Source organism: Vulpes vulpes, chromosome X (genome assembly GCF_048418805.1).
Source record: "Vulpes vulpes isolate BD-2025 chromosome X, VulVul3, whole genome shotgun sequence".
NCBI classification, from domain to species: Eukaryota; Metazoa; Chordata; class Mammalia; order Carnivora; family Canidae; genus Vulpes; species Vulpes vulpes.
The window spans coordinates 72305904-72377992 of NC_132796.1; the positions used below are offsets into that span (position 1 = coordinate 72305904).

General features: G+C 37.1%; 1 protein-coding gene across 19 annotated transcripts; it reads right to left on the reverse strand.

The window, feature by feature from the left end:
- Positions 1–14070: 14070 nt before the first annotated feature.
- Positions 14071–45139, reverse strand: ZMAT1 (zinc finger matrin-type 1). Of its 19 annotated transcripts, none has more exons than XM_026006622.2 (7): positions 44755–45139; positions 32195–32301; positions 28179–28280; positions 27927–28101; positions 26293–26334; positions 17823–17922; positions 14071–16586 (listed from the first exon to the last, which is right to left on the reverse strand). In XM_026006622.2, exons 1-7 carry the CDS (start codon positions 45032–45034, stop codon positions 15263–15265), a joined length of 2130 nt encoding a protein of 709 aa, XP_025862407.1. In that variant the 5' UTR covers positions 45035–45139; the 3' UTR covers positions 14071–15262. The 19 variants fall into 19 exon arrangements, with proteins under 19 accessions (XP_025862407.1, XP_072600799.1, XP_025862406.1 ...); XM_072744698.1 differs by having other exon boundaries at positions 26077–26334; XM_026006621.2 differs by having other exon boundaries at positions 26293–26358.
- Positions 45140–72089: the final 26950 nt, after the last annotated feature.

Here is a 72089-nt window from a genome sequence, read left to right on the forward strand (position 1 = left end):
ATTACTTTCCTATCATGTATTCATTCCCCGACTCCCACTTTCACTATCTTCCTTCCTTATTTTTCTACTTAGCATTTTTCACTCTCCATCCTACTAATATTGTGCTTAATTTATTTTCTGTCTCTCTCATTTATAAAAACAGAGGTTTCTGTCTTTTTTTGTTAACTACTATATCCTCAATGCCTATGATAGTACCTGCACTTAGAAGGTGCTTAAAAGGGCAGCCCAGGTGGCTCAGTGGTTTGGCGCCACCTTCGGCCCAGGATGTCATCCTGGAGACCCGAGATCGGATCCCACATCTAGCTCCCTGCACGGAGCCTGCTTCTCACTCTGCCTGTGTCTCTGCCTCTCTCTCTCTCTCTCTGTGTGTGTGTGTGTGTCTCTCATGAATAAATAAATAAAATCTTTTTTAAAAGGTGCTTTAAAAATAGTTGTTAAGTGAATTAAATTTCTATAAGATTGTGGTGACATGTTCCCACTTCTAAGGAATCGCAGGATCTTTAGCCATGGATTATGTGCCAGGCATGGTATTTGTTGTATGATAGATGTAACCTTATGTCTGACTTATGATAAAAAAAAATCTTCCTGGGCAGCCCGGGTGGCTCAGCGGTTTAGCGCTGCCTTCAGCACAGGGTGTGATCCTGGAGACCCGGGATCAAGTCCTACATCAGGCTCCCTGCATGGAGCCTGCTTCTCCCTCTGCCTGTGTCTCTGCCTCTCTCTCTCTCTCACTCTTTCTCTCTCTCTCTCTGTCTCTCATGAATAAATAAATAAATAAATCTTAAAAAAATCTTCCTCTGATAACCTTCTTGCCACTCTAGGTAATTTCACAAGAGATTTTCCAACAAATATATGCCAATTTGAGATCTTGTTGTGCTGCTAATTTGTATTTCAAAGGAATTGCAACTCCCAAATATATATGGATGGAAACATGGTTTTCCAGTCCCTTTCTAGGAACCCAGGAGTCATGTGGATCAGCCTCAGTTTTCAATACAAGTGTGCATGTGAAATATTTACACAAATAGATCTTCAACAGTGAGGAGGGAGCAGTGTATTTGTGATAGTGACAATGGTCTAACAGAAGGGTTGAGGAAAAGGCAATAAGACTACTTTTTCCTTGTAATTGATTAATTTATCAGGTAATTATTAAGGCATCACTGTATATTCCCTAAAAAATTAACAGGCAACCATAAAGCATGATATGTGAAAATGTCTTTAGGTGAGTCTTTTCTTTAATATAGATACTAAATAAATCTCTTGAACTTTCAATAGGTTGTGGGAAGCTAAAGCCTGAAGTAGTATTTTAGGTTATATTAACTGGCCCTCTTTCAACTGAAAGAAAAAAAAATACAGCACTTATCCCAGTGACATTAGGAGAACTACTGGATTCCTTGATATATACAGGAGCTTTTAAATGCCCTTATTTTCCCCAAATTATTTTTCCCAATCTCTTTTTATCTTAGGCTTATCAGTCTGTCTCCTGCTTGTCCTGGATATTGCCCTTTGCTCCTGGCCGATGTAGTCAATACTTTCACTTTTGAATGCTGTATTAGTTTACTAGGGTTGCTTCAAAATAGCACAAACTGGGTAGCTTACATAACAGGAATTTATTTTTTCACAGTTCTAGAGTCTAGAAGTCCAATATCAAGGTGTCTTCTGCTTCTTCTTTTCCTGACATGCAGATGGCCAACTTTTTGCTCTGACTTCACATGGTCTTTACTCTGTGTGCACATTATACCTGGTATTTCTTGTGTGTGTTCAAATTTCCTCTTCTTGTAAGGCCATAAGCCAAATCGGTTTAGGGCCCATCTTGAAAGTCACATTTTGACTTAATCATCTCCTTAAAGACCCCATTTCTAAATATAGTCACAATCTGAGGTACTGGGTGTTAAGATTTAAACATATGAATTTTGAGGGCACACAATTCAGTTTCTAACAGTCCACACTCTGGATACCCAAAGTTCATGTCCTTCTCATATGCAAAATACATTCACTCCTATTTATTTTTTATTTTTATTTTTTAAAAAATATTTTATTTATTTATTCATGACAGACACACACACAGAGAGGCAGAGACATAGGCAAAGGGGGAAGCAGGCTTCATGCAGGGAGCCCGATGCAGGACTCAATCCCGAGTCTCCAGGATCATGCCCTGAGCTAAAGACAGATGCTCAACTGCTGAGCTACCCAGGTGTCCCTCCTATTTCTTTTTTTTAAAAAGATTTTATTTATTTATTCATGAGAGACACACAGAGAGAGGCAGAGACATAGGCAGAGGGAGAAGCAGGCTCTCTGAGGGAAACCTGATGCAGGACTTGATCTCAGGACCCCAGGATCATGACCTGAGCCAAAGGCAGATGCTCAACCACTGAGCCACCCAGGTGCCCCCATTCACCCTTATTACAACAGCCCAAATATTAACCTATTCCAGCATTAATTATAAATCCTCAATCTCACCTAAATATATAAAGAATGAGTGAGAGTCAAAAGAGATGATTCATCTTGAGGCAAAATCCCTGTCTTGTTGTGAACCTGTGAAATCAGATAAGTTAACCTGCTTCCAAAATACAATGGTAGGATAAACATAGGATACAGATTCTCATTCCAAAAGGGACAAGCTTGGAAAAAAGAAAGGGATTACAGATCAAAAAACAAGTCTAAAACCTAGCAGGAAAACTCCATTTGTTTTTGAGGCCCAAGAATAATTCTCTTTGGCTCAATGCTCTGTCCTCTAGGTCCAGAGGGGTGGAATTTCCACTTTATGAGCCCACTGAGGTGGTAGCTACACCCCCTTGTCTCTGGGTGGTAGCTCCACTCCCAGGATTCTAGGCCTTGCCCATTGAAACCAAAGACGTGGCCCTGCCCTCTGAAACTGAGGAAGACACAGCCCCATTTTAGGGTTATTCTCATTTTTTCTTGAAAGATAGCACATGTTCACAGCTTGATACATCTATTGTTCTGTCCTCTAGAATCCCAGAAGTCCAATAGCTTTTCTTCATTTTGTACCATCTTTCTCTTCTTCAGTCAAAGCTGGCAGTGTTTCTACTGGTATAACCCCATCTCTATTTCTGGCTTTTGCTGAGATTGCTGGTTAGACTATGAGTCATGCCCATAATCTCTTTTCTGGAGTGACTGTCCAATCAAACCTTTGTTCTCTCCAGAACATGCTTTCTCAATTTTTTTTTTTTTTTGCAATTGTGAAGTTCTGGTGTTTTTTGGTTGATGATTCTTGCTCCAGTTCACCTCTCTCTTATATTTTATTATAAGCAGTAAAGAGAAACCAGGCAATGCCTTTACCATTTTGCTCAAAGTCTCCTATGTTAAATATGCAAATTCATCAACTTACATTTCTAGTTTCCACAAAATACTAGGACATAATTTGGCCAAGTTCTTTGCCACTTTTTTTTCCTTTTTTTTTTTTAATTAATTTTTACTGGTGTTCAATTTACCAACATACAGAAAAACACCCAGTGCTCATCCCGTCAAGTGTCCACCTCAGTGCCCGTCACCCATTCCCCTCCAACACCCGCCCTCCTCCCCTTCCACCACCCCTAGTTCGTTTCCTTGAGTTAGGAGTCTTTATGTTCTGTCTCCCTTCCTGATATTTCCCAACATTTCCTTTCCCTTCCTTTATATTCCCTTTCGCTATTATTTATATTCCCCAAATGAATGAGAACATACACTGTTTGTCCTTCTCCGATTGACTTATTTCACTCAGCATAATACCCTCCAATTCCATCCACGTTGAAGCAAATGGTGGGTATTTGTAGTTTCTAATTGCTGAGTAATATCCCATTGTATACATAAACCACATCTTCTTTATTCATTCATCTTTCGATGGACACCAAGGCTCCTTCCACAGTTTGGCTATTGTGGCCATTCTTTGCCACTTTTTAACAAGGATCACCTTTTCACCAGTTTCCTATAAAATATTCCTCTTTTCTTTTTGAAATCTCACCAGAATCACCTTTAATGTCCACATTTTTATCAACAGTCTCTTCATGGCAATCTAGACATTTTCTAGCATGCATCTCAAAACTCTTCCAGCTTCTACCCACTCTCAATTCCAAAGCCACTTCTATATTTTTAGACATTTGTTAAGGTAGTACCTCACTTCTCAGTACCAACATTTGTTATGGGATTCTCCAGAGAAATAGAACCAGCAGGATGTTTACTTATTTGTTTGTTTTAAAGAATTAGGTCACATGATAGTGGAAGCTTGGTATGTAAAAATCTGCAGGACAGGCTTTCAGGTTGAAGATCCAGTTTGAATCCAACGTCAGTATACTGGCAGAATTCCTTCTTGCTCTGGGAGATTATTAGTCTTTATTCTATTAAAGCCATGAACTGGTTGGATGAGACCCACCAATAATAGAGGGGGTTTTGCTTTACTTAGATGAGATCAGGCGCATTCAGGGTGGTATAGCTGTAGACGGTTTTTGCTTTACTCAAAAATTCACCCAATGTTTATAGCAGCAATGTTCACAATAGGCAAACTGTGGAAGGAGGCTCAGTGTCTATCGACAGATGAATGGATAAAGAAGATGTGGTATAGGGATCCCTGGGTGGCGCAGCGGTTTAGCGCCTGCCTTTGGCCCAGGGCGTGATCCTGGAGACCCGAGATCAAATCCCACATCGGGCTCCCGGTGCATGGAGCCTGCTTCTCCCTCTGCCTGTGTCTCTGCCTCTCTCTCTCTGTGTGTGTGTGACTATCATAAATTAAAAAAAAAAGATGTGGTATATATATATATATATACAATGGAATATTACTCAGCCATTAGAAACGATGAATACACACCATTCGCTTTGACGTGGATGGAACTGGAGGGTATTATGCTGAGTGAAGTAAGTCAGTCGGAGGACAAACATTATATGGTTTCATTCATTCAGGGAATATAAAAAATAATGAAAGGGATTAAAGGGGAAAGAAGGGGGGATCCCTGGGTGGCGCAGCGGTTTGGCGCCTGCCTTTGGCCCAGGGCGCGATCCTGGAGACCTGGGATCGAATCCCACGTCGGGCTCCCGGTGCATGGAGCCTGCTTCTCCCTCTGCCTGTGTCTCTGCCTCTCTCTCTATCTCTCTGTGACTATCATAAATAAATAAAAATTTAAAAAAAAAAGGGGGGGAAAGAAGGGAAAATGAGTGGGAAAAATTAGAGAGGGTGACAAAACATGAGAGACTCCTAACTCTGGGAAATGAACAAGGGGTGGTGGAAGGGGAGGTGGGTGGGAGGATGGGGTGATTGGGTGACGGGCACTAGTGGGGCACTGGACGGGATGAGCACTGGGTGTTATACTATATGTTGGCAAATCGAACTCCAATAAAAAATATACAAAAAAATTCACTGATTTAAATGTTTGTTTCACCCAAAAAATTCTTCATAGAAACATGCAGAATAATGTTTAACCAAATATCTGGGCACCATGGCTCAGCCAAGCTTGTACATAAAATGAACCATCACAAATGCTGTCAGCAAATGCTGGGAAGTCACTCCAGCTCTGGGAACTCTCCAAGTCAACAGAAACAATGGAAAGCCCTTGAGATGGTCTTTCAAGGAGCTGCCAGTCTAGCTGAAACACACAACCACCATTATTTGAGAATAAAGCCTGTACTGTTCCCTCTGACACTTAGTAACCTGCACCAGAAGTCTTCATGGCTGCTGCTGATTTGGAGAATGGGAATGGTAAGAGAGGTGTTTAAAATGCCACCACTCTCTCTTACTAAAACATTGCAGCTTCTTTCTTCATTAAGCTTTTCTCCAGTTCTAAGATTTTGACTAGATTCGAGAATTCTGTGAAAGTGGAGTCTGACAGTTTTTGCCAGCTTAGTTGCTTTTGTAGCGGGCCAGGCCCTGGAATTTGCTACTCTGCTATTTTGAGTGGCATCATCTCCCTACATTAAACCATTTTTGTGGACTCCTAAAAGTAACATGATATCTAGGCATTGTGCCTACTGCGCTTAATGGATAAGATCACCCAGGGCCCTACTTAAGGTCTTCATACCCAGAGGGCATTCTGGGTCAGCACTTCTCCAAGGATAGTGAACTTCCTGGCTCAGATCAGCCTCAGAGGTCAGAAAAATGGGGATTCAATTCCCAGCTATGCCCTTAAATCTATGATCTTGGCCAATGGACTTCTCTGAGATTCATTTTCCTTCCTTTTTCCACTTGGTTTTCAGAATTAATTTAAGAATTAAAAGAGATAACAAATGTGAAAGTACCTAGCTCAGTATTGGTACTCAAATCTAGTTCCAGTTCTCTCTCATATTAAAATTTTCCTTGAGCTTTTTATTTTCTCTCTTACCACTTTTCCATGGGGGAAATTAGTGGGTGGTAATGGCTGAATAAATTACCAGCAATTGTACTTTTGGAGATTTACCCCAAAGACACAGACACAGTGAAAAACCGAGACACCTGCACCTCAATGTTTATAGCAGCAATGTCCACAATAGTCAAACTGTGGAAGGAGCCTCTGTGTCCACAAAAAGATGAATGGATAAAGAAGATGTGGTCTATGCATACAATGGAATATTACTCAGCCATTAGAAACGATGAACCATTTCTTCAAGGTGGATGGAACTGAGGGGTATTATGCTGAATGAAGTAAGTCAATCAGAGAAGGACAATAATGATATGGTTTCACTCATACGGGGAATATAAAAAATAATGAAAGGGATTATAGGGGAAAGGAGAGAAAATGAGTGGGAAAAATCAGACAGGGTGCCAAAACATGAAAGACTCCTAACTCTGGGAAATGAACAAGGGGTAGTAGAAGGGGAGGTGGGAAGGGGGATGAGGTGACTGGGTGACGGGCACTTGTGGGGCACTTGACGGGATGAGCACTGGGTGTTATACTATATGTTGGCAAATTGAACTCCAATAAAAAAAATTACCTCTTGAGTAGTTATTTGCATTCTCACAAAGGACAGTCTTTAGGCCATAGGATTTAAATCTTTTTGATGGAATTGAAATTCTCATTCCTTCCGGAAGAAGAACACTTTAGAAAGAAAGACTATTTCTCTCCTCTTTCCAGACACTTTGGGTGTTGGCATGTTTTTGGTGAGGGAAGATCTCTGGTAGGTGATGGTATTCCACTCTTGCAGACTGGTGCATTCTTCCTCAAAAGATATGATGTTTGACAAATTATACTCATTACAGTGGATTTACAGATATTAACAACCGACAGGTAGGGAGTTGTGTGATTTGAGACACATCACTCAAAACCTTACTTTGCTCATCTGTGAACTTGGGATAATGAAGGTGGCATGTGAAAACATTTTCAAAACTTGAACTTAACGAATGGGTTGCAGTATAATTATTGATTTATTTATCCACTATTATAAAGTAATAGCTAAGGGCAAAATGCCCACCCACAAAGCAATAGGCTAAAAACTGTTAATGCAAGGAATTTGTGATTTATACTTACTTCTCACTTTCCATAAAGGCACAATGTCCTTACAAAATGTCTCCTAGAACAAAAACGAAGCCACAAAAATATTAATTCCTAGATTCAATTCCACTTAAAATTTTTGTGAAATTAGTTTGTTTATATCAGGCTTTATTAAAAAATATCAAGGCAGCTTACAAAGATAGAGGCTTGACAGAATTTCTTTAGGTGATGAAATTATAGATAAAAGAATGTAAGGTAGAAAAAAGTAAGAGTGAAGTTATGAGTGATAATGAGAGTAAGTTTAGTATTAAACCCCACATAGCTCCCCACCCAATCTTATCTAATAATTAGCCTTTGAACATTTCCAGTATTCATTACCTCTTGAGATAAGCCAGCTTACCTTTGGACAGCTATGACCACTGGAAAAGACTTTTTCTTGGAGTCACCATCTTGTAATGTAGCACTTAGTCATGTTCTCCCAACTATTACTTTCTATTTGATATTCTAATTTAATCAATATGTATTGAGAGTTCAATATCTGTCAAAACTGCATTGTCACATTATCCTATTTCAATTTCATCCTCAAATAGCTTTGAGATGAGTTTCTTTAAATCTCCATTTCATAGATGAGGAAAGTAAGGTTGCAAGAGGTTAGATGACCTGCTCCCAGTTACCTTAAAGCGAGCCAGTGTGAGAGTGGTCTTTCAAACCCAGGTCTTCTGAATTTGAATCCAATGCCTGCAATACTCCATGACATCTCACCATAATGTATATATTTTTTCTCCTCCTGCTTCACTCTAAGCTACCTGGGCATTTAATAGGTTGCTGGAGTTATTGAACAACAGATATTACACTGATGTGAATTCAGTGAAAATGTGAGGAAACACCTCCTGACTTCACTAGGTGTGCATTGAAGAAATCTATAAGGGTAGAATTTTCTTCTTTTCTAGGATAGGAATGAGCCCTGCTCCACCTAACCTCTTAAAGGTGCTATCAGCTATGGAAAAGAAAAATATAACGTGGAGTACATCCAAGCCAAATTAATCATTACTTTCTTGGTTACTTCATGCAGTATTTCAGGATAAATGAGGGTTTGATAAGCCATGGCTCTTACTTCTCCCTATAGATGTCCCTTTATAGATTTTATAGATGCACCCATTTTATGCTGGTTGAAAATTTGAGGAACCAAATAAACCTCTTGCTTAGAGCATTTCTTAAGTGAAGGGGAAGAGTACTGCATACTTCCTGTTTTCTGTCTCTTTGGGGAATACCAGATATACCTCCTCTTTCTAACAATTCTCCTTCATCTGTATATGTAGCAGGTGCAGTAACATAGATGTACAATTAATATTTTGAAAAGTATTACACAGATTTCCCTGTCATACTTTTCTACCCTCACTGAGCCAATTAAAGATTCCATGAATTATTCCTCTTTAGTCTTGCTATAATATACCTAAAAATTATATTAAAAAAGGAAGGAAACAGAAATAAATAAATGTTTAGCAAGGTTATACTAATAGTTTTATTTTGTTTTTAGAATAGCAGATCTATGGAAAATCCTTTTCTAACTTTCCAGAATATGGTTTGAGAAGTTATTCTTGCTACTCCCAAACATTTGTTTTCTGAGTGCTTATCTTAAACTGAGGTGCACAATGAAGTTACACTGACAAGTCCCATGGGTCAATTGTTACATACTTAAAGTTTTTAATTCTCCTTGGACTTGATTAAAACATCTCAAGAAACTTTAGCCTGTAATTATATTATTAGGCTACTTTCAATCTGAAGGCTCTTTACTTTCATGGCATCATGATGTTAGATTGACTTTCTTGGTATCAGTCATTGTGAAATCAGCCTGTCTGAAAGTTTTGCTTTTCTCTCAGACATTTAGGACCCAGCCCTAGTCTTTCAGAGTTTTTATAAGAGAACTTCAAGTCTTTCTCTGTCTCTTACTCCCAGTTTTTTCTCACCTCACCCAAGTCCGATATTACATTTGGCTTACCATAAAGATTCTGTGTCTGTCTCCTCCCCTGTCCAACCTACCAATTTCACACTGACATACTTTTTAAATTAACACATTAGACTCATTTAAGACCACCCAGTCCAACTCCCTCTCATTTTCTGCTTAGAAATCCTCAATGACATCTGCTACTTACAGGAAAAGATAACACTCTGTGTCAAAGGATTTCAGGTCTGCCCTACTCTTCTTGTGCATATTCTCTCTTATATACCCCCAAGTGGGCTGTTTTTATCTCTAACCTCCCTGTATTATGGGGCTTTTCCTGGAAACACCTAACCCTCTTATATTCTGGCCACAAATTTTCTGGCCTCTGAGCTCCCACCAGGCCTCCTCCTCGTACTTTCCTTCCTCTAGAGTGCACATAGACCATTTTTACCTTGATAAGACCAATGTTTCTTAAGCCAGGTTAAGTTGTGATTTTTTTTTATAGTTATTGGTCTGGTGGCCAGCAGGAGTCATGTGCATAGATGCTGGGAGAGGGGACATGTTTGGTAAGGCAAAGGGCTAAATATCTTCAGGTAAGATGGGAATGTTAACCACTGATTGGGAGAGATGTGTTGGGTTGCCAGATGTAACAAAAAAATAAATACAAGAAATTCAGTTAAATTTGAAGTTCAGATAAACAATTAAATTTTGTTTTAGTGTAATTGTGTCCCAAATATTGCATTGGACATATTTATATTAAAAAATAGCTCTTTTTCTGAATATCAAATTTTACTGGGCATTCTGTATGTTTTCTGGCAATCCTAGAATTGGTTCACCCTTTCAAGATAGAGGGCTCATGAGAGATGAGATTTCAAGATAGAGCCAGAAGTTCTTTTATATGCCACCAAAGATGCCTTCTGATTTTCATATTTTGCTTTAAATTGGTAATTAATTCTCTAAACCATTCATTTTCCCTCTCCAGTATGTGAATGGCACTCAGAGTCATCAGATTCTAATTGCTATTTTCCCCATCCCTCTCAACTGCTTGAGATATATTTTCACGTACATTCCTTTTCACTAGTATCATTGGTGAAAATTTAAACAATTGTACTCCTAGAGCACACCATGGACTGCCTACTACCAGTATTTTCCAAATTACCAGTGAATGATAGGATCCACACTCCCTGCTCCCCAAATCCCATTTTTGTAGTCTGTTTCCTAGGACTATTCCTGATACTACCTGTCTTAGGTAAGGTTCTGGGGGAAAGTAATGATGAGATGGAAATTTGTTTGTAGGTAGTTTATAGGGGGATGTTCAAAAGAATACTGTGAGGTAATAAGGGAAGCTGGATTAGCAGAGAACTTGAATTGTGGTATAGTTATGATAAAGGTCTCAGCTGACCCCATGGGAACTCAAAATAAGATGGCCTTTTAGAGGTTCCCAAAATTGAAACAGGAGACCTTGGCCTTTGTATATGCCTACATTATCCCACTAATGGATCACAGATTGCCCCCAGAAGGCATGATCTTACAAGACACAGTTCCCTTCAGACAAGGCCAGTTCCCCAAAAGTTGGGAAATTGAGTGCCTTTGTCCTGAAATATTTGGGCAGGGGTTAGGAGTGGTTCTGGGCAGCACCAACACAGTATCCATTACAACAAACTTATTTCCCAATGGCTTTTATTTGTTCTATCAATCTATATAATTTTTAAAAATTTGTCTTTATTTTCCTTTTTTCTATTATTTCCCTATCTTTAACATAGTGTCTCTTCTCTCTTGTATTCCGTGCAGGTTAATCTTCACTAATTGTTTTTTATATTTATTTAGTTATCTCTGCCAGCTTTTGTTTTACACCTGTTATTTCTGGGTTCTCTGAGTTTATGCTGTGTATCAAATATCTTAAACGTTTTCTTTCAGCTCATTTAAAAATACTGGGTTAGGTTAGTTTTCATTTACTTTGTGTCTGCATTTTTCTGTTGTGTTCACAATCTACTAGGTCTGGCCTTCCAAAGTGCTACTTTTACCTTTGTAAGTTTATTTTGCTGTCATAATACCTCCTGGGATCTGCTTTCTCTGGATTCTTCTGCTATCCACTACAATCTGAACTTCCCCTTCCCCTCCCCCATAGTGTCTCTGTCCTATTCAATTTGATTTCTGAAACTAGCAGCTTTCTCTTTGTATGTTGTTTTTTCTGGAGGGAACACTATGCTGGATAGTTCTGAAATCCTCAAGGGCCTAGGTCACCACAGAACTCTGACCTCTTGCTGATTCTGTGTTTTTTTTCCCCACTCACTTATAATTCAGAACCTCTGATGGCTTCCTTGAATGTTTCAGTTGCTCTCAAACCTATTTTTCCAGTTGGAGCAAGAAATGGTATCTCTGACTAGAGTGGTGGCAATGAGGATGAAGATAAGTGAACATTAAGAGAGATATTTTAGTGATATGATCAAGGAGAATTGCTTATGGACAGTAAAAGTGAAGAGGTTCTCAAAAACAGTTCTTGGCTTGAGCAATTGGACGGTTTTGCAGAAATGGGGGAAACTGGGAGGTGAGTGGTTGGTAATGGCAGAAACAGGAACTCTATGTAGCTATATTAAGTTTGAAGTATCTATTAGATAGCCAAGTGGATATATCAAAAAAAATGTCTTTGAACTGAAAGGAAAGGTCTGCTTAGATGTCACTTTCTTTCGGAAGCCTTTCTTGAATGCCCACTTCCCATTCCATTAAGCTTGTTAACCCTTCTAACCACAACATCCTTCAGCACTTCTATTGTAGCCTTTATCAAATTTATATTGCAATTTCCTATTTATTGGCCCATTTACTCTGTTAGACTGTGAGCTGTTTGTAGAATAGAATCTATGCTCTTCATTTTTTTTTTTTTTCTGTTTCCTTCTTGGCACAATGCTTACAGTCAGGTGTTACTATTTGTTTAAGGCATGCATATAACAAGACAGTCAATTCCATTTTTTCCCTATAGTTGCAATTATTGAAAATGATTTTCCAAATTCAGCAAAAATTTGCCCATCTTCTATTGAGGACATACTTATGATGCTAGGTGCTATTCATTTACTTGTCTGAATACTATTTGTTTTAGATCATATTTGATCTTATGTCTAGATGAGCATATTAAGTCTTTCAAATTAAGCATGTAATAAAAATCTCAATGTTGTTTTCACATGCAGTATCCTAAACTATGTCTTCTCAAAATTATTTTGTATTGTCTCCTACAGCCAAATGCAGGATTTAATATTTATAATATTAAATGTCATCTTACCAAATTCAGCCCCAACTCCAAAAATAGAGATAATTTTGGATCTTGTGTATATATTTAAATATCTTGCCTTATACTGTAACCTCCTAGTGCTCAGAGGCAGAAGTTGAGAGCAGAGCAAATGAGCCAATTCCAAGTCCTTGTCCCCAGCTTCAACCAGAAAATACTTTCTAGTTAATAGAAAATTAATTTTATGATAGAGTTAACTTGTTTACTTTTGTCAAAACAGTTTTTGTCCTAAAATTTTTCAAAACCACTTTCTAGAGCAAGTCACTGGTAACTTCTCCAAGAATGTAGTTGACACTATTCCCTTATCCTTCCCCCAACTCGCCACTCCACCTAATTTAAATGATTTTAATGTTAAAATTTTGTCTGATTTACACAATGTTGATGAAATTGTGTGCTAATTTTAATACATTATTAATCTATTTAAGTTACCTGGAAAAGATCATGGCAATTTGGTGTCTTAGTGAATATTCTGATATGTAGTTTTGAATTCCTGCCTTCCACCTTTCAACACAAAATGGACTTTTGCAAAATAATTTATCAATTAAAAATGCTTTCAATTCAATATTGTCTCACACGTTCTGTGAAAAAAAGCTGCATTTTTTTGCCAAGTTCAGAAAAGGGATTTTGCCATTCTGTGGCTAATTCACAGTCTATTTGCTCCACTCCAGTTCTTCTTTTCCCTCTTTCACAAGCATACCAGCTGTGTTAAAAAGAAATGTAGTATTGTAGCACCAAAAAATTTTGTATCAAGTGTTGTGGAAGATAAGTTAATTTGGGAACTATCTAACACCCTTTCAGACTGTTCATTAAACCTGGTATAGACCCAATCAATCATATTATGCTTCAGCTCATATTTACCATTTTAGTAAAATCTCCAGGAAAAAACACTATTAAATGTCTTGCCTATGTGCAGATACATTGCCATCTAAATTTATTTACTTTTTGATAAGATTAACACATCAAGGGAATACTATAGCATATTTCTCCTATGACTACATGTTGGATTCTGATAATATTCCCACAAGGTCACATGGCAACTTGATGGTACAATTGAAACCAGAATCCTGGGATTCGGATTCTGAGGATTACTCTTTCTACTATGCCATGGTGATGTTCAAATACTTGCAGGAGATGCTAATCATAAAAATGGAGCACCAGCATAAAAAAAATAATCAAGATGAAACAATTTAAAGGTAATGTACCCTCATAGCCCTCTCCCACTTAGAAAATTCTTCCTTCTTCAGTTTCAAGTTACTTAGTTGGCCAAATTTTTTAACTTAAAACTGAACTCACGTCTGAATATCAGCTTCTACTAAGCCAATGTAGAATAAATGAAATTATTACAACCTGACATTGTGATCTCCCAAGAAGTGCAATGCAAACTATTTAATTATTTCCCCTCTCACTCTTAAAAGAAAATCATCTTTGGTTGGAAATGACTGTTTACACAAAACAATATGTAGAAATTAAAACACTTTAATATAATATAAACATTTCCAGAATATAGACTGATTTTGTACCAGTACTTTTTGAAAGCTCTTTAAAACTATATATCGTCTAAACTTATCATAGACTATTTCATTTTCACTTTCAGAACTAGAAAATACAAAAATACACTGCAAATTAGATTTAACAAACAAAAAAATCAGTCTAAATTTCTTCATAAATTTTTCTTGGAGAAAACCAAGAAACAAATAAACACAACAACAACAAAATGCCAACAACACCAACAAAAACCCAAACAAGGAATGGATTCTCTAATGCCTGGTAATTCTCTCATTTTAAATAAATTATCTCCCATGGGTGAATAATTCACCACCACAGCAATTTGATGAATAGAAGTAAAGACAACCTCATTAAGTAAAATTACATTATATGTAAGAAACGTAATTTTGCTTTGCTTTTTTTTAAGGAAATGAGGAAAAGTAGCTTGAGGAAAAGGCATATTGAATACTTTTACTTCACTTGGCTTTTGTTAGAGGTTAAAGTTAACTCTTCACTTAGGAAAATTCAAATAACAATTTCATGAAACCAACTCTTCAACTTATTTCTTCAATTCAACCTTAAGGTAACAAAACTAAAAAATTCAAAATCCAAGAGTAGACTCATCCCAAAGCATTATCTTTCTTCAATAGGTTTCATTTTCTTTTCTATTCTTATGTTCTTCTTTCTCAGAGACTAGGTTTACACTTCTTTCTTCTTTCAATTCAATTTCAATTTTTATACCCTCAAAACTAAACTTTCCTAAACTGACAATGCCCATATTCACCTCTTCTCTTCTTCATTGGATGTTCTTGTTTTTTTTGTCTAAATCCATTTTCTAAATTGATTTCCTCAATTCATCCTTAGGTAAACAAAATGAAATGTTCAAATTCCTAGAACAGACTTATCCCAAAACACTGACTCTCATATTTTCTTCAATAGGTTTCCTTTTCTCTTATGTTATGTTTTTCTTATGCTCTTTCTCAGAGGGTAGGTTTAAGCTTGTTTGTTTCTTCTTTCAATTCGATTTCAATTTATACACACAAAAACTAAGCTTTTCTGAACTGATACCGTATGCACTGTATCTTTTCTTCACTAGATGTTCCTGTTTGTCTAAATCCATATTAACTTATTTCTTCAATTCATCCTTAGGTAAACAAAACTAAAAGTTCAAAATCCAAGAATAGATTCATCCCAAAGCATTTCCTCTTCAGTCTTTTCTTCAACAGATTTCTTTTTCTCTTTCTTGTGTTTACGTTCTTCTTTCTCAGTGGGCACACCATGGCTTTTTTTCTTTTTTCGATGTTTAAGCTTTCCTGAGCTGACACTGACTTTATCTCCCTCTCTTTTCCTTTGTTGGATGCTCTCGTCCTTCTCTAGATCAGTATCTCCATAACTCTTTTTCCTTTTATGCTTGGACTGCTCTTTCTCTGGCCTTTCTTCACCTTTCTCCAGGTGCCTTCTTCTCTTTTGATGTCTCCGTTTATGACTTGCTTGATGGTCACTGGTACTGTTTTCTGAGGAAAGGTGTTTGTAAACTTCAGATTCTACACTGTATGGGCCAGAGTTATTTTCTTGTTGACTAAGGCTCAGGGGTACTGGTTTTTCTGGGAAATAGTCTCTGATGGGTTGACAAGAGGTCATAGAGTCTAGTCTCTGTTTGCTGTCATGAGCTGGTAAGCAATGAGGTAACTGGTTTTCCACTGCTTGTGAAATACTGTATGATCCTGTATAGATCTGGGAAGTGTCAAATGGGAGTTTTTGCTCAAGCATTCTATGTTTGGGTCTGGAATCAACCATTTCTTTGTACTTATGGGTTTCCATAGAGCTATCACTAATCTTTCTAAAACAAGTCTTTGGCTCTAGTCCTCTGGCTTTCTGCACTTTGATGTAATCTTCAAGTTCATCTTGGAAAGAATCATAAGTCCTCTTTGAATGAGCTGGTAACCAGTGATGTAACTGGTTTTCCACTGGTGAAATATTATATGGTTGTTGGTAGGTCTGGGAAGTCTCAAGTGAAAATCTCTGCTCATACATTCTTTGTCTGTGTCCAGAATCACTTTCTCTGTACCCACAGGTTTCCATAGAATTCTCTCTTACCTTTCTGAAACAAATCTTTGGATCTAGTCCTCTGGCTTTCTGCACTTTGATATAATCTTCCAATTCATCTTGGAAAGAGTCATAGGTCTTCTTTGAATGAGCTGGTAAGCAATGAGGTAACTGGTTTTCTGTTGTTTGTGAAATATTGTATGATCCTGGGTATGTTCGGAAAGTCTCACATGGGAGTCTTTGTTTAAACATTCTATGTCTGGATCTGGAATCAAGTACTTCCCTGTACCCACGGGTTTCCAAAGAACCCTCTTCCATCTTTCTGAAACAAGTCTTGGACTCTGGTCCTCTGGCTTTCTGCACTTTGATATAATCTGCATATTCATCTTGGTAAGAGTCTTGTGTCTTCTTTGAATTCTTCACTAAATTGATAACAATGGATTCTCTGCAAAGAAGACAGCAGAAAGTTACTTAATAGGTTATTTTATTCTGAATATTTTCTTTGCTTTCAAAAAGATGAGTCTAGAGAAACACAAACAACAAAAGCCCAAACCAATTTTAAAAGCCTACTGCAATACAAAAGCTATAAATCATCACTTTTTATGCCAAAACGAAGTAGGAGGGATTGTGAGATATCTCCCATGTACCTCACAATTTTTTATGCACGCAAAGATTTTCAGGGCTGAGATAAAAGGGAAGATGGGTACAAAGGTGCAGACATAGTTGCTACAGTCTTAGTACTTAAAATGTAAGGCATGTGGGGATAGTGGGAAAGGACCAATAATATTTAGTGCCCTGAAGATGGTCTGATCGGAATGCCCCATTATTTTAAAAGTTTAAATTAGTTCCACACAGAGATCTCAATATATAATGGCTATTGATTTCTGGAACCCTAAGATTTAAAAGAAGAGTCTAAATGAAGGTTAATTTGGTTAATTGGACAATTTACCTCCTAAGTATTTTGTATTTCTACTTTGAGTAACATATAACAGAATAAATATAATATTAACAGAAAACACTATGCTTTGATTTTTAAAGCAACAAACCAAAAATACAATAGCCAGATGCCCCTCTATCCTGCTACCTGACTTATCGGTCACTAATTGTCCACTTAATCCTCTCCTCCATAAAACAACAGAATAAAATGGAAGAATTATTTATTGAGCTCCTATTATGTGCCAGGCTAGGCACCGTACACATATTTTTAATATTTCATTTTAACCACTTCATATTAGAGCTGTCCAAAGTTATACACTTGTTAGAAAGAGAAATCTGATATTTCAATCTAGATCTAACAGCAAGACCTTTGTTCTTAACCACTGTACTTCACTGGGAGGAAGATGACCAGATCGCTGTATTTCCTGGAACTAAGTAACCTTCCAGGAATTATTTGAGTTTGTATGGCTCAAGAGAATGATCCTTTAGCATCTCCCCAGAGAAGAACAATGCTGTCTGGTCAGGAGGGGTGCCAATTATCTGGCTCTGCCAGCATACTATCATTGCTAGAGAACTTCCCTAGGGGATTCCAGTAGCATGTACTATGTGACAAACACCATCAACTGTAGCAGTATCAACTCATAGGGAAATAAAAGCCTAGAAAGTTTGTAAAATATATGCAAGGTTACTTGACAGAAGCCCTGCTCTTTGGTGTTGCAGGAGCATTTTGGTAAAAGATACTTACTTAATTTGGTGTTCACTTCCTTGCATATGGGACCGGAACATTTCTAAAGATGTAAAGGTGATATTACAAATATGGCAAATGTAGGTTCTCATACTAAATGCTGAAAAAACAGAGAGTCCAAGTTAAGAAGGTCAATATGGATACACTTAAAATCCAAAGCTGGACAGGATTTTACTAGAAATCATCTACTGAACTTTCCCAATTTAAAGATGAGACCCAGAGATGTCAAAAAACTTGGTCAAAGTCAAAGAGCCAATCAGTAATAGAGATAACCTCTCAAAGCCCATGCTTCTTGATTTAAAGCCCAGAATTCTTTACATTTCACTACACTGTTTCTCTAACCTTGGCCTCTTTCCTAGGCAACTGCTATCTCCTTGCCTATTGTTAATATATGGAAATGCAGCAAGCACTTCAAATTTAGTACGCCCAACCAACCTAAAACCTGAAATGTCCCAAAAGGTTAAACAAAAACAAATTTTTACTCTCTTACCTGAAATCACTGTAGTGCATTAGTTTACCAAAAGTAATTTCCACAGACAGATTTTAGAAAGGAGAGAGGTTCAGTGAGCCCCACTCTCAGGATAAAAGCTGAAAGCAAAATTCTAAAGCAAAACTACTAGTTACCACTTCCAAAGAGTTAAGAACTATAGAATAGGTATACTATCTACCTCTCTATTCTGCTTCTTAGGTAGAATTGAAAGGGGATAAGTTAATCTTTATTTTCTTAACCTCATCATCCTTCCACTTTCTCTTTGGTCAGAAGTAGCAAATAATAAATTTCATAAGCTAAATATAAAATAATCCTACTCTAAAGAAGAGGAAATAAATTGGTGGCTGCAGTAATTTTAGGGTCAAGTGAGGTCATGTTTTAAATCAAACAGCAACTTAATCATTCAAAGGATGCTAAACTAATCATTATCAAGTGTACTAGCCTTGTCCAAGCAAAGATTATTCACAGAAACAGGAGAATATTATCAAGGGGAAAGAAAGATGCTAACTTGGAAAAACACGAGGATTCTGCTTATTACCGACATATACTCTAGTGAACCAGGAGAGCTCAGCAGGTTACGCCAAAGACTGAATGAATGATTCCTTATAATTATCCTCTCTCCCAGTGCTCTGATTTCGTGTTCACAAAGTTATTTTTTGATTATAATTTGTTTCCTATATTCTTTGATACCAAAAAAGGGATACCCTGGATGATAGATTCAAATTTTAAAAACCCTGGGAACTGAAAAAATATACTCCTCCTACCATAAATCAATACTAGAATGACAATGTATTAACTTAAATTAAAATGTTTCCCAGACATCTCTGATAAGAATTAGAGTATTATATAAATATAGATCCCCAAGCCCCTTCCCTGGAGAACATAATACGATATCTGTGGGAGAGGGAATTTGTATTTTAACAATACCCCAGGTAATTATTATTAGAGAATGTGTGGGAAATACACTAATGGAATACCTTTCTAGTTCTTTGATTATTTATCAGTGTTTGCCAAGTTTGTTTATGATCTGATCAAGTCCCTGATTTGAGGTTGATCTACCCTGAAGATTCTGGACTTCCTGCCAAGCAAAGGACTAAATCTAGGACTATGCATGCTCATGACAAACCTTTTATAAAATTATTAATGTCCTTATTTAACAAGTGTGAAAATTAAGGCTTAGATTCACTTGGCCAACACAAGACATTTTGAGAGCACTCAAGTTACGTAAGATAAGCAGGAATCCTGGTTTCTTCTAGCTTCGTGGTTCTCAATGCTAGCTACACATTAGAACCATGTGGAGAACTTTAAAAATATTCATGTTACAGTTCCACATCGGGGCATTTAAATCAGAATCTCCTGGAGTGGAACCAGGCTTTCTTACTTTCTGAAAGTGTTTTTAGATGATTTTTCTATACAGCCATTGTTGAGCACCACTGCCTAATATTGAGCTAACGATCTTCATTATGATTATAAACTCAGATTATATTTGAGGTTTTGCATATTTGTTTAGTACTTATACAGTATATAGTATACATAATGTTCTCCTCAGTTTCTCCTTTGTTTCTTCACAAATTGGATCAGAAGATTATAAATAATATTGGGAAGCCTGGGCAGGGATTGAGCATTTGCCTTTGGCTCAGGGCATGATCCTGGAGTCCCAGGATCAAGTCCCGCATTGGGCTCCCTGCATGGAGCCTGCTTCTCCCTCTGCCTGTCTCTGCCTCTCTCTCTGTGTCTCTCATGAATAAATAAACAAAATCTTAAAAAAAGATTATAATATAGGTAATAGAGGGGCCTAGAGAAACTGCAGGTCACATATAAAAATTCGAGAGGCAGTTCTGGAACTGTGGTCTGATTACTATTACTTTAGCCCTTGTCTTTTTCATACATTGATATTTTCTATCTTTTTCTAGATATAGACATCTCAGAAAATAATATATATAAATGGTATAAACACTTTCTGTGAAGATATGAAGCCTATTTATTGGCTCCAAGATCAGAATTCCTGGTCTACTCCTTCTGTAACATGCCTCCACTATGTTTTTCTTTTCCTTATTTATTTTTTCTATATATTTTTATTGGAGTTCAATATGCCAACATATAGCATAACACACAGTGCTCATCCCGTCAAGTGCTCCCTCAGTGCCCATCACCCTCTTTTCCTTTTTTAATGGAAATATAATTAATATATAATGTTATACTAATTTCAGGTATACCAGCAGAATGATTCAGTAATTTTATACATTACTTAGTGCTCATCAAGATAAGTACACTCTAAGTTTCTTTTATCCACTATGTTTCTTATACTTTCTATTCTCCCATCTTAGTCTGTTCCTCGGTCTTCTCTAACTTTGTTGCCCTCAGCTCTGCTAAGATTCCTTGTTTTTGACTTACTCCAGAAACTCAAGCTTCTTTGCATCTTGTACCTTTCAGAATCTTCCATAACCTAACACTTGTGATGCCCATTTTTCTCCTAATCACAGCTCTATTTTATAACTCCCCAGACTAAGATCTTTGTTTTCAAAGCACAGATTAGGGAAATGCATGTCTTTATAGTCTAACGTTGTGGTTCTCAATCCTAGCTCTATATTCTAATCAATTGGAGAGTTAAAAAATAGGAAACAAAACACTAATGTGTAGGTCCTAGGGATTCTAATTTAATTGATTTGAGGGATGGCCTGAGTGTTGAGATTTCTAAAAGCTTCCTGCATGATGCTAACATGTAGTCAAGGTGAGAACCACTGGTCTAATAGTTTAAATAGAAAACAATTGAGAGCTACATATAAGCAAATACGCAACTTAGTGTGAGATTTACTTTTTGAAAAAAAAGAACAGAAAAAGTCTAATTTACCTGTTTTAAAGTTATGACAGGCGAACAAACATTTCAAAAAAAGTAACATTTGTTAAGGACCTATTCTGTGATGGGTACTGCATATACCGCTTCAACTTCATCCTTTGACAATCCTGTGAAGTAGCCTTATTTTCACTTTACACCTGAGGAATCTGAGATACAACTGGTTAAGTGACTTCAAACATATCTATCAATATATATTTATCCTTCTTCATGACACTGCCTCTCAATAAACAATTAGCAAATATTGAGAAAAACTATGTACTTATTACCATATAAAGTCCTGAGATGGATACTGCAGAATAAAATATAATCCATTGTCTCAATAAGGCTAATTCAGTTAAGGGGCTATAATTAATGCAATTGGCAACGAACAGTGAAGTCTATGAGAAATCAGAGGAGGGGGAGAATACCAGTAGCCAAAGCAGTAAGGAAGTTATGATGGGTCTTGGAAGACAAGAAAGGATTTGAATTATAAGGAAGGCAGATAAGGGCATTCCAGGGGATGAAAACAGTATCAGATATGGCAGAGGCAGAAATAAGCATGATGTACTGGCTTCAAATAATCTGTTCAATAAACACTAAGCACCTATGTGGCACCAAGCATCATGCTAGATTCTAGGGGCACAAGATGAATAAAATGGGCAGGTTGCTCACAAATCCAAGTGAGAAACAGATATATAAACAAAGAATTTCAGTCTCACTTGGTAAAAGAGGTATGCTTAAGGGGTATTAGGAGCTCAAAGAAAGCAGAGGCACTTAGCACAGTATGGGGATCTGAAGAAGGCTAATGGAAGAGATGATGCCTTAGTTAAACTTGGAAGGATGAAAAATAGTTAACTTGATGAAAACAGTTGAGAAGACTATTGAACGTAGAGGGACTAGCATGATAGAAGTGTATTAGTGTTTATAAGAACTTAAAACTTGGAATTGTTGTAGAATAAAATATAAACAGGACAAGATGGGAGAGGCAAAAGGGTGTTAGATCAGAGAGATATATATGTTATGCTAAGAAGCCTAGACTTTTATCCTGTGTAGTGGGAAACCTTGAAATGCTTTAAGTAGTAAATAACATGGTCAGCTATGTTTTAGAGAAATCTCTCCTCTAGCTGCAATATAGAGGATAAATTTGACAGGAACAAATTTCAAAGTAAGGAGACTACATGCATGTAAATAACTAGACCAGGCAAGAGATAAGGAGGGCATGGGCTAGACCACAATAGGGATAGAGAAGAGCAGGAAGATTGGTGAAATATACCATTAAAACTGGCAAAACTAAAAAAAAAAAACCTGGCAAAACTTGGTGACTTAATGAATATGGGAGATAAGTTTACCTGAAGGGTGTGAGAAGGGGAAGTGTAGAAGAATGGAAGAGAGTCTTGGAGAGTGGTGTAGGTTTTGAAATCATTCTGAGAGGAAAGCGAAGGAAAAGGTAAAGGATTAAGTGGGATTACAAATCCCCAGAAATTAGATTCCAAGACTCTGTTGAGGTACCCAATCTCTAGCTTTACATAATTTTCCATAACATCACTCAGTATCCTGAATATAAAAGTAGAAAAGGTGGACTGTGGAACTGATCCAGAGTTGAAAACTTGCTACTAAGGAGTGAGAGAATAACAATGACGTATATGCAAAACCTTCCAAAGGGTGGTTACAGCACTGAAGTGTGAAATGATGGTAGTGGAAATGTAATAGAAGGGTCTAGAAAGGAAAAAAAAGTTCTAATAAGACTTGGTAAGATTTATTGATGGACAGGATATAGGAAAATTAAGTAGTCGAAGATGCCCTAAAAGATTCAAATGTAGGTGACTAATAAATAGTGGTACTATTGTCAAAGACAGGAATCTTGGGAAATTCAAGTTGGTTTTACAGAAGATTAATTCAATTTTAGATATGTTGAGTTACAGGTAAAGGTGAGATATTTAAGTGCAATAATGAGGCTAGAAATTAGTAAGATAAATAAAACAAATACAATAAATAAAAAATACATACATACTTTAGTTCCATATCGTTATGGTAGCCATTCCTGTGCTAATAAGATCTGGGCTGGATGAGGGACATGAATAAAGCAGTGAGAATGATGAAGAAAGAGATTAGGTATAGTAGGAACATATATAAACAAAACAGATAGGGAAGTAGGAACATATATAAACAAAACAGATAGGGAAAAAGGCAGAGACAGAAAGAAGGTAGAAAATGAGTAATGAATGAAATAGTTAAGGTGTCATATATCGAATTGTATCTGTTTTACCACTTGCTCGCTTATAATATGGGCTTCTGCTGTTCTGTTCTTTGAAATTCTCATTAGCTAATTTAAATTCTCTACCTATTTTTTAATCCTTCACTGTTTACTGTTCTTAAAATGGAACAGTCAAAGCAGGGCGGAAGTTTGTTCTCTATTATGCTAATGGACAGCACTCCCTCCCTGGCCAGAAGAAAATTTCACCCAAATCCTCCTCTTATTCTAATAACCTTGAAACTTCAGAATGATAACATGACCCTCCCTTTAGACGTGATCAGATTATATACACTTCTTATAGCTGACTCAGTTCCAATTTTACCTAATGCCAGCCATTAAACTAGAAGGTACTTATTTCAGATATCCTCACTCCAGCAACAGGATGAATATCTTAACAAGTAAAAGTCTTGTCATTTCTCCAAACATCTATGTTCAGAAGCTCTACCACTTTTATTTCTGTACTTGCCTAAATCAACATTCTTTAAAATTCTAGATAAAAACACAGACCTCTATCTAACTTTTGGGGATTTGTTGAATCACATTAATTAGGAAATTTAAAATAGTACAAATACAGGGTTATATCACGATTAATAGTTCACTGATTCTATATTGAACTAATCTCTACTGAGGTAGGCCTACTCTGTGCCAGTTTCTCTCTCTAGCACTGGAAATACAGATGAGTTACATAAAATACCTTCCCTCAAAGACCTTACATTCTAGTGGGAGATATAAACACATGGAGAGAAAATTAGACATGCAGGCTAAGGAAGCACAGAAGTTAAGTCTTGAAGGAAGTGAAAAGGCTTCCTGAGAAGTAGCATGTTAAAGAATGATTAGGAATTAGCTAAAGAAGAGGAACATGGAGATGTTCCAGGCAAAATGACAGCATGAACAAGGGCACAGAGACAAGAAATAGGGTAACGGTTTCTGGAAACCATAAGCAGTTTGCAGGTTCTGACCTATACAGATCATGACAAGAAGTAGCAGGGGATAAGCCTGGAAAAGATAGGCAGGGAGGCAGGGACAAGATGGTAAAGAACTATGAAGCTTAGATTTTTATCCTCAGAAAAATGAGAAACAGTTGAGGATTTTTAAGTAGGGAATGACATGGAAAGATGTGCACTCTAGGTGAAACACTCTTGTGGTTAAATTGAGGGTAGATCTGCAGAGACAAAACCGATGGCAGGGAGAGTAGTTAGGAGGCTGTGGCAATATTCTAGAACAGTGCTTCTCAAAAGTTACTGTGAATACAAATCATGTAGGGATCTTGTCAAAATGCCATTTCTGATTCAGTATGTCTGCAGTGAGACCTGAGATTCTTTTTTTTTTTTTCTAACAAGCTCCCAAGTGATGCTGATGATGCTGACCACAAGCCACACTTTGAGTAGCAAAGCTCTAGGAAAGATGTTGAGGGCCTGACCTAGTATGGGAAGAGTAGGATTGGAGATAAGGGAATAGGCAAAATAGTCATGGCTCGCTGTTTCATTATAAAAAGTGAAGAAGGTAGTATTGTGGGATTCACATTTAACTATAGGTTTCTACTCAGAATGACTGAGTAGAGTGAGATGGATATGAGGTAACCAGGTAAAGCAGTAGGTGCCAGTTGGATATATGAGTCCAAAGCTTGACAGAAAGGTCATTAAGCATACAGATAAGAGATGAAATCAGGGGAACAGATAAGATCTGTTTGTAGAGTAAGGTCAAGAATGGAGCCACAAGAACACCTACATTTAGGTAATGAATTATATTTAAAAAAAAAAAGAGCTTCCAAAGAAAACAGAAAAAAACAAAAACAAAAACAGAAGAACTAGAGCATAAGGAGTTACATATGACGAAGAATAGGGCTTCAAGGTGGGAGTAATGAGCATTTTCAGATGAAGCAGAAAGGTCTAGTAAGAAAAGAATTGAAAAATAACAGTGACGGGAGGAAAAGAAGTGGGTGGAAGAGAGAATATGAAAAAGGAATAAAATACGCTAGTAGTGAGAAGGTGCCTGTGGGGGGAAAAAATGAAAAAAAAAATGGTTAGAAGAGCAAGTGGATTATTCCAGTCAGGATCAGAATCTTTACTGTGCCTGAATTCTTGCCACTCTATCTCCTTTGTTAATTCTCTCTCTTTCCCACTTCTACCAATCTAAATCATATACTTCCTCTATGAAGGTTTTCTGAACCATGATGCTTCACTCCCCTAGTTACCAAAACTATGTACGGAAATTCATGTCTGTAGCCTCTTTCAATGAAGTGTTATTAACCCAACTAGTTTATACACTTGCTCCTTCAGGGAAAATGGTATATCCTCATTTGTATTCCCAATAATGACTAGCCTAACACCCCAGAGACACTTTAGCCATACTTAGTGACTGAAAATATAATCATGTGACACTAATTAAAAATACTTCTTTATGTACCTATGATATAACATGGAGCCATGGGAATACCTATATATGATTCTATAATTAATAAAGGTCATCTAAACTTTTCTGAGTCTCATTTTCTAGAAAACTAACAGACAGAACTAGATGGACTCTGAAGTCTTTACTCATCTAAAATTCTATGATCCTATCAGTACTATCAACTTCCTACTCAATAAGAGCAAAATGATATATACATAAGCCAGTATGCTTTATAAAATATAAACTTCCTATGAAAGAGTTTTGGGATATTTTTACTGTTTACCATTTGCATCTGAATTTGCTGGAAGAGGTTTCTCTCTTATCTTGTCTACAAACTTCTTCCTAGCTTCATTTCTTTTGTGTTTTTTCCCAACATAATGTTGCTGGGCCATTAATGGACTATTAAAGGAAGCAGGACAGAGCTTGCAATACTTGTTTGGATTATTCAAATCCAAAGCACTGCTGGAAGAGGAAGGCATAGTCTTGTCTTTAATCCCACCTGGAGGAGGCTTGATCGCAAGGGGCTTCAGAAAAGTTGATTCTGCAGAAGTAGTAAGAGGCACATCTGCTGAAATAGTTGTAATGAGAAGTGATCAACATATATTCAGCTATTAGAGCTGCATTCATTATAAAGTATTAAGGAAATTCAGAATTCTTTAAAAACCTGCTATCTTTGGACTTTTTCCACACAGGGCTGTTGGATAAAGGTACTCAGGTTAAAAAGAATTTCATTCTGTGAGAATAGAAATTTGAAGACAAGTCTGTCACCAAGTTTCTCCAACAAAAGTACAAGAAGGAATATTAGCATCAGGCATTGGCTAATTATATTCATTGGAAAAATAGATGAAAGCATGAAAGCTTAGGATGGTTCTTGAAATCAGTTAGGGAAAAACAGATGGTATCAACTTCTAAGTTGGTGTCTTTCCAACTTAGAGTAGCCCAATAAGTCTAGATCTGTGTTGTAACAAAATAAAATTTATGCAGTTGTTTAAGGCTACAAAATTATGTGTTTCCACAATTATATAGTTTTTCAGAGCTATTAGATTTAGTATCCTACCTGAGCTCAAATTGATGAATTTTGGGGACTAAAAATAAGACTACAAGATGCTTTCTATTATAGGGCATACTGATTCTAACCCCCTTTAGATGACATAAGAAAAATAAATATACAAAATTAGACTAGAATAAGTTTAAAAATAATTCTGGTTTAATTTATTAAGAATATAGTATGTTTTAATGCTGGATAAGGCCTACAATATGAGTTAGAAATTAATGTTGGTAAATTTTCCATGCTAGGCATGCCTTATTCCTAAAGTGTTTAACCTAGTGGGAATGTGGTAAATTATTTATTCCAGTGGATTAATCATCTTTTTTTGTTCTAGCACACAAAATTCTCAAAATACAAGTTTGGTTTTCCAGGGTACACTCTGCTACCTTAGACCAGAAGTGAGATCTTTGGGTTAAATTTCTCATGTGCTGGTGACTCAACATTACTAGAAAGAGGCAATGTTTTAGAGTTCTCTATATCTTTGGGATCTAGCATAAAACAAGTGATCATTACTGACTGAGGATGTTGGTGGTATTTTTTCTTTATATTCATAAAAAGAATGAATGATTAGGGTAGAGGGAGATTCCATAACTTATTTATTTTTTGCTTATAGTTATAGTCAGAAAATGCTACACCATAAATATATTATGGTGAAAATACTAGTCTGAACACACATATGAGATAATGTTTTACAAAGTATTAAAGAAAAAAGTGAGATAGATGGCAAGGGGAAGTATATGAAGGAGATAAGATTTTATGATTTGATTAGAAATGGAGAGCTCAGGCTGCTTTTTGTTGTTTCTCTTTAACAGCATAGAAAATAACTTGCTTTCATTTGTATTTAATAAACCGAAAAGGAAAGGTGATAACGTTTCTTAAAATTAAGTGAGCAATTAATAATCTCCATACTATTAACAAAGACACAGAAGAGATTAACTAGGAAGAAGAATAATCAAGTTATTACTCCAGAGTGAAAGTCTCTCCAATTAAAAAAAAAAAAAAACTTGGATAGCAAAGTTGGAAAAAAAAAAAAAAGAAGAACGAGAGACCGTGTATTGAAGCTAAAGAGGTGAATGTAATCTTACCCATCTCTGGCTGAAATCCTGATGGAGATACCTGATCATGCTCCTCCATTAACTGCTTCAGTTTTTTAGCATGGACTTTTCCCACATAGTGAGACTGAGCAACAACTGGGGAGCTAAATATCATGTTGCAGAGATCACAAAATTTGTTTCTGTCCACTACTTCACTCCTATGCACCTGAAATAAGCACAATCTTGTTAGAATGATTTGATAACTCAAAGTTTAGAATTACGACATCAATATAGGTCACTCACCTGAAAATTCCTAACATCCATCTTCATTTTCTTACCAGGCACTTCATTTTGTTCCCCATGCATTTGAAAATAAAACCTAACATTTTGAGCATGTTTTTCACTCTGAAAAAAGATATAATATGACTTTGTTTATTTAATAACAGAGGCATCCTGAGTTACACCTCTTTGAATTTGAGGATAGCACTCGTGAGCTGTAAAAATGTGGTGTGTACCAAGTTTATGAAAGAGCTTCACATGCTTCTTCAAATTTCTAAATCTCAGTAAAATGAAATAATGCTCTAATTTAGAGGTAACTTTTATATTCCTGTTTTAGGCAGAGATTCCTGGTTGCTTTCCAGTATCAAATTTGTTCTTAGTTACACATCTTGGACAACATGCCCAGCTAAAAGACTGAATGTTTCAGCCTCCGTTTCAGTGAAATGTAACCATGTGACTAGATTTTGGCCAGTAAGATATAATCTGAACTGCTGGGTGGAACTTCTGGGAAATCTCCTTGACAGACTGAGGGATAAACCCTTCTAAACTTCTTCCCTTCTGTTTCTGGAATCAAGATGGAAAGGTCAGAGTTCCAATAGTCATGGGACTATAGGGGACCTTGAGGACAAAAGCTAGCTCAGCAGAACAGAAAGACAGAAAATGCCTAGGTCCCTGATGGGGTCATGGAACTGTCATATCAGTCCTGTACTTCCTATCTCTCAAATTCTTTTATGTGAAGATTTTAACCCTTCTAGGTTAAGCATATTAGAAAAATCTCTAAAAAATGTGTAATGAACTATATAAGAATAACAAACATGGTGTAGGTAGAAGGGAAACTAACATTCCTGAGCATATGCTGTGACACAACCACTATCTACAGAATTTTAAATTATGAAATAGATCCATCTTATAGAAAAGCACAGGCAATAATATAGCTGGAGCCCATACCCATCACCCGGTTTTAACAGATGTTAACATTTTGTTATCGTTCTTTCAGATCTCCTTTTTAAAAGATGTAAAATTTTATAAGTATAAAGTCCTATCTCCTCATACCCACAATCCCTTACTCCTCACTCTTTCCCTATAAATAACCATTATCTTAAAGTTGATCTATATTGTTTCCTTTCATGCTTTTATTCTTTCATTGCATATGCATGTACTTATAAACAGTATTATATACTACTGTCATTTAAAATTTTTATGGGGACACCTGGGTTGCTCAGTGGTTGAGCGTCTGCCTTTGGCTAAAATCAACAAGACAAGAAACAACAGGTGTTGGCGAGGATGTGGAGAAAGGGGAACACTCTTACACTGTTGGTGGGAATGCAAACTGGTGCAGCACTCTAGAAAACAGTATGGAGGTTTTTCAGAAAGTTAAAAATAGAACTACCCTAAGATCCAGGAATTGTACTACTAGGTATTTACCTAAAGAATATAAAAATATATAATTCAAAGGATGCACACACACCTATGTTTATAGTAGCATTATCTGTTATAGCCAAATTATGGAAACAGCCCAAGTGTCCATTGACTGATGAATGTATAAAGAAGAAGTGGTATGAAATCTTGCCATTTACAATGACATGGATGGAGCAGGAGAGTACAATGCTAAGGAAAATATGTCAGTCAGAAAAAGAAAAATACCATATGATTTTACTCCTATATGGAATTTAAGAAACAAAACAAATAAGCAAAGGGGAAAAAAACGAGAGGGAGAAGCAAACCAAGAAACAGATTCTTAACTATAGAGAAGAAACTGATGTTTACTAGAGGGGAGGTTGAGTGGAGAGATGGGTTAAATAGATGATGGGGATTAAGGAGTACACTTGTCCAGATGGACATGTTGAATCACTCTACTGTACACCTGAAACTAATATTAAGCTGTATGTTAACTAACTGGAATTTAAATAAAAACTTAAAAAGCATTCAAAACTTCTATAGTACTGTTCTATTTTATATGTGCAATAAATAATATACAGTGAGCTGGTCTGATAGTATTAACCAAGTTGTATACTAAAGAGGAAAAAATCACCTTCTCAAGTAAAGTGTTTGTATGGAAATGCTTTCAAATATCTGGAAAGTTATGTATAATTTTGATTTGATGACTTAATAAGCTTAAGCACCAAGCTTACAGATGGCAGAGAAATTCAAATTTAAAAAAATGCTACACTATCAACAATAGCCAAATTATGGTATGAGCCCAAATGTTCATCAACTGATGAATGGATAAAGATATAGTGTGTGTGTGTGTGTGTGTGTGTGTACACATACTAATATTATACTGTATGTTAACTGGAATGAAATTGAACTTGAAAAAATGAAAAATGGTAATCTATTGAATCTAGAATAAAATTGATATGAAATTGAAGTTTAAGAGACATGTATACACACACACACACACACACACACACACACAGTGGACTATTATTCAGCCATAGAAAAGGATGAAATCTTGCCATCTGCAACAACACGGATGGAACAGGAGAATATAATACTAAGTGAAATAAGTCCATCAGAGAAAAACAAGTACCATATAATTTCACTCACATGTAGAATTTAAGAAACAAAACAAATGAACAAAGGGGAAAAACAGAGATAGAGGCAAACCAAGAAACAGACTCAACTACAGATGGTTACCAGAGGGGAGGTGGATGAGGGATAGGTTAAATAGGTGATGGGGATTGAGGAGTGCACTTGTGCTGAGCACCAGGAGTTTTACATAAATGTTGAATCACTAAATTCTATACCTAAAACTAATATTACACTATATGTTAACTAATTGGAATAAATAACAACTTGAACAAACCCCCAAAAGATGGCAACCTATAGAATCAAGAAAAAAATCAAAAGAAATTGAATTTTAAGAGACATGTACAGCCCATTTTCTATTCTTATTAAAACCATATGGCTTTTCAAAAATGTATTTTGGAATTCAAACACTTCAGTTTAAAAGTACATATTTCATAATATGAGTGGCAAATGTGGCTCTTAGCAAATCTAGCTTTGCTCTCCCCAAATCTTCCCAGAGCATAATAGCTTTTTGAAGGTTCAGAATTCTGTAAAATTTTTTCAAATATTCAATCTTTCTGAAAAATGTATGACTTTTCAAAGTACTAAGTACAAAGGGTTGGCAATGTTTTAAATACCAATTTCATTTTATGAAGTGCCAACATTTTTAGGGTAGTAGCAAACATTTTTGTCTCAGTTTTTAAATCAATAACCAAGAGTCTCAGTAGCCTCCGGCTCTCAGTTTTTTAATCAATAAACCAAAGGAGTAAGAACATTACACATTCCCACTCCTAGATTTAGAATTATATGGTTCTGTACTTAAAAAGATGTTGGCTGGGGATCCCTGGGTGGCTTAGCAGTTTAGCGTCTGCCTTAGGCCCAGGGTGTAATCCTGGAGTCCCAGGATCGAGTCCCGCATCAGGCTCCCTGCATGGAACCTGCTCCTCCCTTTGCCTATGTCTCTGCCTTTCTCTCTGTGTCTCTCATGAATAAATAAATAAAAGTCTTAAAAAAAAGATGTTAGCTAAGTCAAGTGCAAGACAGGTTCATTTTATTTTTATAGCCTTCATTTACTATAAAAGGAAGACTCTGGAGTCCTATAATATCCCTTTATTCATATTAATCATTTCCTACTCCAGTTTTATAATGCCTCCCTTATATTTACAATGAAGATGAAGGATATAGTAGCTTGATGAATACAAAGGGAGGCAGAATGGTGTGAAGAAAAGAAAAGAAGCCAAAAAGTTCAATTTTAAACCCAAATTCCCCAAACTTAAGCTAGTTAGTTACTGTCCCTCTCTGAGCCAGTCTCCTCATCCATCAAAGGGAAAAAATTCTCCCTACTTCACAGGATTTTCATAAGAATCAGAAATGATAAAATATGAAGTTGATCTGCTACATTTAAGAACCTCCTTTAAATGAGTTTGGAGGATAAATATATAAGTAAAAATAACAGGTATATACTATATTAAATCATAAAAAAATAAAATAAAAACTTCCTTTAGACTCTATTTCCATTATTTTTAACCTACCTCATAATGTGAAATCCTTTGTGATTCAAACTGTAGCACCACTCCACATATATTACAAAAGTTATCTGTATAAAGTTCAGTCTTTTCCTGTTCATTCCAAGTCGTATCTATGAATAAAATAAAGGGAGGTGAGACTGTATATCACATTAATGAATATTTAGAAGTATCATTTTCATTCTTCAACTATCCATTATTTCATATGTCACCATAAATCTGAGTGCCTGTGAGGCTATAGTAATAGCTTTTTGCTTATTGAGGATGCAATTTAATATGGGTATATTAGGTATGTTTCTAATGTCTGATATAGCAAGAGTTACTTATTTAGTATGATAAGTCTAGGCAATATCATTCCAAAGGAAAAGTTATGGGGTTATCAGTAACTTCATGAGCTTCATGGAATGATCTAGGGTACCAATAATGAAAGACAGGATTAAATTAAAAACTCAGCCTTGGAATTTTGTTTTACAGCAGATAATCCTAAGAAAAGCATTGTTTTAAGACTGTCACTTATCTAGAGCTATGACTCCAATGTTACCTAAAAATCATTTGGAACCACAAGTATCTTTGCTTATGGTGGGCAAACATTCTCCACTATCATAAAAAAAACCTAGCACGTCCATTTGGCAAAACATGTCTCACACAAGCCCCTCAAAGCTATAATGTTCATGTAATAATATATAGAAATGATGCTATAGCGTTTCTCACTGTATTAGTAACACATACTGAAACTTTCTGCATTTACACTTGAGGTCCACGCTTCTATCTAAGGTTCTTAACAGCTGCAATGTATTCTGCCAAAGTTTATTAGTTTATCTACAGGGTATAAACCACAAAATATCAAAATTTTGCTTGCTATTTGGCTATTTAAATGAATAACTTGATACCACATATTTATGGAGAAATGCCAATAATACATTAAATCTATAAAAGTTGTAGAAGAAAAATTATTAACACATCCAGTTCCCAATACTAACAAAAATTAATTATATACCACATAGAAAAAATATGGAAAGATATAAATTAAATTTAAAAGTGGTTAACTCTGGGAAACGGGGCTAGAAAAGGAAAAAGGAGAAAATTTAAAAAGGAAAAAAGGAAGAAAATTTAACATTTTATTCCTTATAGTTATCTATTTTAAGTTTTGCAAAACACATATAAGACTTGCTATTTAAAAATTTTTAAAGATATGTATTTTTTTAAGATTTATTTTAGAGAGAGAGCATGCAAGCTGGGGGAAGAACATGGGCGGGGGGAGAGAATCCTTAAGCAGACTCCCCAATGAGCACAGAGCAGAGTTCAATCCCAGACCCTGAGACCTGAGCCCAAATCAAGAGCCAGCCATTTAACTGACTGAGCCACCCAGGCACATCTTAAGATATTTATTTTTTAAAGTTATGTCAGGTATCTTCAACTAAGCTTAATTTTCAGTATCACTGTATACACTAAAAAGGCTTTCTTAAAAAAATTGCTTGTCCAAGATAAGAATAACTATAATTAAAATCACTAATCATCAGGGCAACTCAAATTAAAACAATTATGAGGTATCACTTAATACCTGTGAGAACGGCTAAACTAAAAAACACAAAAATTAACAAATATTGGCGAAGATGTGAAGAAAAAAGAACCCTTATGCACTGTTAGGAACGTAACATTGGTGCAGCCACTGTGGAAAACAGTATGGAGCTTCCTCAAAAATTAAAAATAGGATTATCATATGATCTAGTAGTTCCACTACTGGGTATTTATCCAAAGAAAATAAAAACACTCATTTGAAAAGATATACCCACCCCTATGTTTACTGCAGCATTATTTAAAACACCCAAGATATAGAAGCAACTCAAGTGTCCATCAATAGATGAACAGATAAAGAAGATGTGATGTACAGCTATACAATGGAATATTAGCTATAAAAAACGAAATTTTGCCATTTGTTACAACATGGATGGATCTAGAGAGTAGAATGCTAACGTAAATCAGTCAGAGAAAGACAAACACCATATAATTTCACACATACATGGAATTTAAGAAACAAATTAACAAAGTAAAAAAGAGACAAATTCAAAAAGCAGACTCTTAAATACAGATTGAAAACGGGTGGTTTCCAGAGGGGAGATGGGTAGATGAAGTGGTAAAACAGATAAAAGCATTAAGAGTACATTTACCTTGGTGAGCACTGAAAAAAGTACAGAATTGTTGAATCATTATATAGTAAACTTGCAACTAATATCTGTGTTAATTATAGTTTAATAAAAATAAAGAATTGTAATTAGAAGCATGTCAAAAATACATTGGCAAATGGTTAAAAATTTATCACTATAATATATGGATGGTATCCCCATTGAATTACATTTTTAGGTTGTTTTAGAATATATTATTTATTTTTAGCTCTAAAGTCAGCAAGGTAAAGAGGTTAAAATGTATTTCAGGATGTCCCTTGTTTCAGAATTAACTATTACATTCAATTTGAGCATCCTGGTAAGATTCTGAATTTCCCTTTAAAACCTTTAGTAAATATTATAATTTGTTGGCAATATAATTTATTACCAAAGGAAAGTTTGCTTTGAGAAGACAAAAGGAAACTACTATTTTAGAGATTCAGTAATTCCTAAAATATAACTTTCCTTTCTCTCCTAGATCAATCTTTAATTCCAAATTTCCCCAGGTCTAAATACTCAAAGTTTGAAATTGACCTCAAGTTGGGAAATACCAAGGCTGAGTATTTTAACCTAGCCTTTCATTACTGGTACTCCCACATCATTTCCATGAAGACCATGAAGTTACCGGTGCCCCTCCAAGTTTTTCTTTAGAATGGTATTGCCTACTTATTGCCTTTGACTTACTTCCTCAAACAAGTTCTTGGTCTGTTTTTCTTTATTAAATGGTACAATATTTCAGGCTCAAAATCTCAGCTATTCTTCTCCCCAGCAAATCACTACTTCACGTCAATTCTACCTTAAATCAAATAAATTCACCTACAATTACTTGTCAATGGCAAATTCTTTATATGTAATATAATGAATGTGATGTTCTGACTTCAGTGAATCAAAAATTAAAATATACAAAATCTGTAACAAAAAAAGAAGATACTGGAGTGATGATGCACATTAAAATGTATTTAGGAGGATTTACCCTAATTTTCTTTAAATAGCATGCTTTCCTAATCAATTCAAATACGATTAAATCTACATTAAAAATTCCAGAACAAATCTTCATGTAAAAATTATTAACAAGCAGGGTATCACATAAAATTCACATGCACAGGGGACGCCTGGGTGGCTCAGCAGTTGAGCATCTGCTTTTGGGCCCAGGATATAATCCTGGAGTTCCAGGATCGAGTCCCACCTTGAGCTCCCTGCATGAAGCCTGATTCTCCCTCTGCTTATATCTCTGCCTCTCTCTGCGTCTCTCATGAATAAATAAAAAATAAAATATTTTTAAAAATTCACATGCACAGTTTTTCAAAATCATACATGCTGAATTAAAAATCTCTGTGGGTGGTCCAATCCAACCACAAGTCATTCTGATAATCAACCATGTTGGGAATCACTGCCCTACAGGCTCAGATCCTTACACATAATGGCTGTCCAATATCTATTTGGAGACTTAAGCTGACTGATATACGGGTTTTGTCATCTACCATACTTATCAAGCTAACTGTGCTTTTGTTTAACCTGAAAAGATTTTTGAAAAAAAAAGGAAGGAAAAAAGTATTCCTTGGCACTATCTCAAAACTATATAAATCTCCAGAGTTGAAGCCTGAGAGTCTGTGTTGTTAAATAGGATCCCCAAGAGATCTCTTAAACAGCCTACCTAATGATCCTAGTTCAACCTTTCACAAAGGTAGTTCTTAACCCTGGCTTTACATTGAAGTCACTAGGTTATTTTTAAAACATGCCAATATCCTGACTCCACGCCAGACCAGAATCTCTGGGAGTGGCTCCCCATCATAGTCTCTTGTTTGTTTTGTTCTTCAAAGTTTCCCAGGTGATTCAGTGAAGGTTGAGAATCACTGCTAGGCAAATTTTCATGTGTTTTTGTTGAACTGAAATCTGTTTTCCTGGAGTAGGGGCTCTCAAAATTTAGTGTGCATCAGAATCACCTGGAAAGCTTGTTAAAAGGTTAATTGATTATTAGGTCCCATTCCCAGAACTTCTTATTCAGTAGTTCTTGGGTGGGGGACCAAGAACATACAGGTTTTTACAAGTTCCCTGGTGATACTGATGCATCAACGCTCAGGGACCAGACTATGACACCACACTGTCTCAGAGCTTCCACTGGTCCTAGTTCTATTCCTCAAAGTCATGGTAAATATAATCCCTCTTCTAAAATGGAAATCCTCAAATATTTTAAGAGAACCGTTATATCTGTATTCCTCCCCCCCCACACACACACCTTAGCTTTTTTGTGAGTTGATCCCAATTTTGTCATGCAGCATGAATTCTAGTCCTCTCACTAATTTACCTAAATCCCTGCCATTCATAAAATATAAAATAAGCACAATCACCCTAATGGGGTCACAATTAACAACAGACTAGTAAAATGAGATCATCTCATTTTTCTTACTGTAGTAAAATGCATAATATAAAATTTACCACCTTAACCATTTTAAGTGTACAGTTCAGTATTGTTAGGTATATTCACCTCTTTGAGTGTTTCTCTTCTATTAATATAGCCCAAGATAACTTCACCATTTTTTTGGTGGGCACATCATACACTGACTAATGCTAGGCTAATTTCTGACTAAAAGACAAGCTTCGTTTTCACCTGGAGCTAAAGAATGCACTCCAGGACATAGTTATATAGATAGAAATTTTTATGGATCCTCCAAATACCCAATGTACACTATATTTGTCTCATTTAAGTTTTCCTTTGTTAGATTCTGTCAATAATTCTGGACTTTCAAGATCTTTTTAGATCATAAATCTGTAGACAGGAGACTTGTGGAAGCTAGCTTTTCACTGAGAACATTATACATGATGGAGTACTGTTTTTCAGAGGGCACTCCACACTGCCAAATTCTCTTTAAACTGCATTTCCCTTAAATTTGACATGAATGTAATGATCTCTCCTTTCTAAAGGCAATACCTGAGGCTTGAAGAAGTCAAGCAATTTGTTCAAAGTTATATAGTGTCTAAGTCTGCCCAAGATTTCCCTGAGAGCTAGTTCTTAAAAAGGCCAAATCTTGAATGAAAAACTTCTTCTCTAGTTTTGGCATACATAAGAAATATGTCTGATTCACAAGAGATGCTAAAAAATGTTCCTTTAGACCCCAATCTACCCCCATCCCCACTATTTGAGACATGATTTTTGGACTCCCAGAAGTAAATGGCCTATAGCCAATTCTGAATGTGGCAGAGGAAATTGGTGATAGTGCAGATATTTTTCAGCCTCTCTCAGGCAGAAGATCTAGAGGGCAGGCCAACTTCAGGGAATAAATGTTAAATTACAGGTCATGTGAGCAAATAATGTTGGCTGTGAGAAAGATGGCTGGAATAGGAACTAATGTTTACTGTGGACTTACTATATGTCAGGAACTAAAATAAGTGTTTTCACAAAGAACTGGGGCTCTGGCACTGGTTCTGGTAGGAATGAATGGTTGAAGAAACTTGGCAATTTCTTTCTTCCTCTTTTTCCCTTTCTTTACACTCTCTTCACATCTTTTCTCTTTATAAACTGGTTAGAATTTGAAATAATAAAAAAACAAGTATTTTTATTGGTTGGTTGCTGAATATGGGCTTACACTGATTCTTAATTCCAAAAGCAGTAAAAGTTGTAAAAAGCACTAGAATGAGAGACTGCATTAGCCTTTATCCTGCTATTAACTAGCTGTATGACTAAGAACATACCACAACCTTCCAGATTTCCATTTCTAAAGTTTCTTTTTGTACTTTACCATATATGGGTTGATAGTTATCAATAAGAAAAGGTTGTATTTTAGACAGAAATACACAGAGAAGCAAAGTTTTCATGGGGTACTTAGAGAAGGATCCAAATAACTTAGCTTCTTCCAAATAATAAGTTTATCAGAAAACACAAAAGTAGATTTGAAAGTTTTAAGCAGCTATACAGTTGCACAGACTTTAGGGCCTAAAAATTCAAAAGGTCCCAAAATTTCTTCCTCTACTCTATTATTTGCATTTTATTATCTATGTCTAATTCGTAAAATTGGTTCTCTCCAAGGTATTTCTTTGCAAAACAATACACAGCATTTCTATTGATAAATATAATGCTTTAACCATGATAGCAAGTGTCAATAAATTTTTCCAGCAAATTAGGTATTATTTTGGTTATAATTTAGGTATAAGTGGCTCAGTTTTCTTTTCTGACAATGAATACCCCAAATTCATAGCAGATGGTCCTGAATCTTCCAATCTAATTTAGCTAGATGTTAGGAGAACTAGAGTTAAAAATAAAAGTAGATTACACATTAGAATATCAAATGACAAAATAATAAATGCTATGAAGTATGATTTCACCCCTCATCTGCAGCAAATAAAGTTCTTTGACATGGGAAGGTAAATATCTCCCAGTGAATCTTAGACATGTTGCTTTTATATTCCTAGCATAGTACTTCTCAACTGTTCTTCATCCTCTGGCATATTTGAATTTTATATGCCATCATAAACTTGTAAAAGAGATGTGGATAGGGGGGCAAGATTTTATACTCCGAATCAAAGCCCATTTTAGTGTAGTTTGATAGTGAGATCTTAGTGATACAATGGTATGTTTTCAAATATAGACTGGAATATACTATCCTTGAAACATACAGAAGTTTTTCATGCTGATAACATTTTTTTGGTTTGTTTTAACATAAAAAACAGCAATGGAAAACAAGAAAGTACTATCAAAAACTAGGTTAAAAATGGAAAGACACCTAAGGTGTTATGGCTTAAACTGATAGGATATGGAACAGATGAAACACAACTAATGTTTAATGCATGGTTCCACTTACATTCAGAGTATTAAGAAAGTAAAACTGCTTTGCAACGCTGTCCTCTGTGGTCACAATAAACAGTATACTTCCTCAGGTTGTCGACAGTTAACAAATTAAGCATAACGTTTAAACATGTTATTTTCCAGAAATCAGACACATCAGATAGTTCTTTAGATTGGAGAAATATAGTCATATGACAAAACTATGACCTACAGGTACAGAGTTCCAGTTTGGACAATGAAAAATTTCTAGAGATGGATAGTGGTGAAGGCTGCCTAACAATGTGGATGTATTTAATGTCATTGAGTTGCACACTTAAAAATGCTTAAAATGGCAGTTTTATATTATGTATATTTGGCCACAATAAGAAATAAAATAAAATACTGAAAACGTTAAAATAAAAGACAAAAGCACCGTCTTCTCCCTGAACCACAGCAAGAGGGGCAGTTCTGCAGTCAACCCATCACTCAGAGGAAAAAACACATGAACAAGTAATAAAACTTTGTTTTGCTATTGTAAGTGATCCTCCCTTATGTTATACATAATATATATATAACAATTATAAGGGTTAATTAATTTTTATAAGAGTTATTTTAAATGAAAGAGTGGTTTTGTTAAAATTGTAAATGGGAACTGATAAGAGATTTCATGTATTTGGTACTCGTACAATTTGATTATATTTCCGTGTGGCTTTAGGCTTTGGTGAGAGAATCAACTAATTTTCTATTAATGAAAGTGTTTAGTCTATTTCCTTCCTATAGGAGTGTTTAGATGACTTGTGAAAGCAAAGCTTTCATAATAATTTGGAATGGGGGAAAAACTATGACCCACAGCACTGGGCTGTAGGGAAAAAAAAATAAAGCTTTTGAGTTGATCAAACAGATTCAAATCCTCTCTCTACTTCTAACTATATACCCTTGAGCAAATTATATAACGACTTTGAGCCAGTTTTTTCATCTAAAAAGTACAGAAATATAATGTCTTTCTCGGGATATGGTGACTATTAAATAAAACAAAAATTCTTTTAAAAAATGTTTAAACACATAATTACTTGATAAACTATGCTTGTTTACTAATTCAGTAGCTGAGATTTTACTTAATATTATAGTTAATAATTTCATTTCAGATCACAGTAATTTTAGAGATCATCTAATGTTTCTGAATCTTTAGCACTATTGTCACTTTGGGCCAGATAGTTCATTGTTGTGAGGGACTATGGCAGCATTCCCCAATTGTGACAACCAAAAGTATCTCCAGACATTGACACATGTCCTTTTGGGGGCAAAATTGCTTCTAGTTTATAACTGATTTTGTCTAACATTCTCATTTCAAAATAAGGAAACTAAAGCACAGAGCAGTCATAGGAAACAAAGGATTAGGGAAATTAAAATATATGATTTCAGATTCAGGTGGATTTGGATTATGAAAAGGTTCAGAAGTCTTAGGAGAGGCATTAGTAATAGTTGGATGTTTTTAAATAAGTGAAATAAAATATGAATACAAATAATGCACATTTTGTGGATTAAAATCCCATGTTTATATAAAAATATTTGATTCAGCTTGTTCGAGTATCTGCCTTCAATAATATAAAAAGCAAAGAGAATTCACTTTCCAGAAACTCATTTTTTAGAGACCTTTGTTGGATTGTACCTATTCCAAATAGTTGATTATGCTAAAATAAAATACCATTAACTTTTGTATCCAAAAATGAAATTGAGTGTGAAATCCAAATTATCCTGTTTGAAACTTTCTTCTACTACTACTAGAAATACCAGACAATTTAGGATGACATATATTTTTTGATTAAAAAAAAACATTTATGGCTTGAGTCAGAAAAAAAAACAATGAATCTATGCCTACAATTTGGTTCACTCTCACTAATGAAATTCAAAACCATACAGGATCTGGGGTGCCTGGGTGGCTCAGTCAGTTAAGTATCCGAGTCTTGATTTTGGCTCAGGTTATGATCTCAGGGTCATGAGATCGAACTCTGTGTTGAGCTCTGCTCTGGGTGTGGCGTCTCCTTAAGATTCTCTCTCTTCTCTTTCCTCCACTCCCTGAAAGTTGCATGCACGCTCTCTAAATAAATAAATAAAACATACAGGATCTCTGAGGAAAGGAAGAGTATAACATCTCTTCAGTTCTAATACAAGAACTTTCTCTGTTCACTCCAATTAAATGTTCTTTGGTTATCTTTTTTTTTCTTTTTTTTTAAATTTTTATTTATTTATGATAGTCACAGAGAGATAGAGAAGCAGAGACACAGGCAGAGGGAGAAGCAGGCACCAGGAGCCGGACGTGGGATTCGATCCCGGGTCTCCAGGATTGCGCCCTGGGCCAAAGGCAGGCACCAAACCGCTGCGCCACCCAGGGATCCCATTCTTTGGTTATCTTGATTAGAAGATTAAGGTTATGCAAATTAGATGATTCTATATATAATATTATAAAGACAAAGGTAATTTCTAGGTAATTGCTATGCAAGTGGATTATTAACTAAATAAAAAAACAGCATGTCCTCCAATCTAAAACAGAATCCACTTAATAATTTAACTTTCTGGGATCCCTGGGTGGCGCAGCGGTTTGGCGCCTGCCTTTGGCCCAGGGCGCGATCCTGGAGACCCGGGATCGAATCCCACATCGGGCTCCCGGTGCATGGAGCCTGCTTCTCCCTCTGCCTGTGTCTCTGCCTCTCTCTCTCTCTCTCTCTGTGACTATCATAAATAATAAAATAAATAAAAATTAAAAAAAAAATAATTTAACTTTCTTAAAAGGAAGAGGTAAATAAACAGGAGGGATGTGTTTTTGTTTTGATTTTTACTATGATTACATTGGAACATCAATACTGAGTGAAAATTCATTTTTGAGCCATTAAACACTTTTGAAACATGTTACTGGATGAAATATGAAGCATCCTACAAAATCTCATGACTCCTCTTACCATGAATTCTGGGTAGGTATGTGTTTTGTCATATGTCCATTTACTTGGCATTTTTTTTTGTTTGTTGTTTTGTTTTGAAGTTTATTACCCAATTTCCCATTTGTAACCTCAAAAGCTTCTAATATCCCCAGCTTGGCTATTTCTAATCTCCACTGACATTTGGTCACTACCAACCCCAAGAAAGATGCTGGCTATAGTTGAAAATAGATCAGCAAATGCTTTATCAAACCACTTTTAATGGTCCTATCTGGAGTGGACTTGTAGTAACGAATCTTGACAATTCTTTGTAACCGTTTAGATCAATTTCCTAACTTGGGCTTAAAAAATAAACAGGCAAAAGATACTGGCACACCATCAAGTGACATTTTTCACTCTTCTTTATCCACTATCATATAACTGCCAACCATTTATAGTATTTATAAATATCTAAAAAAATTTGAGACCTAATAATGTTTTGGACAGTGTACTATATCATATATTTATCTTTTGTTAAGTGGAAAGGTAAGAAAGTTTTGGTTTGGAGTGAACAGTTAATGAAGGTTATTTACCTAAAATGACATGGTAGGAAATAATTTTTAGGTAGCAATTATATTTGTTTTTTCATATCCTAGTAAATGATCTCAACACTAACAACACAGATTTCATTACTCACTGAATGTCAAGTGAAAACTATGGTCAAAGTTTCTCATGGCTTATGAATTACTGTTCTAATGCACAGCCATGGAAATGCCTGGAGAGTATCAATGCAGAACTGCAAAATCATGGTTCATACTTTCAGATCTGAAATCAACCTTGGAGTCTGGCTGGTCCAATACTTCTATTTCAGAAATGTCAAAACCCAAATCTAGGAAGTCTATCATCTGTTCAGGGTCACAAAATCTAGTAGATAAACAACAGAACCTAGGTTCACTGCACCAGACTCCTATGCTGCAGCCCTCTTCATTTTGCCAGCTAAAAATAATGTATACAGGGTATTACTGCTACATTATGAATTTATATCTCTTAAAGCCATTAATACCTATGTAAATTCAAAAATACTATAACCAAGCCAGTCCCAGAGACAGGCAAAAAGCCATTTATTTGTTCCATGAGATACTGGTCCTAAACCTTACTGTGAAAAGTCCATGACAGCCAGATTGAGTCGTGATCTTGACCACTTTTAAAAAACTGTTCTCTCCTTCTTTATAGTCATACATAGTTTGGTATAAAAACAAAAAAAATCCAGATTTCATATTTTCACCCTCAAACAACTGTACAAATCCAGGATGACTAAAGACACTATAGTCTTTCAAAGGCTGCCTTTAGTAAGAGAGTTAATAAAAAAAAAAGACATCAGCATATCACCGTGTATTTCTAACTTCCATACTTAGTAAGTGGCATTTATGTAATGTGTCTATGACAAATACTGTAAAGGATTTTTTTTTTTTTACTGCTTTGCCATTCCTCCAAAGTGAAAGGTGTGAAAGGCTATGAAATAGCACACAGGAATGTACCATTTAAGAATGTGAAGAGAAAATCATTTTTATGGGGTAATTTTAATGGGGTGTCCTCCTAAGAAAAAGGAACTTAAATTGTTCTACTCCATTTTGGTGTTCACGTCTTTCAGTTGGGAGGCAAGTTAGCAACATGAGGTAACACACAAATACTGGAAATTACGAAATTTAGGATGGCAAAATGCTTTACTTAAATCTTCTATAGTGGACTCAGCCTCAACAATCTAAGAATAAGAAGCACTTCCAAACACTGCTTTAAAACACATTTCAATGGCAAATTTTACAGTTTGCTATTAGTAGGCTGTTTACCAGTATATAGTACTTCGTGTGAACTAGATACCACTTGTTACTGAAATAGTTAAGAAATCTTTTTTATGTTAGGAGTAGTATGTGTTGGTAGGTACAACAGCACTTACTAAAATCAAAACCATCTCACTGATGGGCCCCTAAACTTTGCTTTATAAGGTCACCCTCAAATAGCCAAAGAAAACCCTCCAAAGTGATTTCTGAAATCTGTGCTTCTACCACACTCTCTTCCTTTATTTTCTTAGTACAACCCCCTCCGCCAGACCCTACGATCCTACAATCTAACAGCTCCTACTTTAAAGCTCAAGTATACACTCTAACCTCCCCAATTTCCTAACCTCCTCTCTCTTTAAATATCCCACAGCAAGTTTCCACTGCAGGATGCTGAATTTCACCAAAGGGGGTTTCCTCCCTTTTACTTATTTCTTCGGCCTTTCTCTTCTATCTCTGCCCCCGTTCTGCATCAGTCCCCCTTCCCTTTTCCTGACCCTCCAGCTTCACACCATTTCTACCTTAAGTCCTCTCTTTTTACCAAATCATACCTCAGCTTCGTAGACCATACTAAGGCACCCTGGCTGGGAGAGAAACTATGTGGTATTTTTCTTCCCTTCAAATTCCTGCCATGTGAATACCTGCAGCTCCTTTTCCTGGGGACCACCGCCAACCTTGAGGGTGGGGGAAGAAGTAGGGAAGCCCCTCTCTGCTTCAGTCCATCTTGCACACTCGGGGCTACTACGGCAGGGCGGGGCGGGGCGATCTTGGCCTTTACTGCGCCACAGCAGGTGGGGGGTGGGGCGGTGGCGAACCGCGCCCAGTCCGATCTCGGACGGGCTGAAGAGAGGCAGCGAAGGAGATGGGGCCGCCCCCACACCCCGGGACGGGAACTCACCTTCTCTGAGGCGAGGGCGGGTGTCTACTTTAAAACTACTGCCCCCCCTCCCCGCCGCCGCCATAGTGGAGCCGCCAAAGCCGCCGCCGCCGTCGCCACAGCCACCGGCAGGCGGGAAGGCAGGGGTGGAGGTGGCGGAGGAGGCAGGCACAATCACTGCCGCCGCCACCGCCGCCGCCGCGCAGGCGGTGTAGGAGGAGGAGGAGGCGGCAGAGACGGTAGCTTCCTGAGGGGAAGACTCCGCCGCCAGCGGTGTGACTGTGCTCGGCGCCGCCGCCATCGCAGCGAGGCGCGGACAATTGCACTTGCGCCTCGCTCCCGTTAAGCTCTTTTAGCCCCGCCTCCTGCTTAGCCCCGCCCCCTTCGCCCCTCTCTTCCACGCTTCAGCTCGAGCCTCGTTCTCGCTCCTTCTCCCCACCAATAGGAACGCTTTAGACCCATGGGCTGCCCCTCCCCCTTCCTCCACTGCTTGACGTCACCCGCTTCCCTTTGGAGGGGAAGCGATGATGGCCAAGGGCAAAGGGCAAAAAGCGCGGGATGTAACAGCACGTGGGACTCACACCGTGAGGCCTCTTCCCTTGGAGGAGCTGATCTGAAACCAATTTAAGGGTAAAGAAAATGTTAGGAAACCAGTTGATTCCCACTTCCAAAATATCTCTTTCTTGTAGCCCTCAGTACAGAGGAGATAAATAAGCGAATACTTGGTGAATACGTGGTCATTTGCATCGTGGGGCCCTAAACGACTACTTATCTATCCATCTACCCATTTTTATTTTTTTTTCTTTTTTTAATTTTTATTTATTTATGATAGTCACACACACAGAGAGAGAGAGGCAGAGACACAGGCAGAGGGAGAAGCAGGCTCCATGCACCGGGAGCCCGACGTGGGATCCGATCCCGGGTCTCCAGGATCGCGCCCTGGGCCAAAGGCAGGCGCCAAACTGCTGCGCCACCCAGGGATCCCCATCTACCCATTTAAATTATGGTAAAAACCTGTGAATCTGGTACCCAACCAAAGAACTAGGATATTATTGATAATTTAAGACTTCTCAATATTTTCCCCAACTGCCTTCCTGCCGTCCCAAAGAAACCAATATCTTGATTTATATTTATTATTTCCATTCTCTTTTTACATATATTCTTATACATGTATGCCTAAACAATGTTTTTTACTTTTGTTTTCAAATTTCACAACATTTTGTATCTTATTCTAGGTAGCATTTTGGGACATTTTTCTTTTGCTAAACATTTTGTTTCTAATATTCCTCTATGTAGCTGTAGTTCATTCACTTAAAAAAAAGATTTTATTTATCTGTTTGATACAGAGAGACCATGAGGAGGGGGAGGGGGTGTGGGAGGAGCAGACTCCCTGCCGAGTGGGGCTTGGTCCCAGGACCTTGGGATTATGACCTGAGCTGAAGGCAGATGCTTAATCAGCTGAGCCACCCAGGTGCACTACTTCATTCACTTTTAATGCTGTACAATATCACATCCATTTCCCTGATGATGGATATGTGTCCTGGTGCAACTGTGCAAAATTTGCTCTTGGGCATGCTCTCCTTTTCAGTCTCCCATCCATTGCCCTGTTTCAAGGCGTCATTTCTTGTCAGAACTATGGCCTCTGTCCTACTGGTCTCCTTTCCTCTGATCTCAATCCCTTTTAGTGCCCCCACCTCACCACTCTTATTTTATGGTTTAGCTATATTAAATTAATTACAGATTACTATGAAGACTGTCATTTCATTATGCAATGTTAGTATATGTTGTTCCCTCTTCCTGAAATGCCCTTTTCCCCACATTAGGCACCTGTCTAATGAGCCCTCATACAACCTTTGAAACCCAGATAATACATCACTTCCACCAGTAACCTGTTCTGTCCTCCTTAGCCTTAATTCCACCCTCCACTGTGCTGCCCCTACATCTCATGCATATTTGTATTGTTTGCCTTCCTTCTCCATAGCCTGGGATCATTTTGATAACAAAAGATACTTTGTTTTACAGTTTTTGAAGTCTTATGCTCTAGCACAGTAAAATTCTGGGACCAAGGTCACAAACCAGTGGTTTCTAGGGCTAGGTCTCTAAGTCCCTAGGTCTGGCTCACAGATATCTTTTGTTTAACTCTAAAATTGTTTATTTACTTCCTTGTCAATATTTGAAAGGATCATTTCATCCCAAGAAAAAGTGTCTTAAAAGCATTTGAAAATTTGGCAGTTTGGGCTATGCATTCCTAACTAGAAACAACTGGTTGTTTCTGGAGACTTGAGACATTAGGCTCTCAGGAACATGTCTTTGTTGTTTTCTGTTTCAGCAATTTCCCCAAGATTACCTGAGGTGTTGGATGGTTTCCGTAATTTTCTATCCTGTTCTTCTGGAAGTTATTGCAATATTTACTCACCAAAGGAATTACTGGATAGATCACACACAAGAAATATTCCACTGAAATACCAATGGGAGGGATCCCTGGGTGGCTCAGTGGTTTAGCGCCTGCCTTTGGCTCAGGGCATGATCCTGGAGTCCTGGGATCGAGTCCCACGTTGGGCTCCCTGCATGGAGCCTGCTTCTTCCTCTGCCTGTGTCTCTGCCTCTCGCTCGCTCTCTGTGTCTCTCATGAATAAATAAATAAATAATCTTAAAAAAATACCAGTGGGACAAGGTAAGCATAGTGAGGGAATGCAATTTTATCCCTTCTGATATTGTGTGAGGTGGGAGGAAATCCCTCAGAAACATTGCTTCTCAAACTATGAATCACTATCCACTTGTATAAGAAGTATTCAATCAGAATCTTTGGGGAAGTGTGCATCATTTAGGATTTAGTCAGCAAAAGAGAAACTGGTATTTTAAACAGAAAACATTTAATAAAGGAAATCTGGTATGTTAAAAAATCATCAGAAGTGTTAGAGGAATAAAACTCAGAGGACTTTTTCAGATATTGTCAGCTAGCACTGGAAAGCCTTTCTACCCCATTCTATGCACTCGCCTGTGTTGCAGAAATTTGAAGCCTATGAATTACATTTCTCATATTTCTTGGCCAATAGGATTCTGAATATAGTTCAGGTCCTACCAATAATATACATTTGTATGACATTTAAAAATGGAATGGGGATAAAAGGCATTCTTTATACGGATTCCAAAAGATATAAAACATGATTTTTTGTGGTGGCTTTAGCATTCTTCCACAAATCTTGCACCCAAAGGCTCTGGAGGACATACAAGATTAACAGTGGTTTTCTGCAGTCCCCTGGCCTCTGTGTGATAGCTATAATTTCCTATCTTTGGACTATAGCATTCAATAAATATGTATTAAGTTATTATTATTCTAGTTAGTTATCATATGGTGTTATATTAGTTTTAGGTGTACAATATAGTGATTCAACACTTCCATACATCACTCTGTGCTCATCCCAAGAAGTGTACTCCTTAATCCCCATCGCCTATTTACCCATCCCCCTACCATCAATTTCTTCTCTATAGTTAAGAGTCTTTTTCTTCATTTGCATCTCTCTCTTTCTCTCTCTCTCATTTTTTCCCTTTGCTTGTTTTGTGTCTTAAATTCCACATATGAGTGAAATCATATGGTATCTGTCTTTTTCTGACTGACTTATTTTGCTTAGGATGATACTCTCTAGCTCCATCCATGTCACTGCAAGTTGCAAGCTTTCATTATTTTTTTTTGAAAACTTTTATTTATTTATTTATTTAATTTTTATTTATTATGATAGTCACAGAGAGAGATAGAGAGGCAGAGACACAGGCAGAGGGAGAAGCAGGCTCCATGCACCGGGAGCCCGACGCGGGATTCGATCCGGGGTCTCCAGGATCGCGCCCTGGGCCAAAGGCAGGCTCCAAACCGCTGCGCCACCCAGGGATCCCGCTTTCATTATTTTTTATGGCCAAATAGTATTCATATATATATACACACACATATATATCATATGCTTTATCCACTCATCTATCAATGGACACTTGGAATCCTTCCATATTTGGCTATTGTAAATAAAGCTGCTATAAACATAGGGGTGCATGTATCCCTTTAAATTAGTGTTCTTGTATACTTTGGGCAAATACTCAGTAGTGCAATTGCTGGATCATAAGATAGTTATATTTTTATTTTCTGGGGGAACCTCCATACTGTTTTCCCCAGTGTCTGCACCAGTTTGCATTCCCCACAACAGTGCGCCAACAAATATTTATTAAATTATGAAATTAATTCTGCCTTCTTAAACTCCATGAAAAATTATGTGCCTGCTGTTCAATAAAACAGTAAAAAGGGGAGAGGATAATGCATGAAATAACAGAAAGTAGTTAATTTTCTCTGCATTCCCTAGCTCCATTTGGTGATGTTCTAAAAAAATGCCATCAAATCTCAGTCATACATTATGACAATGAGCACATACTTTCCTGTCTTCCTTTTATATTTAACATTGCTCTCTAGGACAGTAATGCTACTAAGTGAATGCCAAAATAATTTCTTTCAAAGGAGAGGGAAAGTAAGATAACAACAGACTAAAGCCTGCCATGGGCTAGATGTTTTGCATAATTTTTGTCTTCTCATGACAGTGATGTTATATTTGGCTCATTAATCCCATTTAAAGAATGTAAACTGAATCTTGTTGATGTAATTAACTATTCCATGGCTTTTAACTTAGTGATTGAAATGGTCTGTGTACATCACTGGACTATAGGGAGGACACTGTATTGCCTCAACTAAGCTTTAACTACCAACTCCCCAAATCATAGAAAGAAAATGCAGGTAGGGGTATGTGGAAAAGGTCTAAGGTGGAGGTCAGAGATACCAAAAAGAAATAAGGTAATATATCTTTGCATATTTGAGAAATCAGTAAAAGAAAAAAAAAGCATAGCAGTGCTCCTTTCACTATTTTTACAGTGAAACATGATATGCTTTGTGTGAAATATTATGGGGAAATTAAAAATTTAGTATCACCAAACATGATACACTTAAAACCATCAGAAAATGAAAGAAATAATTAAAACATAATTTAATGGCATATAAGTAATATAACTGACATAAAAATTGACCTGATTAAATAGAACAGTGATGTTCAATTTTTTAAAAGATTTTACTTATTTATTCATGAGAGACACAGAGAGAGAGAGAGAGAGGCAGAGACACAGGCAGAGAGAGAAGCAGGCTCCATGCAGGGAGCCCAACATGGGACTCAACCCCGGGTCTCCAGGATCACACCCTGGGCCGAAGGCAAGCGCTAAACCATTGAGCCACCCAGGCGCCCCGCGATGTTCAATTTTATTAACAAATAAATCAAAGGCAAAAAACAATGGCAATCAAGCATCCAAAGTTGTTCAACAACACTGAAATTAAGGGCAAATAGGTTGAGATATACAAATAAAAAATACATAACACAGTACATATAATGTTACTTAATTTTATTAATCTTTTAAAAATATTTATTTATTTATTTATTTATTTATTTATTTATTTATTTGAAAGAGAGAGAGCGCACATACCAGTGGGGGGAGGGGCAGAGAGGCAAGGAGAGAGAGAGAGAAAGAGGAGACTCTCCTCTGAGTGCCAAGCCTGATGCAGGGCTCCACGTTATGACTTTGAGATCATGACTTAAGCCAAAACCGAGAGTCAGATGCTTAACTAACTGAGCAACCCAGGGGCCCCTAATGTTGCTTCGTTTTAAATAAAAATATTTAGGGATCCGTGGGTGGCTCAGCGGTTTGGCGCCTGCCTTTGGACCAGGGTGTGATCCTCCCAGGATTGAGTCCCACATCGGGCTCCCTGCATGGAGCCTGCTTCTCCCTCTGCCTGTGTCTCTGCACGCCCCCCTCACCTCCGTGTGTATCATGAATAAATAAATAAATAAATAAATAAATAAATAAATAAATGATCTTTAAAAAATAAATAAAAATATTTACATGTGAACATATGGCATTTGAATTATATACAAACACACAAAGTATATCTGGAGAATATATAAAAAGTAATGAGTAGAGAGCATATGGGAAATCAAGATTATGATGAAAATATTAAATAATTCTTATGTTTCTCCATTATTTAAGCAGTAATAATTATAGATAAAACTATGATAGCATAGGATGTATCTGATTGGGAATTGATGTTATGGAAGTATATTATTATTGACATTAAAAGTTGCCAAACATATATATATGAAAAGGAAATTATATCTGTGTATATCTGTGTATGACTAATATATTACTAATATATTACAGAAAGCATATCTGTGTATGACTAATATATTTGTCCTAGTATATACCTTCATATAAATTCTCTTGTTCTTTGCTCCCCACCTCCATCACACACACACACACACATACACACACACACACACACACACACACACAAATAAGTTTCTTGTTAGTTTAGAGAGGGCCTGAAAGGAACATCCTAGATGTGATTTAAAATCCAGACCTCTGCCAAAAACACTCTTAATGATTTATATGCTACATAAATACTAGAAAGTTCTGGAAAGTTCTCACTACTTAAGAACTACAGGGAAGTGTATTCCATAATGTAAGTTTGTTGTCTATGAGTAGTTAAGGGGAGAATACATTTAGATATTTGTTGTTTAATCAACCAATGGAGTTTGGAGTCATGCAATGGTTTCAACACCTCATTTCATCTTGTTTCATGTGCTCTCCTGACCTCTGATTTTTATATTTTGTGCTGTCCATTCTCTTTACATCACCATGCAGGTCTTGCTTTAATAAACATCAGCTTAGGTTTCATCTAGAGTTGTTCTTTCAGAGACTGTTTCAGGCACTCAGAGACTGTTCTCTGCATTCAAGTGACAATGAAGTTAAATACATGTAATTGCACAAGTCATAGTGTGCATTAGAAGATTTTTAAGTTTTAGAACTAATTATACCACCCAGCTAATAATTCTAATAATTATCTTCTGGATGTAAAGAATGTGAGAATAAATGGCACTGTGGCCATTTTTTTATTGCTACAGAGTGTTACTTCACATCGGCATTAAAAAAAAAAAAACTTAGCATGATTATAGAACATAAGATTTTATGCTATAAGAAGGGTCTGAGAATTTAGTTTGATATCTGGGATGTATGTGTGTATGGGTGTGTATATGGATGTGTGTGTGTGTGTGTGTGTGTGTGTGTACTGAGTAAACCAGATCTAGAGGTTTTTTGTTTTTAAAATTTTATTTATTTATCCATGAGAGACACACACACACAGAGGTAGACACATAGGCAGAGGGTGAAGCAGGCTCCCTGCAAGAAGCCCAATGGAGGACTCGATCCCAGACTCCGGAATCACGCCCTGAGCCAAAGGCAGACACTCAACCACTGAGCCACCCAGGCATCCCAAGACTTTTTTTTTTTTTAAGATTTTATTAACTTGAGAGAGAGAATGAGCAAGGGAGGGTCAGAGGGAAAGGGAGAGAGAGAATTGCAAGAAGACTCCCTGTGGAGCACAGAGCCTGACATGGGGCTTGACCTCGCAACCCTGAGATCATGACCCTAGCTGAAACCAAGAATTGGACACTTAACTTACTGAGCCACCCAGGTGCCCCCAGATCCAGGTTTTTTAATTCCTTTCAATACACTCACTCACCAAAATCTTTTCTTCAGGAAATATTTTCTCTAAAATAGCTCCGTTGTACCATCCTGGTCTCCACAGCAGCTGTGCATTCTCTAGTGGGGGAGGATCAGTGCAGACAGCTTGTAGCATCATGGTCCCACCTGCCCACCTGAGCTTGCTTTGTGGAGTGGCCTCAGCTGGCCCAGTTCTTCCTGATGGCTATGTATTTCCTGTGGAGGAGGACCAGAGCCACCTAGTTAAAAGTGCAGGTCCTACCCACTCTTTCAAAAGTGAGAGACATACCTGACTTTCTGAACACAGAAAAACAGACACAGAGAGTTAGGCAAACTGAGGAAACAGGAGACTATGTCACAAATGAAAGAATAGGACAAAGCCACAGCCAAAGACCTAAGCAAAATGGACATAATATGTAACATACCTGGTAGAGAATATAAAATAATATGAAGATACTCACTGGACTTGAGAAAAAAGTGGAAGATGTTAGTGAGATCCGTAACAAAAAGATTAAAAAGAACCAATTAGAGATGAAGAGCACAATAAATTAAATTAAAAATACACTGGATGGAATAAATAGCCAGGTAGAAGAAGCAGAGGAATATTAAAGGGGATGCTTTTGAAAGGAAAGGAAAGACCATAAGTGAGAGTATGAACAGTAGGAAACACAAAAGCAATAAAAATGAGTATTCCTGAAAAATAAGTTAAAAAATTCATAAAATAAAAGATTCTAAAATATGGAACTATACAAATAAAATGTAAGAGGGGGCAGGAGTAAATAATGGATTTGAATTAAGCAATCATCAACTTAATATAGACTACTATATGCAGAACATGCTATATAGAAACTTAATGGTAATTACAAATCAAAAAACATTGTTATGCAAAGAATAAAGAAAAAGGAACACAAGTATATCATTAAGAAGATCACCAAACTGTGAAAGAGAAGGATCATAGAACAACTATAAAAATAAACACAAAACAAGTAACAAAGTGGCAAGAAATACATATCTATCAATAATTATTTTGGATGTAAATAGACTAACTGCTCCAATCAAAAGATATAGGGGGACAGAGTGGGTAAAAAAAGCAAGACCCAGGGGTGCTTGGGTGGCTCAGCTGGTTAAGCATCTGACTCTTGGTTTCAGCTCAGGTAATGATCTCATGGGTCATGATATCAAGCCCTGCATTGAGCTCTGCACTCAGCGAGGAGTCTGATTGAAGATTCTCTCCCTCTGCCCGTCCCCCACTCACTATCTCTCAAATAAATAAATAAATCTTTAAAAAAAGACCCTCCTATATGCAGCCTACAAGAGGTGCATTTCAGACCTAAAGACACCTGAGATTGAAAGTGAGGGGATGGAGAAATATTTATCATGCAAATGTACGTCAAAATAAAGCCAGAGTAGCAATACTTATATTAGCCAAAATAGACATTATAAAATGAAGACTGTAAAAAGACACTATACGATAATAAAAGGTAAAATCCAACAATAATATATAACAACTGTAAATATTTATGCACCAAACGTGGGAGCACCTGATACATAAAACCATTAAAAACAAAGATAAAGGAATTAGTCAATAGTAATTCAATAATAGTAGGGGACATTAACACCCCACTTACGTTAATGGAAAGATCATCCAAACAGAAAATCAACAAAGAAACAGTAGCTTTATATAGCATACTGTACGAGATGGATTTAACTGATATATTCAGAACATTCCATTCTGAAACAGCAGAATACACATTCTTTTCAACTGCACATGGAACATTTTCCAGGATAGTTCATATATTAGGCTACAAAAGAAACCTCAACAAAATAAAAAAGAATGAAGTCATACCATTCATCTTTTGTGACTACAATGCTATGAAACTAGAAATAAACCACAAGAAAAAATCAGGAAAGTCCACAAATACATGAAGGTTAAATAACATGCTACTAAAAATGAATGGGTCAACAAAGAAATCAAAGAAGAAATAAAAAAGTACATAAAAACAAAAATGAAAACACAACAGTCCAAAACCTGTGAGATGAAGCAAAAGTGGTTCTAAGAGGGAAGTTTATAGCAATACAGGCCTACCTCAAGAAGAAAGAAAAATTCCAAATAAATAACCTAAATGTACACCTTAAGGAGCTAGGAAAAGAACAAAAACCCGAAACCAGCAGAAGGAAGGAAATAATAAAGATTAGAACAGAAATAAATGATATAGAAACTAAAAAATCAGTGGAACAGATCAATGAAACCAGGAGCACATTCTTTGTAAAAATCAACAAAATTGATAAACCTCTAACCAGAGTCATTGGGAAAGAGAGAGAGAGAGGACTCAAATAATAAAATCACAATGAAACAGGAGAAATAACAATCAACACCAACACAAACAATTGTAAGAGAATATAAAAAACTATATGCCAACAAATTAGACAACCTAGAAGAAATGGATAAATTTCTAGAATCATATAACCTACTAAAACCAAAGCAGGCCGAAATAGAAAATTTGAACAGATTGATTACCAACAGGGAGATTGAATCAGTAATAAAAAAATCTCATTAAATGAAAGTACAGGACCAGACAGCTTCACAGGTGAATTATACCAACACTTTGAAAAAAAAAGAGTTAATAGCTAATGTTCTCAAACTATTCCAAAAGTAGAATAACAAGGAAAACTTCAAATTCATTCTGTGAAGCCTGTATTAACATGATGTCAAAAGCAGGTAAAGATACCACAAAGAGAGAGAGAGAGAACTACAGGCCAGTATCTCTGATTAACATAGATGTAAAAATACTCAACAAAATACTAGCAAACTGAATCTAATATTACATTACACCATGCTCAAGTGGGATTTATTCCAGGATGCAAGGGCGGTTTAATATTCACAAATCAATCAACATGATACATCACATCAATAAGAGAAAGGACAAAAACCATATGACCATTTCAATAGATGCAGAAAATTTATTTGACAAAGTACAACATCTATTCATGATTTAAAAAGCCCTCAAGAAAGTAGGTTTAGAGGGAGCATACCTCGACATAATAGCCATATTAAAAAAAAACCTACAGTGAATGTCATATTCAATGGGGAAAAACTGAGATCTTTCCATCTAAGGTCAGAGCAAGACAATGATGTTCACTTTCACCACTTGTATTCAACATAGTACCAGAAGTCCTACCTACAGCAATCAGACAACAAAAAGGAATAAAAGGCACCCCAAAATGATAAGGAAGAAGTCAAATTCTCACTATTTGCAGATGACATGATACTATATCTAGAAAACCTGAAAGATTCCACCACAAAACTAGAACTGATAAATGAATTCAGTAAAGTCAGGCTACAAAATCAATGTGCAGAAATCTGTTGGATTTCTATATATTAAAAATGTACAGTGGTAGAAAGAGAAATTAAGAAAACAATTCCATTTGTAATTGCATAAAAAATAATAAGGCACCTAGGAATAAACTTAACCAAAGAGATGAATGACCTGCACTCTGAAAAGTATAGAATACTGATGAAAGAAATTGAAGATGACACAAAGAAATGGAAAGGCATTCCATGCTCGTGGATTCGAAGAACAAATATTGTTAAAATGTCTATACAACCTAAAGCAATCTAGACACTCAATGCAATCCCTATCAAAATATCAACAGCATTTTTAACAGATATAAAGCAAACAATCCTCAATTTTGTATGGAAGCCTCAAAGACCCTGAATACCCAAAGCAATGTTGAAAAAGAAAAACAAAGTTGGAGTTATCACAATTCCAGACTTCAAGTTATGTTACAAAGCTACAATAATCAAAACAGTATGGTACTGGCATAAAAATAGACACATGGATCAATGGAACAGAATAAAAAACTCAAAACTAAATTCACAATTATGTGGTCAATTAATCTTCGACAAAGCAGGAAGGAATATCTAATGGGAAAAAGACAGTCTCTTTAACAAATGTTGTTGGGGAAACTTGTCAGCTACATGCAAAGAATAAAACTGGATCACTTTCTTACACCATACACAAAAATAAACTCAAAATGAAATAGACTGAAATGTGAGACCTGAAACCATAAAAAATCTTAGAGGAGAGCCAGGCAGTAATATCTCTTACATTGGCTGTTGCATCATTTTTCTACATATGTCTCTTGAGGCAAGGGAAATAAAAGCAAAAATAAACTATTGGGACTACACCAAAATAAAAAGCTTATGCACAGGAAAGCGAACAATAAACAAAGCTAAAAGGCAACCTACAGAATGGGTGAAGATATTTGCAAATGACATATTCAATAAAGGGTGTATGCATATATCATATATTACATATATGGCATATGCAATTAAGGGTGTATAATATATATATAACAATAACTATATAACTATAACTATATAACTATATAACTATATAACTATATAACTATATATATATATATATATATATATATATATATATATAACAGACACATTAAAGGTGCTCAGCATCACTCAGCATCAGGGACATGCTCACCAAAACTACAATGAGATATCACCTTACACGTGTGAGAATGGCTAAAATAAAAAACACAAGAAAAAACAAGTGGTACCAAGGATGTGGAGGAAAAGAAACTCTCATGCACTGTTGCTAGGAATGCAAACTGGGGCAGCCATTGGAGAAAACAGTATGGAGGGTTCCTCAAAACTTAAAAATTGAACTACCCTATGATCTGCAATTGCACTACTAGATATTTACACAAAGAACCAAAATAGTAATTCAAGGGATGCATGAATCCAGTCTTTATAGCAGCATTATCTGTAATAGCCGAATTGTATAAACAACCCATGTGTCCATTGATAGATGAATGGATAAAAAAGGTGATGGATAAAATCTATATCTATACAATGGAAAATTTTTTTTAGCCATAAAAAGAATAAAATCTAGCCATTTGCAACAACATACATGGAGCTAGAGAGTGTAACACTAAGTGAAATAAGTCAGAGAAAGACAAACCACATAATTTTGCTCATATGTGGAATTTAAGACACAAAACAAATGAGCAAAGGAAAAGAGAAAGGCAAACGGAGAAATGGACTTTTAACTGTAGAGAACAAACTGATGGTTACCAGAGGGGAAGTGCATGGAGGTATGGGTTAAAAAGGTGATTTAGGTTAAGCAGTGCACTTGTGATGAGCACTGGGTCATGTACAGAATTGTTGAATCATTGTATTGTATACCTAAAACTAATACACTGTATATTAACTGTATTGACATTAAAATTTTAAAAATAAACATTTTTGTAAAAAATAGAATAAAATAGAAAACTCCATTCAAGGATATTTGAGTGGGGGTCTGAGTAATTTTATAGGGCCTTGTATTCCAAAATTACTCAAAAGCACTGCAGGATATTTAGTTTATTATAAAATAAGAGTTGGCATTTACTGGGCACTGAACATGGTGAGCGAGGATATGGCCTATCTCATATGTTACAAAAACTGAAGGGTCTGAATATGAGATACTTATCTGCTGACTCTCACTTTTCAGCACTTAATCTCCTAGACCTACTCCCTTGAGTATATTGTCTTGTCAGTCTCCAGGGACAGCACAAATATCATACACAAAAAGAAGGATGTTGTAACTCTATAGCAAGTTTGTATATTAATGGTCCTTAGTCTTTTTCCAAAGGGACCTATGGCCATATCCTTAGCTAACTGCTTTGGGGGCATTTTTAAAATTTTGGACATAGGACTCTAGTTGACATTGATGCCTGAAGACCTGAAACATATTCATGGTCTTCTGTTGGAGAGGGAGCATGTGAATTAGCCCAGGCTAACTCACTGTGGTTCTAATGAGTCTGTTCATATCTGGCTCACTGTTGTTCTAGTGAGTCCATGATATAATCTGCTTGTCATTTTCCTGATCCACAAATATATAATTATAATGGATATAGATGATAGGTGGCAGAACCTCCACATTGGTTCCTTAGCCTGTGAGGAAAAAGTTATAATTCTGGGGAAATCCAAATGGAATCCTCTGAAGATCCACACTTCAGTCAAAACACTAGACAAAAAAGAATATAAAAAATGCTCTGCATCACTTGCCATCAGGGAAATACAAATCAAAACCACAATGAGATACCACCTCACACCAGTGAGAATGGGGAAAATTAACAAGGCAGGAAACCACAAATGTTGGAGAGGATGCAGAGAAAAGGGAACCCTCCTGCACTGTTGGTGGGAATGTGAACTGGTGCAGCCACTCTGGAAAACTGTGTGGAGGTTCCTCAAAGAGTTAAAGTAGACATGCCCTACAACCCAGCAATTGCACTGCTGGGGATTTACCCCAAAGATACAGATGCAATGAAACACCAGGACACCTACACCCCGATGTTTATAGCAGCAATGTCCACAATAGCCAAACTGTGGAAGGAGCCTCGGTGTCCATCGAAAGATGAATGGATAAAGAAGATGTGGTCTATGTATACAATGGAATATTACTCAGTCATTAGAAACGACAAATACCCACCATTTGCTTCAACGTGGATGGAACTGGAGGGTATTATGCTGAGTGAAATGAGTCAATCAGAGAAGGACAAACATTATATGGTCTCATTCATTTGAGGAATATAAATAATAGTGAAAGGGAATAGAAGGGAAGGGAGAAGAAATGTGTGGGAAATATCAGAAAGGGAGACAGAACATGAAGACTCCTAACTCTGGGAAACGAACGAGGGGTGGTGGAAGGGGAGGAGGGTGGGTGTGGGGTGGGGGTGAATGGGTGATGGGCATTGAGGGGGGCACTTGACAGGATGAGCACTGGGTGTCATTCTGTATGTTGGCAAATTGAACACCAATAAAAAATAAATTTATTATTAAAAAAAGAATATAAAATCCTGTGGAGAGTGGCAGAAATTTGTTGCTACCCTTAAAGACTTAAATGATAAAGGACTGAAAACATGATGCCTATCATTTTCCCATTTAATTCATCAGTCTGGACCAGAGGGATCATGAAAGAGGAGAGTAAACTACCAAAAAATTAAAATAAGTATTAGCTCCAGTTGCATCTGCTGTGTTGAATGTGAAATCTTTACTAGAGCAGATTAACATGGCTTCAAGTATATGCCATATAGCCACTAAACTAACAAATATGTTTTTTCCCATCCTAACCATAAAGAATGTCCAGGTGCAGTTACAGCCACATGATTTAACTAACATATTAATTTCTAGCTTTGTCCCAGGGATGTTAATACTCCAATTCTGTTATAGTCTCAAGTGATGTGGAACACATGGATATTCTGCAGAACATCCTTTGCTATATGGATGACATCATGTTAACTGGATCAGATGAGAAAGAACTTGCAGGTACATTTGAGCCCTTAGTAAAACACATATGCTTCAGAGAAGGGGAGATAAAACCATTATAAATTCATATCAGTGAAATTTTTAGGGGTCTAGTGGTGTGGACACATTATAGCATTTTCATCCATCCACCATCAAGTGGGGTAAATGACAAATCTGACAGATTGTGGAGGCAGCCTATTCCAATTTGGGAACACTGGAAATACTTGAGAATACTGTTCTGACCCATTTACCAAGTGGTATACAAGGCAACAACTTTGAGTGGAGCCTAAGTAGGAAAATGCCCTGCAGCAGATCCAGTTGGGGAATAAGCAGCCCTCTGCTTGGTCCATATGACCTAACAGATCATATGGTATCAGAGGTACATGTAGAAAAATAGATTACATGTGGAATTAATGGCCAGCATCATTAGGAGATTTACAACATACTCTCTGATGTTTTGGAGGAAGGCCATGCCATTTGCACTGAAGAATCAAACGCCATTCAAAAAAGAGCTCCTGGCATGTTATTCGGCCTTGATAGAGACAGAGCACCTGATTTCAACACCAAGCAAACATATAGCCAGAATTTCCCATCATGAGCTGGATACTGTAAGACTCACAAAATCATGGATTACATTGGGCCCAATAACAATTCGTTGTAAATTAGAGGAAACATGGCTGAGTTTTGGCATGGGCAGGTCTAGAAAGCACAGTTAAACTACTGGAGTGAGAAGCCCAGCCTCCCAATTATCAAAAATTTCATATCACAGCCTCATGTCTCAACTCATTTTTATGGTCATAAGATATTCCTTATGATCTGATGATTGAGAAAGGAATGGACTGAGTCTGATTCATGGATGGGTTGCCCAGTATGTGGGTGCAAGTTGAAAATGGAATGCTTATTCAGAGATAACCCTGAAAGACATCCACTGTTTTTCTTAATCTCACCTATTTACCCATCTCCCAAGGTCATTCTTTTTGACATAAACATTTATTGCTATATTTTTTAAAGTTTTATTATTGAATTATAGTTGACACACAGTATTAGTTTCAGGTGTACAAGATTAGTGATTGGACAGTTCAATACATTACTCAGTGCTCACCATGATAAATGTAGTTAACATCTGTCACCATAAACAATATTATAATATCATTAACTATATTCTCTGTGCTATAATTTTCATTCTTGATACTTATTTGATAACTGGAAGTTGTTATCTCTAAATCCTATTCCTCTAATTTTCCCATGCTTCTAATCCTATCCCCTCCAACTACCACCATTTCTTGTCTGTATTTATGAGTATATTTCTGTTTTCTTTGCTTTTTTTCCCTCTTTACTGCTTTGGCTGCATGTCACATGTTTGGTATGTTTTGTTTTTATTTTAATTATATTCTAAAAGCTGTATAGTTTCACTTTTTATTTCTTCTTCAGTCTATGGGTTATTTTTAAATGTGCTACTGAGTTTCCAAATATTTGGAGAGTTTTCAGGTATCTTTCTGTTATTGATTTCTAATTTAATTACATTGTGGTCAGAGAATGCTCTTTGTATGATTTAAATCCATTTAAATGAATTGAGACTTGTTGGGTTGCTCAGAATTCATTCATCATAGCTTCTAATGCTACCATGCTGACATGAGAGACTTAAGTCTCATGTCTGTATTATCCCAATAGGCTTATAATTTCCTTACTCTTATACTTGTCTTCCTGCAGTCTAGGTTCAACCAAAGAGCCAGAAGGATGCTTCTATTTTTTAGTTTCTATTTTTATTCCAGTTAGTTAACATACAGTGTTATATTAGTTTTGGTATACAATATAGTGATTCAACACTTCTATACAATACCCAGTGCTTATCTGGATAACTGCACTCCTTAATCCACACTATCTATTTAACCCATCACTGTCTCCCCTCCCCTGTGGTAACCATCAAATTGTTCTATATAACTAAGAGTTTGTTTCTTGGTTTGTCTCTCTGTCTCTGTCTCTCTCTCATTTTTTTCCTTTGCTTGTTTGTTTTGTTTCCTAAATTCCACATATGAGTGAAATCACATGATATTTGTCTTTCTCTGACTTACTAGCATTATGCTATCTAACTCCATCCATGTTGCTGCAAATAGCAAGGTTCCCTTCTTTTTTATGGCTAAGTAATATTACATTGTATATGTAAACCACAACTTCTTTATTCATCAATCAATGGACACTTGGGTTGCTTCCATATCTTGGCTATTGCAAGAAATGCTGCTATAAACATCAGGGTGCACTTATCCCTTTGAATTAGTGTTATTGTACTCTTTGAGTAACTACCCAGTAGTGCAATTGCTGAATCATAAGGTGGTTATATTTTTAAGTTTTTGAGGAACCTCAATATTGTTTTCCAGAGTGGCTGCACCAATTTGCATTCCAACCAACAGTGCATGAGTGTTCCTTCTTCTCCACATTCTCACCAACACCTGCTGTGTCTTCTGTGTTCAGCCATTCCGACAGGCAGAAGGTGATATCTCATTGTAGTTTTGATTTGCATTTCACTCATAAGTCATGTTGAAAATCTTTTTATGTGTCTGTTGGCTACCTGTATGTCTTGTTTGGAAAAATGTCTGCCCATCACTGAAATACATCCATTTTAAGGGTGAAGCTTCCCAATGTGCATAGCATCTGGTCATTCACTTTGGTTCAAAGAAAACTGGCCCAAGGTAAGCATATATATGAATTCACAGGCAGTGAAAAATGATTTGTTATGTTGTTCAGGGCCCTGGAAGGTAAAAGATGAAAAAATCCAGTACAAGAATATCTGGTGAGGAGGCATGTGGATGAACTCTCGGGAGTAGGCAAAAAGTGAACACCTTTGTATTGTATGCACCCACTAGAGAACATGGAAAAGGTACTAAACAATCAAGGAGACAGAATAATCCAGCCAGCTGAACTCAATCAGTGCTCATTATTATAGTGTTACCAAAATTAAGGTACTTGAAGGGTACTTGAATGGAGTAACCTTTAATGGAAATTATGTAAGTTATTCATGGACCCAATAGCATTGGTCTCTTGAATTTATTTCTCTGTCTAGCAGTACCACTATTATTCTCTGTCCTTCTGTACCATCTTTTCTTTTTGGGGTTCACTAGGAAATTTTCTCTTAAATCATACTATACAGTAAAATCAGAGGTTAAGAAAATACATGGAAAAAAGGAAAATGAAAAAATTATTCTTTTCTTCTTTACCAACTTCATCCTATAACCACTGAATCTTGAAAATCATGTGATATGTCTGTCCATCTGTCTCTCTTTCTACACACACACACACACACACACACACACACACACACACAAAGGGGGGGTGAGAGAAAGAGTTCAAGTGCTTCCTTGAAAGATGAGATACCACTTAGTAAGGAATAAAGACAGTACTTTGACTGTTGGAGAGGCCGCTGTAGTAAATTCAGGAGACATTTTTGGGTCCCGGTACCAGAACTAAACCAGTAATTCTAAAATGAACTTGCAAAAATCCCTTCATCTCTCTTCTTTACCTCACTCATCAGCTTGAATTTCATCTGTCATGCTTCTCAAACATCCAGGAAAATGCAGGAGAAGAATATAAAGATTAGATAAATTATTTTAATTAATTGCCTTCTGGTTCATAATATTAAAGCATGGTGGCATCAATAGGTCTATGGGAGCCAATTACTAGCAATAGTAGAGGCTTTGGGTTCAGTAACCCTGGATAGGAGGTTCCAGCTTTATGAAAAACATGTGAAAGTGCTTTAAAGTTATTATTTATCATTTTGCTACAAAAATGGAATCCAGTTCAGCATTATATCTAATGAGAGTCCACACAATTGCCCATTGAATAACATGTGTCCATTGCCTTAAGAGCTACCAGCTTCCCTCCTAGATTATATATGATTTCTTCCTTCTGTCAACTGAGGCCTGTTTCTCCATTCCAGAAGCAATGAGACGCATTTCTGTCCTTCCTCACCAACACAAGAATTTAAAATTCAAATCAGGACTGCTCTTCCATAAAGGCTCCATTACCATGAGACCAACACACTATGCAATGAAATTGTCATTGATCAAGACATTGATTCCAAAACAACCAATGGTGACCCACCAGAGAGCACCAGGATCATAAAATATAGCCAATACACTAAACCTCTTTTTTCCAACTGTTTTTTTTCAACACAAATTCAAAATATATTTTTCATCTGTAAAACTCATATTATTTATAAAACACTAAGTGTCCTTAGCTCTTTCTCTATTAATATATTGCCATATTAGACATTTAAGCTTATGGGAGTCAATCTTCTTATAGAGTCAATCTTCTTATTTTATTGATCTTTCTTCAGGGGTTCTTTTCAAAAACAGCTCCAATGCTAAAGGCAATAACATTGGATATAATGTCATTAGGACCTGTCAATCTTTCCATTTAGTGACTTTATTACCCAATATCTCATTTAGTGACTGTAGATGCTAATACTCTACGTCACAGATATGTTGTATGGAATACTTAAGTAATTTATTTTTTATTTTTTAAAATTTTTTATTGGAGTTCAATTTGCCAACATATAGCATAACACCCAGTGCTCATCTCGCCAAGTGCCCCCCTCAGTTCCCATCACCCAGTCACCCCAACCCCCCACCCACCTCCCTTTCCACTACCCCTTGTTCGTTTCCCAGAGTTAAGTGTCTTTCATGTTTTGCCACCCTCACTGATATTTTCACTCATTTTCTCTCCTTTCCCCTTTATTTTTTTCACTATTTTTTATATTCCCCAAATGAATGAGACCATATAATGTTTGTCCTTCTCCAATTGACTTATTTCACTCAGCATAATACTCTCCAGTTCCATCCATGTCGAAGCAAATGGTGGGTATTCATCGTTTCTAATGGCTGAGTAATATTCCATTGTATACATAAACCACATCTTCTTTATCCATTCATCTTTCGATGGACACCGGGGGTCCTTCCACAGTTTGGCTATTGTGAATACTGCTGCTATAAACATTGGGGTGCCGGTGTCCTGCGTTTCACTGCATCTGTATCTTTGGGGTAAATCCCCAGCAGTGCAATTGCTGGGGGTAGGGTAGCTCTATTTTTAACTCTATGAGGAAACTCCACACAGTATTCCAGAGTGGCTGTACCAGTTCACATTCCCACCAACAGTGCAAGAGGGTTCCTTCCCCTTTCTCCATATCCTCTCCAACATTTGTTGTTTCCTGTATTTAATTTTCACCATTCTCACTGGTGTGAGGTGGTATCTCATTGTGGTTTTGATTTGCATTTCCCTGATGGCAAGTGATGCAGATCATTTTGTCATGTACTTGTTGGCCATGTCTGTGTCTTCTTTAGTGAAACTTCTCTTCATGTCTTTTGCCCATTTCATGATTGGATTGTTTGTGTCTTTGCTGCTGAGTTTAATAAGTTCTTTATAGATCTTGAATACTAGCCCTTCATCTGATAGGTCATTTGCAAATATCTTCTCCCATTCTGTAGGTTGTCTTTTAGTTTTGTTGACTGTTTCTTATGCTCTGCGGAAGCTTTTGATCTTGATGAAGTCCCAATACTTCATTTTTGCTTTTGTTTCCCTGGCCTTCATAGATGTACCTTGCAAGAAGTTGCTGTGGCCATGTTCAAAAAGGGTGTTGCCCGGGTGCTCCTTCAGGATTTTGATGGATTCTTGTCTCACATTTAGATCTTTCATCCATTTTGAGTTTATCTTTGTTTATGCTGTAAAAGAATGGTCTACTTTCATTCTTCTGCATGTGGCTGTCCAACGTTCCCACCATTCATTGAAGAGACTTTTTTCCAGTGGATAGTCTTTCCTACTTTGTCGAATATTAGTTGACCATAAAGTTGAGGGTCCACTTCTGGACTCTGTATTTTGCTCCATTGATCTATGTGTCTGGTTTTGTGACAGTACAACACACTGTCTTGATGACCACAGCTTGGTAGTACAACCTGAAATCTGGCATTGTGACGCCTCCAGCTATGGCTTTCCTTTTTAATATTCCCCTGGCTATCCAGGGTCTTTTTTAATTCCACACAAATGTTAAGGTGATTTGTTCCAACTCTCTGAAGAAAGTCAATGGTATTTTGATAGGGATTGCATTAAATGTGTAAATTGCCCTGGGTAACATTGACATTTTCACAATATTAATCCTTCCACTCCATGAGCATGGAATATTTTTCAATCTCTTTGTGTCTTCCTCAATTTCTTTCAGAAGTGTTCTGTAGTTTTTAGGGTATAGATCCTTTACCTCTTTGGTTAGGTTTATTCCTAGGTGTCTTATGCTTTTGGGTGCAATTGTAAATGGGATTGACTCCTTCATTTCTCTTTCTTCAGTCTCATTGTTAGTGTCTAGAAATGCCGCTGATTTCTGGGCACTGATTTTGTATCCTGCCACACTGCCAAATTGCTGTATGAGTTCTAGCAATCTCTGAGTAGAGTCTTTTTTTTCTGAGTAGAGTCTTTAGGGTTTTCTACGTACAGTATCATGTCATCTGCAAAGAGGGAGAATTTGACCTCTTCTTTGCCAATTTGAATTCCTTTTATTTCTCTTTGTTGCCTGACTGCTGAGGCTCAGACTTCTAGTACTATTTTGAATAGCAGTGGTGAGAGTGGACATCCCTGTCTTGTTCCTTATCTTAGGGGACAGCCTCCCAGTGTTTCCCAATGAGAATGATATTTTATGTGGGCTTTTTGTAGATGGCTTTTAAGATACTGAGGAATGTTCCCTCTATCCCTACACTCTGAAGAGTTTTGATCAGAAATGGAAGTTGTATTTTCTCAAATGCTTTCCCTGCATCTACTGAGAGGATCATATGGTTCTTGTTTTTTCTCTTGCTGATATGATGAATCACATTGATTGCTTTACGAGTCTTGAACCAGCCTTGCATCCCGGGGATAAATCCCACTTGGTCATGGTGAAAATCCTAATGTATTGTTGGATCCTATTGGCTAGTATCTTGTTTAGAATTTTTGCATCTGAGTTCATCAGGGATATTGGTCCACAATTCTCCTGTTGGTGGGGTCTTTGTCTGGTTTTGGAATTAAGGTGATGCTGGCCTCATAGAATGAGTTTAGAAGTATTCCATCTCTTTTTATGTTTCAGAACATCTTTAGTAGAATAGGCATGGTTTCTTCTTTAAATGTTTGATAGAATTCCCCTGGGAAGCCATCTGGCCCTGGACTTTTGTGTCTTGGGAGGTTTGTGATGAATGCTCCAATTTTCTCCCTGGTGATCAGCCTGTTCAGGTTTTCTATTTCTTCCTGTTCCAGTTTTGGGAATTTGTGGTTTTCCAAAATGCATCCATTTCTTCTAGATTGCCTAGTTTATTGGCGTATAGCTGCTCATAATAAGTTTTTAAAATCGTTTGTATTTCCTTAGTGTTGGTAGTGATCTCTCCTTTCTCATTCATGATTTTATTAACTTGAGTCTTTTCTCTCTTGTTTTTAATAAGGCTGGCTAATGGTTTTTCTATCTTATTAATTCTTTCAAAGAACCAACTCCTGGTTTTGTTGATCTGTTCCACAGTTCTTCTGGTCTCTATTTCATTGAGTTCTGCTCGAATCTTTATTAACTCTCTTCTTCTGCTGGGTGAAGTTTTTATTTGCTGTTCCTTCTCCAGCTCCTTTAGTTGCAAGGTTAGCTTGTGTATCTGAGTTCTTTCCAGTTTTTGGATGGATGCTTGTATTGCAATGTATTTTCCCCTCAGGACTGCTTTTGCAGTATCCCAACGATTTTGTATGGTTGTATCTTCATTCTCATTAGTTTCCATTAATCTTTTTAATTCTTATCTAATTTCCTGGTTGACCCTTTCATCTTTCAGTAGGATGGTCTTTAACCTCCACGTGTTTGTAATCCTTCCAAATTTCTTCTTGTGGTTTAGTTCTAGTTTCAAAGCATTATGGCCTGAGAATATGAAGGGGTCGATCCCAATCTTTTGGTGTCAGTTAAGACCTGATTTGTGACCCAGGATGTGGTCTATTCTGGAGAAACTTCCATGTGCACTTGAGAAGAATGTGTATTCAATTGGATTTGGATGTAAAGTTATGTAAACACTTGATGGGATGAGCACTGGGTGTTATCTATATGTGGCAAATTGAACACCAATAAAAAATAAACTTATAAAAAATAAAAAAATAAAGTTCTGTAAATATCTGTGAAATTAATGTGGCCCCGTGTATCATTTAACGCTCTTGTTTCTTTGGAGATGTTGTGCTTAGAAGATCTATCAATTGCAGAAAGCGCCATGTTCAAGTCTCCCAGTATAAGTGTATTATTATCTAAGTATGTCTTAATGTTGGTTACTGATTGATTGATATACTTGGCAGGTCCCACATTAGGGGCATAAATCTTCATGATTGTTAGGTCCTCTTGTTGGATAGATCCTTTAAGTATGATATAGTGTCCCTCTTCATCTCTTACTACAGTCTTTGGGATAAAGTTTAATTTATCTGATATGAGGATGGCTACCCCTGCTCTCTTTTGAGGAACATTTGAATGGTAAATGGTTATCCAACCTTTTGTTTTCAGGCTGTTGGTGTCCTCATGTCAAAATGAGTCTCTTGTAGACAGCAAATAGATGGGTCTTGCTTTTTTATCCAGTCTGAACCCTGCACCTTTTGATGGGGTCATTAAGCCCATTCACGTTCAGAGTTACCATTGAAATATATGAATTTAGTGTCATCATGATATCTATTCAGTCCCTGTTTTTGTGGATTGTTTTCTTGGACTTCCTCTTTCTTTTACAGAGTCCCCCTTAATATTTCTTGCAGAGCCGGTTTGGTGGTCACATATTCTGTCAATTTCTGCCTATCTTGGAAGCTCTTTCTCTCTCCTTCTATTCTGAATGAGAGCTTTGCTGGATAGAGTATTCTTGGCTGCATGATCTTCTCACTTAGGATGCTGAATATATCCTGCCATCCCTTTCCGGCCTGCCAGGTCTCTGTGGAGAGGTCTGCTGTTAACCTAATACTTCTCCCCATAAAGGTTAGGGATTTCTTGTCTCTGACTGCTTTAAGGATCTTCTCTTTATCTTTGGAATTTGCAAGTTTCACTATTAAATGTGGGGGTGTTGAATGTTTTTTATTTTTTGGAGGGGATCTCTCTATCTCCTGGATCTGAATGCCTGTTTCCCTCCCCAAGTTAGGGAAGTTCTCAGCTATGATTTGTTCAAATACACTTTCTGGTCTTATATCCCTTTCAGGACCCTCTGGAACCCCAATTAAATGTACATTTTTCCATCTGAGGTTGTCACTTGTTTCGCTTAACCTTTCCTCATGATCTTTTCATTGTTTTTCTCTTTTCTCCTCAGCTTCCTTCATTGCCATCAACTTGTCTTCTATGTCACTCACTCGTTCTTCTACCTAATTAACTCTCATTGTTAGGATCTCCATTTTGGATTGCATCTCATTTAATTCATTTTTAATTTCTGCCTGATTAGATCTAAATTCTGCAGTCAGGAAGTCTCTTGATTCCTTTATACTTTTTTCCAGAGCCACCAGTAGCTTTATAATTGTGCTTCCTAATTGGCTTTCTGACATTGAATTATAATTCAAATTCTGTAATTCTGTGGGAGAGAGTACTGTTTTTGATTCTTTCTTTTGTGGTGAGTTCTTCCTTCTAGTCATTTTGCTCAGTGCAGAGTGTCCAAAAACAAATTGTACTGGAAAAGGTAAGCAAAAAGGGTGTTGCCTGTGTTCTCCTCTAGGATTTTGATGGAATCTTGTCTCACATTTAGATCTTTCATCCATTTAGAGTTTATCTTTGTGTATGGTAAAAGAGAGTGGTCTAGTTTCATTCTTCTGCATGTGGATGTCCAATTTTCCCAGCACCATTTATTGAAGAGACTGTCTTTCTTCCAATGGATAGTCTTTCCTCCTTTATCGAATATTAGTTGAACATAAAGTACAGGGTCCACTTCTGGGTTCTCTATTCTGTTCCATTGATCTATGTGTCTGTTTTTGTGCCAGTACCACACTGTCTTGATGACCACAGCTTTGTAGTACAACCTGAAATCTGGCATTGTGATGCCTCCAGCTATGGTTTTCTTTTTTAAAATTCCCCTGGCTATTCGGGGTCTTTTCTGATTCCACACAAATCTTAAAATAATTTGTTCCAACTCTCTGAAGAAAGTCCATGGTATTTTGATAGGGATTGCATTAAACATGTAAATTGCCCTGGGTAACATTGACATTTTCACAAGATTAATTCTGCCAATCCATGACCATAATAGCCAAACTGTGGAAGGAGCCTTGGTGTCCATCGAAAGATGAATGGATAAAGAAGATGTGGTTTATGTATACAATGGAATATTACTCAGCCATTAGAAACGATGAATACCCACCATTTGCTTCAACGTGGATGGAACTGGAGGGTATTATGCTGAGTGAAGTAAGTCAGTCGGAGAACGACAAACATTATATGGTCTCATTAATTGGGGGAATATAAATAATAGTGAAAGGGAATAGAAGGGAAGGGAGAAGAAATGTGTGGGAAATATCAGAAAGGGAGGCAGGACATAAAGACTCCTAACTCTGGGAAACGAACTAGGGGTGGTGGAAGGGGAGGAGGTCAGGGGGTGGGGGTGAATGGGTGACGGGCACTGAGGGGGGCACTTGACAGGATGAGCACAGGGTGTTATTCTGTATGTTGGTAAATTGAACACCAATAAAAATAAATTTATTATTTAAAAAAGGGAAGAAAAAGGGAATAAAAAAAGGGGGAATAAAAAACAAGGAGGGGTATCCCCTGATTCTATATACTATAAGTTCCTAGACTTCTCCTGGAGCTCTCCAGCGCTGCTTGGTCAAGAACTTTTCTTCCCCTCTCCTTCCAGCTGGTCTTCTGGGGGAAGGGGCCTGCTGTACTGATTCTCAGGTGTGTGCACCTGGGGGAGCTGCCTCGCCCCCTGCCAGGTGCACGGTTCAGTGGGAGCTGTTTATCCTTTGAGGCCCCTGCTCCCTGGTGGCCCTGCTCAAGTCTCAGGCACAAGGTGACATCAGGAGGAACAATGGCCGTGGCGGCGGCCAGGTCTCCAGCCCTGGAGTCAGCTCCAGCAGTAACTAGCTTGAGTCTGCATGGGCCTGGATGCTCCAGAGGCGGGGGTCGCTGACCTGCACAGCTCCGGGGCGCCTGGCAGCAGGAGCGTCCTTGATATGCTGTGTCCTCCCGACCTCCACCTGTCCCAAGGGGAGTGCTGGATCCTGGGCTGTGTCCCCCGGCTCCTTGTGCTCCTGGATCTGCGCCACTGGAATTGTGCTCCCGGGAGGTGCAGCCCCCTCCCCGCACAGTGGCCGCCTGAGCCCCTGTCTGAGCTGTTCCCGAGGCCCTGCTGGGTGCGCTCTCCAGCCCTTAATGGAGCTTGGCCCGTGGTATGTGGCACGCTCCCCCCACCCCGGGCGCACTTCCTCTGTTAGTGACCACAGGAATCTGGGGGCTCCACTGCCCCTCCTGGGATCCTGCCAGAGTTCCCTGCGAGCGCCTTTCAGTCTGGGAAGATTGGTAAAGTTCCTGCTTCTCCCGGACTGGGCTTTCCTGTCCTGGGGGCAATCGCAGCATGGCCTTAGCCAGCATGGCCTTAGCCCGGCTCCTCGCGGGGGCCCCTCCCCCTTGGATGTTATTTATTTATTTATTTATTTATTTATTTATTTATTTATTTTCCGTCTTCCTACCTTGATAGAAGCACGAACTCTTCTCACTGTAGCATTCCAGCTGTTCTCTCTTTAAATCTCAGGCTGAATTCATAGGTTTTCAGGATGATTTGAAAGTTATCTAGGTATGTTGGTGGGGACAGGTGACTTGGGGATCCTACTCTTCTGCCATCTTGCCCCACTTCGCCTTACTTGGGTAATTTATGTTAAGGAACAAGAATAGTTCCTGGCATACAGAAGACATGCAGAATTCCCTAGGTTTATCATAGAATGAGGACCATGCAACTTTTCTTCAATCCTTGAAAATACCAGTGAGCACTTAAAGAAAAACAACAACAATTTAAAACTAAGATAACTTGGTAGTTATTGTGAAAAGTCAGTAGGATAAAAGGTACCAAAGGAAGCATGGTGATTTTAAACCATATCCACAAATTTTTGACACTCCCATAAAGAGGTAGGTGAACCTGGGCATGCTTATGACCTACCTTTAGCCATTGGAATATGTCAAAGAGACACTTTGGAAGTTTCTGGGCACAAGCATTGAGAAACTGCAGCTTCTATTTCCTTTCTTTTGGGTTATTTGCACTTGGGTCCTAATCATCATGTTTTGAGGAAGCCCAGGCTGATGGAGATGTCACATGCAGAAGTTTGGTTAGCTGTTTCAGCTAAGGCCCCAGCCTACAGCTAGCATCAACTAGGTAACTTCAAATGATATCAGCCCTAGCCATCAAGTCACTCTGAACCTCTGAGTTTCTCCAGTTGAGGCCTTAGATATTACAGAACAAATAAAAGCTGTCCCCGATCTTCCTTGTCCAAATTCCTGACTCACATG

What these genes read in the sequence shown, in the direction of transcription:
- ZMAT1 (XM_072744696.1), bottom strand. Translation starts at nt 45,034, where the DNA reads ATGGCGGCGGCGCCGAGCACAGTCACACCGCTGGCGGCGGAGTCTTCC. An exon ending in CCGCCCTCGCCTCAGAGAAG is followed by an intron (nt 32,302 to 44,754) that starts GTGAGTTCCCGT and finishes TTTTATTCATAG; the next exon opens with ATACGACTTGGAATGAACAG. An exon ending in AGCAAATTCAGATGCAAATG is followed by an intron (nt 17,923 to 26,076) that starts GTAAACAGTAAA and finishes CTGTTTTTTCAG; the next exon opens with CATTTAGTATGAGAACCTAC.